The sequence below is a fragment of the Pinus tabuliformis genome, chromosome Q (genome assembly GCF_031772625.1).
Source record: "Pinus tabuliformis cultivar Carrire ecotype Pingquan chromosome Q, CPIR1, whole genome shotgun sequence".
NCBI lineage: Eukaryota > Viridiplantae > Streptophyta > Pinopsida > Pinales > Pinaceae > Pinus > Pinus tabuliformis.
The window spans coordinates 270282035-270354123 of NC_142296.1; the positions used below are offsets into that span (position 1 = coordinate 270282035).

General features: G+C 37.9%; 1 protein-coding gene and 3 pseudogenes across 1 annotated transcript; 3 read left to right on the plus strand and 1 right to left on the minus strand.

The window, feature by feature from the left end:
- Positions 1-8978: 8978 nt before the first annotated feature.
- Positions 8979-9683, minus strand: LOC149219234 (uncharacterized). The gene has a single exon (XM_089386755.1). It carries the CDS (start codon positions 9681-9683, stop codon positions 8979-8981), a length of 705 nt encoding a protein of 234 aa, XP_089242881.1.
- A 1639-nt stretch (positions 9684-11322) lies between these two features.
- Positions 11323-17958, plus strand: LOC149219235 (scarecrow-like protein 1; annotated as a pseudogene).
- Positions 17959-18066: 108 nt separating this feature from the next.
- LOC149219236 (scarecrow-like protein 1) lies at positions 18067-23234 on the plus strand (annotated as a pseudogene).
- A 309-nt stretch (positions 23235-23543) lies between these two features.
- LOC149219237 (scarecrow-like protein 1) lies at positions 23544-28653 on the plus strand (annotated as a pseudogene).
- The last annotated feature ends 43436 nt before the right edge of the window (positions 28654-72089 follow it).

Here is a 72089-nt window from a genome sequence, read left to right on the forward strand (position 1 = left end):
GTTAAGTAATATTACAGACTATGCACATGGTACAAAACCACCTCCCAGTGCCCCTAAGGTGAACGGTTGGCCTAGTGGTGCTCATCGCCAACATCAAGGTTTCTTGTTGGTGGATAGTGTCCTACTTACTAATGTCTACTACCCAATATTGTGACATTTTAATAGGTCAATGTGCCAACAACTAATACATTGCATTAGTGTTGGTTGACCTTGACATGTTCATGATACAATTAGCCCGAAATTTGACCTAGACTTGATGGACTATAGTCCCCAACTATGGAGTGAGAGTCCTTGAACCCCCTATCTAGATGAGCTAATGGATAATGTAGGATGATATGCTAATATAGAGGACATTGAGCTTGACATGGCATGTAGGTTAGTTGGGGCTTTTTGCACATTTAGGTGATGGGGAGTACTATTTGCCATCATTATAAACCAAAGGAATATAGATGTTGTATGGGTATTAATGTGAGGATAAATTTGCCCCTAGACAAGGATGGCTTTGTTTGGGAACTTGGACATCATCTAAGGAGAAACACCATTATCATCCCAGGGCGTACGAGTGGTTTTGGTTGGTTTAGTCATAATGCAGACTGTGCACATGATACAAAAACACCTCCCAGTGCCTCTAAGGTGAACAATTGGCCTAGTGGTGCTCATCGCCAACATCAAGGTTTCTTGTTGGTGGCTAGTGTCCTACTTACTAATGTCTACTACCCAATATTCTGACATTTTGATAGGTCGATGTACCAACAACTAATACATTCCATTAGCGTAGGTTGACCTTGTTAAGGTGTCCTTCATACAATTAGCCTGAAATTTGACCTCTCGATGGACTATAGTCCCCAACCATGGAGTGAGAGTCCTTGAACCCTCTGTCTCCATGAGCTAAATTATGGAGAATGTAGGATGATATGCTAATATCGAGGACATGTTTGACATTTTGATAGATCGATGTACCAACAACTAATACATTGCATTAGTGTTGGTTGACCTTGAGGTGTCCTTGATACAGTTAGCTCGAACTTTGACCTAGACTTGATGGACTATAGTCCCCAACCATGGAGTGAGAGTCCTTGAACCCCCTATCTAGATGAGCTAATGGATAATGTAGGACGATATGCTAATATCGAGGACAAGCTTGACATGGCATGTAATAATATCTGATTATCATCTTAAGGCCTACGACTGGTTTTGGTTGGTTTAGTAATAATATAGACTATGCACATGGTAGAAAACCACCTCTGAGTGCCTCTAAGGTGAATGGTTAGCCTAGTGGTGCTCATCGCCAGCATCAAGTTTTCTTGTTGGTTGCTAGTGTCCTACTTACTAATGTCTACTACCCAATATTGTGACATTTTGATAGGTCAATGTACCAACAACTAATACATTGCATTAGTGTAGGTTGACCTTCTTAAGGTGTCCTTCATACAGTTAGCCTGAAATTTGACCTCTCGATGGACTATAGTCCCCAACCATGGAGTGAGAGTCCTTGAACCCTCTATCTTCATGAGCTAAATTATGGATAATGTAGGATGATATGTTAATATCGAGTACATGTTTGACATTTTGATATGTCGATGTACCAACAACTAATACATTGCATTAGTGTTGGTTGACCTTGAGGTGTCCTTGATACAGTTAGCTCGAAATTTGACCTAGACTTGATGGACTATAGTCCCCAACCATGGAGTGAGAGTCCTTTAACCCCCTATCTAGATGAGCTAATGGATAATGTAGGATGATATGCTAATATCGAGGACAAGCTTGACATGGCATGTAGGTTAGTTGGGGCGTTTTGCACATTTAGGTGATGGGGAGCACTATTTGCCATCATTATAAACCAAAGGAATATAGATGTTGTATGGGTGTTAATGTGAGGATAATTTTGCCCCTAGACAAGGATGGCTTTGTTTGGGGCCTTGGACATCATCTAAAGAGAAACACCATTATCATCCCAGGGCATACAAGTGGTTTTGGTTGGTTAAGTGATAATAAATACTATGCACATGGTACAAAACCACCTCCCAGTGCCCCTAAGGTGAACGGTTGGCCTAGTGGTGCTCATCGCGAACATCAAGGTTTCTTGTTGGTGGCTAGTGTCCTACTTACTAATGTCTACTACCCAATATTGTGACATTTTGATAGGTCGACGTGCCAACAACTAATACATTGCATTAGTGTTGGTTGACCTTGACATGTCCATTATACAGTTAGCCCGAAATTTGACCTAGACTTGGTGGACTATAGCTCCCAACCATGGAGTGAGAGTCCTTGAACCCCCTATCTAGATGAGCTAATGGATAATGTAGGACGATATGCTAATATCGAGGACATTGAGCTTGACATGGCATGTAGGTTAGTTGGGGCTTTTTGCACATTTAGGTGATTGGGAGCACTATTTGCCATCATTATAAACCAAAGGAATATAGATGTTGTATGGGTATTAATGTGAGGATAATTTTGCCCCCGGACAAGGATGGCTTTGTTTGGGGCCTTGGACATCATCTAAGGAGAAACACCATTATCATCCCAGGGCGTACAAGTGGTTTTGGTTGGTTTAATAATAATACGGACTGTGCACATCGTACAAAACCACCTCCCAGTGCCTCTAAGATGAATGGTTGGCCTAGTGTTGCTCATCGGCAACATCAAGGTTTGTTGTTGGTGGCTAGTGTCCTACTTACTATTGTCTACTACCCAATATTGCGACATTTTGATAGGTCGATGTACCAACAACTAATACATTGCATTAATGTTGGTTGAACTTGACGTGTCCATGATACAATTAGCCCTAAATTTGACCTAGACTTGATGGACTATAGTCCCCAACTATGGAGTGAGAGTCCTTGATCCCTCTATCTCGATGAGCTAATGAATAATGTAGGATGATATGCTAATATTGAGGACAAGTATGACATGGCAGGAAGGTTAGTTGGGTCTTTTTGCACAATTAGGTGATGGGGAGCACTATTTGCCATCTTTATAAACCATAGGTATATAGATGTTGTATGGGTGTTAATATGAGGATAATTTTGCCCCACAAGGATGGCTTTGTTTGGGGCCTTGGACATCATATAAGGAGAAACAACATTATCATCCCAAGGCGTACGAGTGGTTTCGGTTGGTTTAGTAACCCAACACGACTACCTAAGAATAGTAAATCCTCCTTACTACTGCTACGTGGTGATCCAGGAAACACGATCTGGGTTTTTATTGCTTATCGGAGGGAAAGCATTCCTCCACTCAAGGAGTTTTCCTCCTATCCACCTTTACAAACAATAGGCTTGAGTAAGATAATAGGATTAGAAGAAAATCATAGGAAAACATGTGAATAATACGAGAGGTTTAGATTGCAAGAATTTTTTGTAACTTTGTCATCTTCAAAGTTACAAACAACATGTTTGTTAATTGAAGTGATATTTGATTTCAGCGCTTAGTTTATCTTTCTTCTAAGGTTTTTAAGTTTCCTTGTGTTAACTTGGCCCATTGAACTAGGTGGTCAATATCCCTCTTGTATCATTTATGTTCACATATTTGTTTATGAGCAATTTTTTCTGACAGCTGATCTTAACTTTTGTTGATGATAGTTGTAGCAGTCTTACATTAGTTAGATAGAATTTTTACTTTGAATTTAGTTCATTTCCTTTACTATTTTTAATTTTTTTGGTTCATTATGTGTTATTCATTAACCCTACCACAAATTGTTTTAATGCATTGGATATGTTCACTTTCCAATTTTCCAACTTCTCATTAGCATCATTGCCATCCAATACCACATTTAGCATATTCACCTTCACATTAGACTGTTTCTTGTAGAAAAATAAGGACACCTGTAGCAATTTGCAACCCGACTTCCAAGCTTGCCCAAATTCACGCGAAACATAAGATAATCAATGATTCAACGATTTGGGAAACTTTTGAACAGACAGATAATCAATGATCCGTGTGCTTTGACAATCCGTGATCCGTGTGCTTTGAGAAGCGGATGCACACATTATATCCAATATGGTCGGGGGTATCTTGTGGCATTAACAGGTGAGGCGCATCTGTCAACAACCCTTTCGGACAGCCAAGACATTTTTATAAGCTCTGCATTTAATTCTGTTTTTTCTGTGAGGCCGATCTTCCATAGTTTTTGCCTAAAACAGGTATGTGTTTAGGCTTTCTGTTTGTTTTATTAAAAAATATCTCTTTGGAAAAATTATTATCATACCCTGTTGCTTGTTCAGATTGTTGGGGCTACCTTTAGATTATATCTTTTTGATTTTGCAGACTTTAAACACATATCTACTAAGCATAGGATGATAAAACGTTGCATTTTCTTGGATCGGATTCTAGCTTAATTATTTCCTCTGCTTTTGGTCATATGTAACATTAAGTGCATGTTAATGGAATTTGATTACTTGTTTCTTTGTGTTAAGTACATTGATAAGCAGAAAAACCTTTATCGCTTCCGAAAGATCTTCACCATGCACTTTCTGGGTAGAAATGTTAGGACTTCTTATTATTTTCAATGGCATATTACCACAAGAACGCTTGAGATGAGGGATACTCAGATTATGTCCAGAACAGATCCAAATTGGTGTATTTTCAATGGCATATTACCACAAGTCTTCTTATTTTCAATAGAATATTACCACAAGAATGCTTGAGATGAGAGATACCCAGATTACGTCCAGAAAAGATACAAATTGTTGGTTCTTTCAGAGACCTATCCCTAGCCAGTTTCTCAACAGTAACTTTCACCTTTTCCTCAGGAAGACTAATTTGAGAGGCTTCCATCTGTATACGAAACCACCCTCTTTCTTTTTCATAAATAGAATATTTTGATATCATTGGGCATGGACTATCTATTGTAACAGGTCCCAACATAAGTCGTCAAAATGGTCATATATTTTGTTCAATAGCACAATGACTAACCTGCAAAACATAAACCCCGTTTGTTAATAACATCTGGAGCATTAAAAAACACATTTTCCTTCACAATGAAGCAACATAGAAACCCTCAGAATTGAAAATATCCATTCTTACAAGTAGTGGAAAGACTGAACTGTAAGTCCCATTATAAGTCGTCAAAATGGGCATAGATTCTGTTCAATAGGACAATGCCTGACCTGCAAAACATAAAACCCGTTTGTTAATAACATCTGGAGCATTAAAAAACACATTTTCCTTCACAATGAAGCAACATATAAACCCTCAAAATTGAAAATATCCATGCTTACAAGTAGTGGAAAAACTGAACTGTAAGTCCCATCATAAGTCGTCAAAATGGCCATAGATTTTGTTCAATAGCACAATCCCTGACCTACAAAACGTAAACCCCATTTGTTAATAACATCTGGAGCTCCTTCTATTAGGGGATCTCCCTTCTACTAATTATTTCCAAAGCTCATATTTCATCTCAAATTCTGGGCTGTTTATATATTATGTCATCCTTTCTTGTCTTCCTCATTGCAGTCTTTTATTATCAGGTGGAAATGTGCTTCTGAATTGGGTCTACATGGTCTTCTAGCATATGAATGGGACAATTTTATTAAGAATCTTATTCTTAATGGTCTAATCTTCTTTTTTCTGAGTAAAGACTATTATATTAGGATTAAAAAGAGAAAAAATATTTACAAAGAGGTTTGAACCTCTGAGGGGGTCGTAGCCTGCCCTCTGTCAAAGAACCATTGCAGGTAGCTTTTTTCCTTATGTTTACAAAACTGATAATCATAGCCTCAACACTGAACAGAACTATATGGACCAAGACTAAACAGAGCTAAACGCTCCAGAGTGAGCTGCCCTATTACAAAAAACTGTTCTTTACCATAATTACAAAAAAGGAAATCCAAAATTGTACCCTGGAGAATGAACAAATTCATATTGTTGATATCAAAAGCCATGCACACTGAAAATGACACATGAGATCCAGAAAACCAAAATGGACTTACTGTCCTGTAGCTGAAACCAAAGGTAATTAAACTTGTCGTGGCGCATCCGCAGCATTTTCATTAACCTGATTAGGGGAGCTTGCCCAGGTTACCATCACCTCATCTTCAGCTTCCATCAAGTTGCCTTCTGTAGGAGGCACAAGGTGCAGAACACTGCCAAAGAGGTGCGCTGGCTCACAAGCTATGGTATGTTCTTGAGGAGAGTTCGGCGGAGGGCAAGAAGCCTCCTGTTGACCTTCTTCATAGACCGCAGCAGAAACATTGAGGACAACACCAGCCAAGCTGCTCTGAGAATCACTGGAATTCTAAGAAAGTGACTGTTCCTTGGAAATTTCGTTTGAGCTTGTGAGCTCATCTTCTTCCTCCGAGAAGATGACAGTAATTATAGCTGAGATGAGCGGTCTGTTAAGTCTGCTTTTGAACTTAAACCTTGAGGTATGAAGGGAACTGTTTAGGGAGGGTCCAGAATTGTCTGAGGGCGGAGAGGAAGGTGAAGCAGTAGCTAACGGGGATATACAACGAGGCGCAGAGCTACCACGCCCTCCAGATCCTCCACGGGATCCCGAGTTGCTCCCTCGCCTTGGAATACCTCGACGACGGGCCATAACAGAATACAACAGTGGAATGAGGATGCTAAAGGACTGGGTGTGAGGGAGAAGCAACGTGATGGGCAATTGTAACCAGATTAAAAACCAGACCTTTGAATGAAATACCCAGAAGCCCAGCACACATAAGCTAGACTCGGCGTCAAGAAAATACCCAACGGCGACTGAGAAAGCCCAGTACCCAACCCAGACACCTTTAACAAGGACAAAAGCCAAATCCGTTCCCGAAATGAACTAGAGGACTGAATTAAGACACCAGACGCAAATGGAGAAAACAAACTTAATGCACCCGACGCTGTCTGAAAGAGGCATAACTATATACCTAAAGCCGACCAAATGGGAGCAGTTATGAGACCAAGGAGGCTTCCAAATTTGTTGTGTTGTACTAAGACTCTGAGACCATGACCACCAGAGGAGACCTCTGCTAGAAAAAACCGGAAACACTACCTTGATGCCTGAAAAGACCAGAACAAATGAACCCTGGAGAATGCGCGCCATCCTGATAACTTCCATCTGCGTGCCTCGAGCTCGGGGATTAATTACCTGCCACGAACCGCCTTACCCTTCTTAATTACTCGCCAGTTTCTGACTCCGCGTGCTCCAGCATTAACACCTCTTAAGGACACCCGCATCCGGGTTTGAGTCTTCCTTCGACTGCATATACTTGTTACTATAGTATGGAAGGTGGAAAGTTGGTTCTGAGAAGCTATGCAAGATATAGAGCCTTCATATAATTCCCTTCCACTGTCCACTCCTAAATTAGCAAGAAAGTCTGCCAGTTTTTTCCCTTCCCTTCTGATGTGTTTAAAAAAAAATAGCTTGATTGTGAATAAGCCATTGCTGTAGTAGCTCGAGTCAAGTTGTAATCCTCCAACTGCTACTGAACTTGTGAAACAGGGATCCCTGCAGACGTTTTAAGGCCATGTTTATGATTATTTGGGAGTCTCCTTCCACTATAAGAGGAAGGAGCCATCTTCCTTGCGCTAGATTAAGCCCTCTCCATAATCCTTCCAATTCCGCTGCATTATTAGTATTCCAGCCTATTGAACCAAAAAAAGTGATAAGGGGAGTACCCTGGTGATTTCTGATGACTCCACCAAATCCCGTTCTCCCAGGATTTCCTTTCGACGCACCATCAAAGTTGAGTTGAAACACATTGACTGGCGATGGAGTCCAACTTGTTGTTGACTCTTGATACCTTGAGTTGTTGTCGATAGAAGAATTCGGACTCTGTAATTTTATCTGCCAGTTGTCCCAATATAGAGAAGAGGTAAAGAGGCATTGACTGTAGAACAACTTTGATTAGCACTATCCTACTAGCCATATTAAGAGTTCTATGAGTCCAAAGGAACAATCTGGCTTCCAGTTTTTCTAAAAGGCTATTCCAAGAGGAATGCTTGAGAGTCGAGGCAATTAGAGGAGCTCCCAAGTAATTAGAAGGAAGGGAAGCGATGGTGAAGCCAAGGATACAGGGTATAGCTCTCTAGGTGGTGGGAGGTGTATTGAAAAAGAATATCTGAGATTTGACTTTGTTAATGAGAGCTCCTGAGGCGTTCGAGAAGTTTTCAAGAATAGATTTAAAAGATCGAGCTTCTTGAATAGAGCGATGACCAAATAACATGTTACCATCTATGAATTGCTGGTGCGAAAAGGCAGGAGCCTGGTGGAGAGCTAGACCCTTAAGGTTGTGAGAATGGATAGCCGATTTAATGCTATGGCCTAAACCTTCAGTTAAGATGACAAACAAAAAGGGCGAGAGAGGATCCCCTTGTCTAATCCCCCGAGAAGGACGGAAGGTAGACGACGAGATTCCATTAATGAGAATAGAGAAGAATGAGGAGGATAGAAGATTGTTGATCCATCTGATCTAGGAGGGGGCGAAACCAAAGGCTTTAAGGATTTTTTGCATATATTCCCAACTAATACTATCAAAAGCCTTAGACAAATCAATTTTGAGCAACATACCTGGTTTTTTTGAATGCTTGAGAGAGTGGATTATTTCATGGGTTAGAATGATCCCATACATGATCTGCCTTCCTTCTACATACCCAGATTGTTCTGGAGATATGATAAGGGGAAGCAAGGGCTTCAATCTAGAAGCTATGACCTTGGAGACAATCTTGTATATAATGTTGCACAAAGCAATTGGTTTGTATTTGTCCGGAGTGTTGGATTCCTCTGCTTTGGGGATTAGTGCAATGAATGTTTCATTCAGACCTGGATACATCCATCTTAGAGTGCACGATTGTTCCACGACCTACCAAACTTCCTCTTTGACCAGATCCCAGAAATGCTGAAAAAAGTTTGAAGTAAATCCATCTGGTCCTGGCGCCTTCCCTGCTTTTAGTTGATTCACCGCCATTTCAACCTCCTGAAGACTTATGGGCTTGAGAAGAAGAATATTGTGCTCTTCAGTAATTAATCTGGGTATATTTCAGATAATTTTATCAATAGCCTCTGTTCTGTTTATGTTAGGTTCCTGATTCATCTTCTTGAAGTAATTGAGGAACTCCTGTTCGATTCCTTCGTGGGTTTCAATTTTGGTTCCATGCTCATTGTTGACATAAGAAATTTGATTGATCATTCTTCTTTGCACTGTGGTTTTGTGAAAGAATTTCGTATTCTTTTCACCCTCCTTCAGCCATCTAACTCTTGATTTTTTCCTCCAGAGAGTTTCTTTCTTTAGGTCCCTTTTAAGGATTTTATTTTCTATGGTCTGCTCTTTTTGGGCCAGCTCTTCTGAGCGTCCTTCAGAGATCATTCTTTGCTGAATATCTTTCATTTCTTGATGAAGGATTTCCTTGGCTTTGAGAATGTTGCCGAAGATGGATTGATTCCAACGTTTAATTTCCCCTTTGAGGTACTTTAGCTTCCTTGTGAATATAGACATTTTTGTTCCATCAGTTGGATTAAATTTTAGCCAAGTTGTTTTGACAAATTCATAGAAGTCCGAATGAGTTAGCCAAAAAGCCTCAAACCGAAAGGGTCGCCTTATATTGCTACCAGGCCGATTCCAGTGGAGGGCGATCGGCCAGTGATCAGAGCCTGAAAAAGGAAGGATAGATGCTGTGAATTCTCCCCCTAGATGAACTGCATTATCAGAGATCAGAAATCGATCAAGACGTGAAGCTATTTTCATGGGTCCTGGCCTTTTATTGTTCCAAGTGTAGAGGCCTTTATTTGAAGGAATATCTATCAGCCAATTATTTTGAATGAAGTCTTTTAATATAGAGCCATCCCTGTTTATTCTGCGATGCCCTCCTTTTTTTCCTCCATTGTTGCAATCATATTATAATCTCCTCCTAATATCCATAGCGGGTGTTCCCTCTCTGTATTAAGCTGATATCTGGACTCCTAATGAGTATTTTTTTTTAGCTTTATTAAGGACTGCCACCAGGTTGTCCACTTGTCTATCAGGTATTTTGTCGAAATTTCTTGTTTTACAAGCTTGTTCTAGGCCCAAGATATCTAGCTCACCAATAACTATTGATTCAGTGTCCTCCTCCATGATTTTAGGTTCTTGATGGTATCCATCGCTTTCCTTCTCGTTTTCTGTGTTGGCATTTGTACCATCTATATCCATTTTAGGGAAGCTCCAGGTGTTTGATGCAGTTTTAAGCTTATTACCCCCTTGTTCTACATTCGGTTCCTCTGTTATCGTTTTGGATCCTTCAATCTTCTCCTGGCTAGATCCTTTTTGATTGAAGGGCCTATTGTCTGGATCTGACATTTCTTCACTGGCTAGGACTTCAAAGCTATTGCTAGTAGAGGGCTTTGATTGATCTACTGGGGCAGTCTTTGTAGAGATTACTGATTTTTTATTTCCTCTTCGGCGATTGAGCACCTTAGTGAAGCCATCCGGCGTTGGGGTTTCCTGGGTATTTTGAACTGAGGGTTTGTTGTTTAAAGGGCAATCTTTGTAGAGGTGTCCTAGGTCATGACATTTTCTGCATCTAAAGGGTAAATGCTCATAATCAATTAACTGTATCCATTCCACATCTTCATGAAAAAGACTTACCATATCAGGCAAAGCTTGTTTAAGGTCCATGTAGACGCAGATCCGTGCATATGAGGTGTATCTGTGCGTCTTTGTTTCTTCTGCTATCTTGACGAAGTTGCCCAGAACATTGCCTATCGCTTTTAGATACTCCTCTTCCCAGTATTCCAGTGGCAAAGAATACAGCCTGATCCACACCAGTGCGCAGCTTAGGTCTTCTTTATCAGGGTTGAATCTTTCGATCCATTCTTTGAGAAATATCCCAGCAGAGTTAAAGAAATAAGGCCCTCCATCTAAAACTCTGTTTTTGTCTTCCAAACAGTTCAAGACCATCGTAAAAAACACCTTAAGCCCAAGATGCAAGGTTATGTGTCCTTTTGGATGCCATTTAACATTTATCCATGCTCTCAACACTTTCTCGTTTGGCCATATTCCAATAAATTTACCTATGAGAGCATGATCTCTCATATACTGAATCCTGGCATTGATGCGATGGCTTGGTAGCTCTACTTTTGGCCTATGCGTAGCTACTGGTTTGCATGTGGAAGAGCTGACCTTTAGCTTGTCCTTCTGTGCTTGTTCAGTTTGCGTTTGCTGACTTCTGTCTACGCTTTCATCATTTTACTCCTTATCCCTATCTGATCCCTCGATATTCCCTTGCTTGTTGTCGTTTGTTGGAGGAGGCGCCCCTCCTTCCCCTTGAGGGGGGCTCATTGTTGCCGTCGGCCAAGACCAGTGGGTTGTGACCTGCTATACTACCACGTACTATTCCTGGCGAGCTATGTCCGGAGGACCTGCCGTCACAGGTGAGTTCTGAAACCCTAGGGTTTAGTTGCGGAACCACGCAGATCCGTTTTCCATTGACATTTAATGGTCTAATCTTATCATAGGAGGATGGTTCAATTTCTTGTGCTTGGAACACCCCATTTGGGAAAATAACTTCTTTGCCATGCCTATAATTCTATATCAGCATGTTCTTCCTGTCCCATGGTAAATTGGTGGTATAATAAGTTCTGGGACTGGCTTATTGCTCCAAAAATGAAATTATTCATATGGTTGGATTTAGAGAATTAGATATAAACATGGGACCCGTGCAAAGGATTATCTAGGCCAAATATATGTATCCTCTATTGAAAGGACTTTGAATATGTCAAGCACTTATTTTTTCTGTGTGATTTTTCCATGGAACTTTGGACTGCAACCATCACATTATTTAATATTTTGGACCTTGTTCCAATGTATCATATTGACCATTTCCTTTTCTTATGTGAGGAAAACATGGGTAATTATAAATCCTTTCCTATCTTCATCACTTGGGGTGTCTAGAAGGTTCAAAATAAACATATCTTTGAAAGCAGAGATCTCTGACATCCTGCCTCATATTATGGGTTTCTTCTCTGTATTTCAAGCCTTTGAATCCTCCTTGTAGTCACTCCTTATGCTTCCCTCATATTCCTCTATCTATAAATGTAGGTTTCTTTGATGATGCATATCATTTAGGTGTATCTGGAGGAGGTGCCATCAGTTTCCTCCCTAGAAATGGGTCTTATCATATTTGGTTGAATATTGGTTCAGAGTCTAATACCAAGGCATAGGTTTCTGTAGTTTGGGCCCTTTTATATATTGAAACATCATTGAACATTATATCCTGTAAGATTTATGGAGATTCCAAGTGTGTGATGGACTGGATAATGGAGAAGGGGAATTTTAAGTTTCTTTCCCTCAAGCACTAGATGTAACATATTTAAATTATTAAGGGTCCCTTTCATAATCTATTATTCTAGCATATTTTGAGGGAATGTAACCAACATGCGAACTATATGTCCAAAAAATATCTACGGGTGGAGGAAGGCCACTTTTTATTTGAAGAACTAGGAGGCTTACAATTATTGAGAAGGGGATATGTTCATATCCCCAGTGATGTTCAGTTGGCTCAGTTCTTTTGATATGTAAGGAAATTCTATCCTTTTTGTCATCTTATGAATAAAATATTTTTGTTTGAACTGGTTATTCTTGTTTGTAACTAGGACTTTAATGTTCCATATTATACGGGTTTTTATCTTTTTTAGTAATTTTATCCATGTTCTACAAAGTTTATAGATGTTCTTTTCATGTCCATTTTTGGTCCCTCTTAGTTAATTTTGTGATGGATGTTGTTGTTGGCATTGGTGATGTGCATACCTTTGAGGTTTTTCCGGTCATATATATGTAAATGTACTCCTCTTCCTTAATGAAAAGGATGATTTATCTTCTCTAGAAAATATTACCCTATAAAAGGGTTGGTGTTTAGGAGTTACGAGACTCAGAAACTTTACAGTTACGAGTCAGACTAACCCATATTCATGTACTCTGTTTTCCTACATGACAAAGTGCTAAACATAGGAAATGAAGAATTTTTTGAATATTTCCACCATTGATAAAACCCATATGCAGTTCTAGGCAGGCAGGTAGAAACCCTGTTTCTACCCCAAAAGATCAACCATATGAAAAGGATGATCGAGTACATGGAGGAAAGTCTTAACCCTACCCTCCTCCTTTAGGGCTCTTGATATTTCTCAACAAAATATGGCAGTGAAAGTTTGCTACCTGTGAATAATGAATGAAACCAATATCTAGTGGTAACAACAACCTCCAAACACGTTAGAAGGCAGTGAAGTTACAGGGCTGACCTGGTCATGACAAGGGTCTCTAAGATGCATTTGGTGTGGTGAGACCCCCACAACACGTGGAGATATTTCCTTAACAGAGGTTTATCATGATGCTAGCTTGGTTCAAGGTTCATATAGTTAATCTGTTTGTTCTGCTGCTACGTATGCATATATATGCTCTTAGGTATACTACTAGGGCAAATTATCCATGCTTACAAGTAGTGGAAAGACTGAACTGGAAGTCCAATCGTAAGTAGTCAAAATGACGATAGATTTTGTTCAATAGCACAATGCCTGACCTCCAAAACATAAACCCCGTTTGTTAATAACATCTGGAGCTCCTTCTATTAGGGGATCTCCCTTCTACTAATTATTTCCAAAGCTCATACTTCATCTTAAATTCTGGGCTATTTATATATTGTCTCATCCTTTCTTGTCTTGCTCATTGCAGTCTTTTATTATCAGGTGGAAATGTGCTTCTAAATTGGGTCTACATGGTCTTCTAGCATATGAATGGGACAATTTTGTTAAGAATCTTATTCTCAATGGTCTAATCTTATCATAGGAGGATGGTTCAATTGCTTGTTCTTGGAACACCTCATTTGGGAAAATAACTTCTTGCCATGCCTATAATTCTATATCAGCATGTTCTTCCCTTCCCATGGTAAATTGGTGGTATAATAAGTTCTCAGACTGTCTTATTGCTCCAAAAAAGAAATTATTCATATGGTTGGATTTAGAGAATTAGATATAACCATGGGACCCTCTACCGTGCAAAGGATTATCTAGGCCAAATATATGTATCCTCTATTCAAAGGACTTTGAATATGTCAATCACTTATTTTTTCTGTGTGATTTTTCCATGGAACTTTGGACTGCAACCGTCACATTATTTAATATTTCGGACCTTGTTCCAATGTATCATATTGACCATTTCCTTTTCTTATGTGAGAAAAACATGGGTAATTATAAATCCTTTCCTATCTTGATCACTTGGTGTGTCTAGAAGGTTCAGAATAAACATATCTTTGAAAGCAGAGATCTCTGACATCCTGCCTCATATTATGGGTTTCTTCTCTGTATGTCAAGCCTTTGAATCCTCCTCGTAGTCACTCCTTATGCTTCCCTCATAGTCCTCTATCTATAAATGTAGGTTTCTTTGATAATTCATATCATTTAGGTGTATCTGGAGGGGGTGCCATCAGTTTCCTCCCTAGAAATGGGTCTTATCATATTTGGTTGAATATTGGTTCAGAGTCTAATACCAAGGCAGAGGTTTCTGTAGTTTGGGCCCTTTTATATATTGAAACATCATTGAACATTATCTCCTATCAGATTTATGGAGATTCCAAGTGTGTGATGGACTGGATAATGGAGAAGGGGAATTTTAAGGTTCTTTCCCTCAAGCACTAGATGTAACATATTTAAATTCTTAAGGGTCTCTTTCATAATCTACTATTCTAGCATATTTTGAGGGAATGTAACCAACATGTGGACTATATGTCCAAAAAATATCTACGAGTGGAGGAAGGCCACTTTTTATTTGAAGAACCAGGAGGCTTACAATTATTGAGAAGGGGATATGTTCATATCCCCAGTGATCTTCAGTTGGCTCACTTCTTTTGATATGTCAAGAAATTCTATCCTTTTTGTCAGCTTATGAATAAAATATTTTTGTTTGAGCTAGTTATTCTTGTTTGTAACTAGGATTTTAATGTTCCATACTATCTGGGTTTTTATATTTTTTAGTAATTTTATCCATGTTCTACAAAATTTATAGATGTTCTTTTCATGTCCATTTTTTGTCCCTGTTAGTTAATTTCGTGATGGATGTTGTTGTTGGCATTGGTGATGTGCATACCTTTGAGGTTTTTTCGGTCATATATATGTAAATGTACTCCTCCTTCTTAAAGAAAAGGATGAATTATCTTCTCTAGAAAATATTACCCTATAAAAGGGTTGGTGTTTAGGAGTTACGAGACTCAACGATTTTTCAGTTACGAGTCAGACTAACCCATATTCCTGTACTCTGTTTTCCTACATGACAAAGTGATAAATAGAGGAAATGAATATTTTTTTGAATATTTCCACCATTGATACAACCCATATGTAGTTCTAGGAAGGCAGGTAGAAACCATGTTTCTACCCCAAAAGATCAACCATATGAAAAGGATGATCGAGTACATGGAGGCAAGGCTTAACCCTACCCTCCTCCTTTAGGGCTCCTGATATTTCTCAACAAAATATGGCAGTGAAAGTTTGCTACCTGTGAACAATGAATGAAACCAATATCTAGTGGTAACAACAACCTCCAAACACGTTAGAAGGCAATGAAGTTACAGGGCTGACCTGGTCATGACAAAGGTCTCTAAGATGCGTTTGGTGTGGTGAGACCCCCACAACACGTGGAGATAATTCCTTAGCAGAGGCTGATCATGATGCTAGCTTGGTTCAAGGTTCATATACTTACTCTATTTGTTCTGCTGCTACATATGCATATATATGCTCTTAGGTATACTACTAGATATACTACTGGAACTATAACTGCTAGTGCTGCTTCAAAAAAAATTAGTGAATTAGCAATAACATAGTAGTGAGCTTGAGTGGACCCTCAGGGGGACTCTACACCAGCTAGGATCTATCCATGTTAGATATCAAGCACACTTTCACAACCCAACATTGGATACTCTACACCATATAGGATCTGTCCAATTTAGATGTCAAGCACACTTTCACAACCCAACACTAGATATTCATTGAGTTTGGAAGGAAATAAACTTTAAAAAGATTGCAGATCTATTTGATTGAGAATCGTCGGAACAACATGCAGATTTAATTACACTACAACACATTCCTTGCTGAGAAATGATCCTTTATGTTATCACTCAAGAAAAATTTCTAAATTGTTCACATCAATTCGATTGTTTGCCAGAGGGTTGGTGTCAATTTTGGGTCTAGTCCTTTCATCTGGTTTTAGAGTCTAAATAGTTTGAATAGGAGTCTTATTAAGAGTATTGTTGGTATGTATAAAGGGGTCAATTCTCTATTTTAGTCTATCATTGGTCTCACATCTCACACGGATATCATATGTTCAAACTCGTTTCAAAGCTGAAATTGTCTATGTGATTTCGTAGCGCCTGTAATCATTTTAAAGTGGTTTCGCAGCACATAAATCCTTTTTTATCAGTTTCGCAGCGCAACATGTTTTAAGTGATTTCGTAGCGCATAATTCATATTTTGTACTCACTGCGCTACGAAATTGGGGATTTGTCCTAGTCCATAGCCAATCTTACACAGCTGTCATATCCATCAAAATCCATTATCAGCGATCAGCTTATACCCTTTGCCTGTCAATTCGACCGCTTATCCTTATCATTAAGTCATTAGGTGTCGTCGTAAGCTCAGATTGCAAGTTTCAAAAGAAGATATAGAATCTCGAAGCCTCAAAGTTCATGTAGCTGTGAGTACATGCTCACACGTTGGTGGTCACAAATAATACTGTTGTGTTTCATTCTCAAGGTTTTTCCTATAATCCCGCTACATTGGCCGAAGTTCTGGTATCCAGTGGAGGTCAATATCCTAGCATGCCTATTGTACAGAGTTCTGCTTCCCTCCAGAAATCCGCATCTAGTGAGAATCTCACAGGGGAATATACATCAGGTTACCTAAATTTTCCGTCATCAGATTGCCAAAGAGGAGCTATACATGGTAGTATCTTTGATGAAAATCTAGAATACATCAGGCAATGGCTACAAGAGTTGGAGAGAGAACTTTTTAGTGATATTGATGAAGCAACTATCATTAGCCCCGCTCAAAGCACATATATTGACAGGGAATGGGCAGACACAATAGAAAACCTTTTGTATGAGGATTCCCCTACGCATTCTCCGATGGAGAGCACGACCTTGAAGGATTATTATAATGGAAGCATAGATTATTCCAGTGTTGCAAATATCTCTGATTCATGTTCTGTTTCACAAACTAATTCTTTGCAACAGGAAGCATATGCTTCAACTGGTCACCGGAAAGATATTGTTCATACAGGGAGCTCTTCCAAACAGTTGTTAGTTCAATGTGCAACTGCAATATCTGAAGGTAAAGAAGAAATGGCATCGCATATAATCACAAAATTGAGAGAGACAGTCTAAATTCAAGGAGACCCAATGGAAAGGATTGCAGCTTACATGGTGGAGGGTCTTGTTGCACGAATAGAATCTTCAGGAAATGGAATATACAAAGCTTTGAATTGTAAAGAGCCACCAAGCACTGATACTTTATCTACCATGCAAATATTATTTAATGTTTGCCCATATTTCAAATTTGGTTGCATGGTGGCCAATGGTGCAATTTGTGAAGCCTTCAAGGATGAACAGAAGGTTTATATACTAGATTTTGATGTTGGGCAGGGAAGTCAGTACATAAATCTCTTAAAGGACCTTGCAGAAAGGCCTGGTGGGCCTCCTCATTTGTGCATGACTGCAGTAGATGATCCTGAATCTGTAAGATATATTGATGGGGGATTTCATATTGTAGGAATGCGGCTAAAGATCTCATTGTTCTCTGGCCGAACGGCGGTCCGGGTTGCTCGAGTTTTGATGCCTTTGTATATGAACATGGTCCCTTCAATTATGAAGCCGGAAAGACGGTTGGAAGTTTGCCCAAAATATACCTTAATAAATACTCCTGGGCAAAGGTGTCAAATATTATCGATCTGGATTCACCAGTTGGAGTTGGTCTTTCATATTCGGAAAACGTTGATGACTACCTAACTGGAGATCTACAGACAGCTTCAGATACTCATTCTTTCCTTTTGAAGTGGTTTGAAGAGTATCCAGAGTTACTTTCAAATCCATTCTACATTAGTGGAGAATCATTAAATGGCAACTCTAACAATTCTTATATGTCAACCTCACAGTTCGATCTTATATGGTGGGATAAGGACAGTGACTCTAGACGTACAGTTTCCATTTGGCGACCTAAATCAACGAATTGGAAATTCCAGGATTGGTCAAGGATTTACTCTATCTAATCCAGATACATTTGATGCTGATAGTTCACATTCCCTGCCTGTTGACAATTCGAATGGCTTCTTTCAGAAGTCATGGGCTTATACTTTTGTTTCTGAATCGTGGACAGGTTAGGCAGGCTCATAGCAGATAATGCACCCTGAAATCCCACCCTTAGTCCTGGCCTTGGTGGCTGTTCTTCTCGTTACTCTTATGGTGTTACCATAAAAGCAGCCAGTGCCATATGTCTTATGCTTCTAGTCCTAAAATTTATATCCTGGATTCACTCAGTGATATTTCTTGTCTGGATCTCCCAAGTTCCTCAAGTTTTGCTAGCAATATGTCGAGTTATGGAATTTTTGGGCCTAGTTCTCCCTGTCGAAAGTATTCAAATCCCCTTAACTCAAGCTCAGCCATCAAATTTAAAAGTTGTGAGTCAAATGAATCTAATACTACAACCTTGGCATCTAAAATTCAGAGTCCACGGATTTCTCTGTCCAACAGCATGGGGAAGAGCACTTCTGGAACTGATCTTTTGCGTTGTTCTCCACATAGGGAAAGTGTTTCTATTCTCCCTAATTTGGGAAAACACACTAGCATCATAGAAGGAGAGTCATCATTTGCAGTGCAGGATGAACCTTGTGATCCTGTCGTCAATGGTTGTTACAGAGGTTGTGATAGCGCAAAAGAAATTTTTCCAGGCATTGCTTCAAAAGGATTTGGAGGTTGTGAATGCTGGAGGAAAGTGTAAACGCCTTTTGAATATAGTCATGCAATTCAGGAAGTTGTTGTAATGAAGTTTAATGTGCTCGTCACTACATATGAGTTTGTTATGCGAGATCGGGCAAAGCTCTCTAAAGTAGACTGGAAATATATCATAATCAATGAGGCACAGCACATGAAAGACAGAGTCACATGATGGACTATTAAGATATCTCCCTGTGATTTATGAGGGCAACCTTGCTAAACTTGAACAAATATTGGAAATAATGGTAGAAGCCGCAAAGCTTTCATTGAAGCAGAATTCAATGCCAGTCAGCACACATGTACACGGAAAGGCTTACAACACACGAAGTACGTGGCACTCATCACTAATTCAAGAAAATCAACGTGGCTAATTACTTCCGAATAATTTTAAGGAAACCAAAAGCATAGTACCAGGGTAGTTCCCTGTTTCTCAGCAGAGGTGAAAGGATACGACATTTAAGGCCAGCAAGCAACTACAGACACCTATCACAGCCACCGCAGAAGGGAACCAGATGTCAAAGAATGAAGATGATTGTAGACCAAGACAGTCACAGTGTTAGAATCATACTTGATTTAGATCTCTAAAAACTCCAGTCAACAGTCAGTTGTATTTATTAGTTAGTTAAAGGGTAAATAGGTGTCATTAGAAGTAGTTTTCGAATTCCCCTCATGCTCGAGGAGGAATCTCGATCAGTGAGAATAAAAACTCTATATATAGCTGAAACAACAATTTAATCAGGGTTCGGAAATTTTATAACAGAACATTGTTTTGGCTTATGTAAAGACAGAGTTTCAGTAATATAATTGGGCTGCTTTACTTCTCAGGATTCATGAAGGATTTTTATGTTCAGAATGTGTGATTTTATCCTTTGCTTAATGTCTTTTATAGTTGCATAGATGTATAATCACTCATAATTCACTGATTGTGCTCTGATTTCCTCTATGCACTTATGAGCTGTGGTTCCATATGTGTTATATTCTGAATACTCAAATGTTGAATGCCCTTACTTCTATGTAAAGGCAGTATCATTGTTTACTGAGGTGTTGTTGACTCCACAGGCGCAATGGAAACTTGTTTAATGTTTTTCCACCATCCATGTTTATCACAGATATATCACAAAGAGTTAGCCATCTTATCTTAAGTAAAAATCATTAACCCATTTAGAGAGAGCCCTCTCAGGTTGAGGAGGCTAAACCTCAGCCTAAAGTAGGTTTGAAATAGTTACTTGAAGTCTTCTTGGTCTGCAGCTTTCCAGGGCCTGATTTTGAGATAACATTTTGGTGCGTCTGCCGGGAGTCGAAAGATTAATCATTCCCGAAATCAAGAGGCTGAACTTCTGAAGGTAGCAGGAGCTCAGAAGACTTTTTGAGGCTGCAAATCTACCTTGGCAACTCCATTGTTGAAGAATTCAAAATTCATACATTCATGGTGATTCCACTGGAGTTATGAAGGACCCAGATGCTACCATTATTATTTCAAGGTATGGATGCATAAATTTTTCAGGAATTCATGGTTTCCCAAATTATTTTCCCAAGGATGCATATTTTCTAAGGAATGGTCCAAAATTCAATGGAGAAGATCTGAGTTTAACTTTGAAGCATATATTAGATTTTTCTGATTTTACCGAGCTTCTTAGAGTTAAGCATGAAGATGTTTGCATTATGTTGTTCTATGATTCACTTCAAGGGAAATGTAAACAATGGATTGAAAGCTTTCCTACCAAATCCATTAAGTCATTTGAAGACTTTTGGCTTATGTTTTTGGAGGAATGGATGGATATATCAGATGCGGTGGCAAACTCTCCTTCAATTCAAGGTTTCAAACAATGGAATAATGATCATAGTAATGGAGAAACAAATGAAAATTTTTCTTTGTCCTTGTCCTCGTATCTCAAATCATTTGAGTGTAAGGCAGAGGATAAGATGAAATTTTTGGATGAAGTTGCTGAGGACATTGAAGGTTTAGAAGGTTAAATTCAGGCATATAGTCTTCATAATCATGATCATTATTTTCAGCAACTTTCTATGGCAGAGCACAAGGAGAGAGTGTTGCTTCCTTTCTCTTTCACGATTGAGGAACTGTACACCGTTGTTGAAGATCAGTTTGCACAACCAGAACGTTTCAAGAACCATCAAGCTAATCATGTATTCTGGGATCCTATAGCTGAATATATGGAAGAGTTTTACTTTCCAGTGTTTTAATTTTTCTATGAAGATTAGAGGAAATTTCAGTGGCACTGGTCATCAAAATATCATTGTGGCCCTTAACTCCGATGCAGTCAAAAAACTCAAATATCAGAGAAGACAATTGATTGGCTTTATTGGAAATATCATATTGCTTGAGCTACAAGTGGAGCTTGCAGCTGATAGGGTAGGTAGGTAGGAAAGTGCGAATAAGCTGAAGGTTGACTGAGCATTTTTTCAGTAGTGGTAGATTTCTTTTTCCGAGAGTGATCATCAAGTTTAAGACCGAGGTGAAGCCCCCAGAATCTTGAAGGGGATGCTTGTCAAGCAAATTTTTGTTTGTCATAAATGGATAAGGCACTGGACCTGCGAGTTCTTAGTGTACTACAGGAGCACACTATCCCAAGTGGAGCCACTGTTATCACTCAAGAAAAATTTCTAAATTGTTCACATCAATTCGATTGTTTGCCAGAGGGTTGGTGTCAATTTTGGGTCTAGTCTTTTCATCTAGTTTTAGAGTCTAAATAGTTTGAATAGGAGTCTTTTTAAGAGTATTGTTGGTATGTATAAAGGGGTCAATTCTCTATTTTAGTCTATCATTGGTCTCACATCTCACACGGATATCATATGTCCAAACTCGTTTCAAAGCTGAAATTGTCTAGGTGATTTCGTAGCGCCTGTAATCATTTTAAAGTGGTTTCGCAGCACATAAATCCTTTTTTATCAGTTTCGCAGTGCAACATGTTTTAAGTGATTTCGTAGCGCATAATTCATATTTTGTACTCGCTGCACTACGAAATTGGGGATTTGTCCTAGTCCATAACCAATCTTACATAGCTGTCATATCCATCAAAATCCATTATCAGTGATCAGCTTATACCCTTTGCCTGTCAATTCGACCGCTTATCCTTATCATTAAGTCATTAGGTGTTGTCGTAAGCTCACATTGCAAGTTTCAAAAGAAGATATAGAATCTCGAAGCCTCCAAGTTCATGTAGCTGTGAGTACATGCTCACACGTTGGTGGTCACAAATAATATTGTTGTGTTTCATTCTCAAGGTTTTTCCTATAATCCCGCTACATTGGCCGAAGTTCTGGTATCCAGTGGAGGTCAATATCCTAGCATGCCTATTGTACAGAGTTCTGCTTCCCTCCTGAAATCCGCATCTAGTGAGAATCTCACTGGGGAATATACATCAGGTTACCTAAATTTTCCGTCATCAGATTGCCAAAGAGGAGCTATACATGGTAGTATCTTTGATGAAAATCCAGAATACATCAGGCAATGGCTGCAAGAGTTGGAGAGAGAACTTTTTAGTGATATTTATGAAGCAAGTATCATTAGCCCCTCTCAAAGCACATATATTGACAGGGAATGGGCAGACACAATAGAAAACCTTTTGGATGAGGATTCCCCTATGCATTCTCCGATGGAGAGCACGACCTTGAAGGATTATTCTAATGGAAGAATAGATTATTCCAGTGTTGCAAATATCTCTGATTCATGTTCTGTTTCACAAACTAATTCTTTGCAACAGGAAGCATATGCATCAACTGGTCACCGGCAAGATATTGTTCATACAGGGAGCTCTTCCAAACAGCTGTTAGTTCAATGTGCAACTGCAATATCTGAAGGTAAAGAAGAAATGGCATCGCATATAATCACAAAATTGAGAGAGACAGTCTAAATTCAAGGAGACCCAATGGAAAGACTTGCAGCTTACATGGTGGAGGGTCTTGCTGCACGAATAGAATCTTCAGGAAACGGAATATACAAAGCTTTGAATTGTAAAGAGCCACCAAGCACTGATACTTTATCTGCCATGCAAATATTATTTAAAGTTTGCCCATATTTCAAATTTGGTTGCATGGTGGCCAATGGTGCAATTTGTGAAGCCTTCAAGGATGAGCAGAAGGTTCATATACTAGATTTTGATGTTGGGCAGGGAAGTCAGTACATAAATCTCTTAAAGGACCTTGCAGAAAGGCCTGGTGGGCCTCCTCATTTACGCATAACTGCAGTAGATGATCCTGAATCTGTAAGATATATTGGTGGGGGATTGCATATTGTAGGAATGCGGCTAAAGATCCCGTTGTTCTCTGGCTGAACGGCGGTCCGGGTTGCTCGAGTTTTGATGGCTTTGTATATGAACATGGTCCCTTCAATTATGAAGCCGGAAAGACGGTTGGAAGTTTGCCCAAAATATACCTTAATAAATACTCTTGGGCAAAGGTGTCAAATATTATCGATCTGGATTCACCAGTTGGAGTTGGTCTTTCATATTCTGAAAACGTTGATGACTACCTAACTGGAGATCTACAGACAGCTTCAGATACTCATTCTTTCCTTTTGAAGTGGTTGGAAGGGTATCCAGAGTTCCTTTCAAATCCATTCTACATTAGTGGAGAATCATTAAATGGCAACTCTAACAATTCTTATATGTCAACCTCATAGTTCGATCTTATATGGTGGGATAAGGACAGTGACTCTAGATGTACAGTTTCCATTTGGCGACCTAAATCAACGAATTGGAAATTCTAGGATTGGTCAAGGATTTACTCTATCTTATCCAGATACATTTGATGCTGATAGTTCATATTCCCTGCCTGTTGACAATTCGAATGGCTTCTTTCAGAAGTCATGGGCTCATTCTTTTGTTTTTGAATCGTGGACAGGTTAGGCAGGCTCATAGCAGATAATGCAACCTGAAATCCCACCCTTAGTCCTGGCCTTGGTGGCTGTTCTTCTCATTACTCTTATGGCGTTACCATAAAAGCAGCCAGCGCCATATGTCTTATGCTTCTAGTCCTAAAATTTATATCCTGGATTCACTCAGTGATATTTCTTGTCTGGATCTCCCAAGTTCCTCAAGTTTTGCTAGCAATATGTCGAGTTCTGGAATTTTTGGGCCTAGTTCTCCCTGTCGAAAGTATTCAAATCCCCTTAACTCAAGCTCAGCCATCAAATTTAAAAGTTGTGAGTCAAATGAATCTAATACTACAACCTTGGCATCTAAAATTCAGAGTCCACGGATTTCTCTGTCCAACAGCACGGGGAAGAGCACTTCTGGAACTGATCTTTTGCGTTGTTCTCCACATAGGGAAAGTGTTTCTATTCTCCCTAATTTGGGAAAACACACTAGCATCATAGAAGGAGAGTCATAATTTGCAGTGCAGGATGAACCTTGCGATCCTGTCGTAAATGGTTGTTACAGAGGTTGTGATAGCGCAAAAGAAATTTTTTCCAGGCATTGCTTCAAAAGGAAGTTGCTACAATGAAGTTTAATGTACTGGTCACTACATATGAGTTTGTTATGTGAGATCGGGCAAAGCTCTCTAAAGTAGACTGGAAATATATCATAATCGATGAGGCACAGCACATGAAAGACAGAGTCACATGATGGACTATTAAGATATCTCCCTGTGATTTATGAGGGCAACCTTGCTAAAGTTGAAAAAATATTGGAAATAATGGTAGAAGCCGCAAAGCTTTCATTGAAGCAAAATTCAATGCCAGTCAGCACACATGTACACAGAAAGGCTTACAACACACGAAGTACGTGGCACTCATCACTAATTCAAGAAAATCAACGTGGCTAATTACTTCCGAATAATTTTAAGGAAACCAAAAGCATAGTACCGGGGCAGTTCCCTGTTTCTCAGCAGAGGTAAAAGGATGCGACATTTAAGGCCAGCAAGCAGCTACAGACACCTATCACAGCCACCGCATATGGGAACCAGATGTCAAAGAATGAAGATGATTATAGACCAAGACTGTCACAGTGTTAGAATCATACTTGATTTAGATCTCTAAAAACTCCAGTCAACAGTCAGTTGTATTTATTAGTTAGTTAAAGGGTAAATAGGTGTCATTAGAAGTAGTTTTCGAATTCCCCTCATGCTGGAGGAGGAATCGCGATCAGTGAGAATAAAAACTCTATATATAGCTGAAACAACAATGTAATCAGGGTTGGGAAATTTTATAACAGAACATTGTTTTGGCTTATGTAAAGACAGAGTTTCAGTAATATAATTGGGCTGCTTTACTTCTCAGGATTCATGAAGGATTTCTATGTTCAGAATGTGTGATTTTATCCTTTCCTTAATGTCTTTTACAGTTGCATAGATGTATAATCACTCAGAATTCACTGATTGTGCTCTGATTTCCTCTATGCATTTATGAGCTGTGGTTCCATATGTGTTATATTCTGAATACTCAAATGCTGAATGCCCTGACTTCTATGTAAAGGCAGTATCATTGTTTACTGAGGTGTTGTTGACTCCACATGCCCAATGGGAACTTGTTTAATGTTTTTCCACCATCCATGTTTATCACAGATATATCAGAAAGAGTTAGCCATCTTATCTTAAGTAAAAATCATTAACCCATTTAGAGAGAGCCCTCTCAGGTTGAGGAGGCTAAACCTCAGCCTAAAGTAGGTTTGAAACAGTTACTTGAAGTCTTCCTGGTCTGCAGCCTTCCAGGGCCTAATTTTGAGATAACATTTTGGTGCGTCTGCCGGGAGTCGAAAGATTAATCATTCCCGAAATCAAGAGGCTGAACTTCTGAAGGTAGCAGGAGCTCAGAAGACTTTTTGAGGCTGCAAATCTACCTTGGCGACTCCATTGTTGAAGAATTCAAAATTCATACATTCATGGTGATTCCACTGGAGTTATGAAGGACCCAGATCATTCTTATTTCAAGGTATGCATGCATAAATTTTTCAGGAATTCATGGTTTCCCAAATCATTTTCCCAAGGATGCATATTTTCTAAGGAATGGTCCAAAATTCAATGGAGAAGATGTGAGTTTAACTTTGAAGCATATATTAGATTTTTCTGATTTTACCGAGCTTCTTAGAGTTAAGCATGAAGATGTTTGCATTATGTTGTTCTATGATTCACTTCAAGGGAAATGTAAACAATGGATTGAAAGCTTTCCTACCAAATCCATTAAGTCATTTGAAGACTTTTGGCTTATGTTTTTGGAGGAATGGATGGATATATCAGATGCGGTGGCAAACTCTCCTTCAATTCAAGGTTTCAAACAATGGAATAATGATCATAGTAATGGAGAAACAAATGAAAATTTTTCTTTGTCCTTGTCCTCGTATCTCAAATCATTTGAGTGTAAGGCAGAGGATAAGATGAAATTTTTGGATGAAGTTGCTGAGGACATTGAGAAAGACATTGAAGGTTTAGAAGGTCAAATTCAGGCATATAGTCTTCATAATCATGATCATTATTTTCAGCAGCTTTCTATGGCAGAGCACAAATAGAGAGTGTTGCTTCCTTTCTCTTTCACGATTGAGGAACTGTACACTATTGTTGAAGATCAGTTTGCACAACCAGAAAGTTTCAACAACCATCAAGCTAATAATGTATTCTGGGATCCTATAGCTGAATATATGGAAGAGTTTTACTTTCCAGTGTTTCAGTTTTTCTATGAAGATCAGAGGAAATTTCAGTGGCACTGGTCATCACAATATCATTGTGGCTCTGAACTCCGATGCAGTAAAAAAACTCAAATATCAGAGAAGACAATTGATTGGCTTTATTGGAAATATCATATTGCTTGAGCTACAAGTGGAGCTTGCAGCTGATAGGGTAGGTAGGTAGGAAAGTGCGAATAAGCTGAAGGTTGACTGAGCATTTTTTCAGTAGTGGTAGATTTCTTTTTCCGAGAGTGATCATCAAGTTTAAGACCGAGGTGAAGCCCCCAGAATCTTGAAGGGGATGCTTGTCAAGCAAATTTTTGTTTGTCATAAATGGATAAGGCACTGGACCTGCGAGTTCTTAGTGTACTACAGGAGCACACTATCCCAAGTGGAGCCACTGTTATCACTCAAGAAAAATTTCTAAATTGTTCACATCAATTCGATTGTTTGCCAGAGGGTTGGTGTCAATTTTGGGTCTAGTCTTTTCATCTAGTTTTAGAGTCTAAATAGTTTGAATAGGAGTCTTGTTAAGAGTATTGTTGGTATGTATAAAGGGGTCAATTCTCTGTTTTAGTCTATCATTGGTCTCACATCTCACACGGATATCATATGTCCAAACTCGTTTCAAAGCTGAAATTGTCTAGGTGATTTCGTAGTGCAGGTAATCATTTTAAAGTGGTTTCGCAACACATAAATCCTTTTTTATTAGTTTCGTAGCACAACATGTTTTAAGTGATTTCGTAGCGCATAATTCATATTTTGTACTCGCTGCGCTACGAAATTGGGGATTTTTCCTAGTCCATAGCCAATCTTACACAGCTGTCATATCCATCAAAATCCATTATCAGTGATTAGCTTATACCCTTTGCCTGTCAATTCGACCACTTATCCTTATCATTAAGTCATTAGGTGTCGTCGTAAGCTCACATTGCAAGTTTCAAAAGAAGATATAGAATCTCGAAGCCTCAAAGTTCATGTAGCTGTGAGTACATGCTCACACGTTGGTGGTCACAAATAATACTGTTGTGTTTCATTCTCAAGGTTTTTCCTATTATCCCGCTACATTGGCCGAAGTTCTGGTATCCAGTGGAGGTCAATATCCTAGCATGCCTATTGTACAGAATTCTGCTTCCCCCCAGAAATCCGCATTTAGTGAGAATCTCACAGGGGAATATACATCAGGTTACCTAAATTTTCCGTCATCAGATTGCCAAAGAGGAGCTACACATGGTAGTATCTTTGATGAAAATCCAGAATACATCAGGCAATGGCTGCAAGAGTTGGATAGAGAACTTTTTAGTGATATTGATGAAGCAAGTATCATTAGTCCCGCTCAAAGCACATATATTGACAGGGAATGGGCAGACACAATAGAAAACATTTTGTATGAGGATTCCCCTATGCATTCTCCGATGGAGAGCACGACCTTGAAGGATTATTCTAATGGAAGCATAGATTATTCCAGTGTTGCAAATATCTCTTATTCATGTTCTGTTTCACAAACTAATTCTTTGCAACAGGAAGCATATGCATCAACTGGTCACCGGGAAGATATTGTTCATACAGGGAGCTCTACCAAACAGCTGTTAGTTCAATGTGCAACTGCAATATCTGAAGGTGAAGAAGAAATGGCATCGCATATAATCACAAAATTGAGAGAGACAGTCTAAATTCAAGGAGACCCAATGGAAAGACTTGAAGCTTACATGGTGGAGGGTCTTGTTGCATGAATAGAATCTTCAGGAAACGGAATATACAAAGCTTTGAATTGTAAAGAGCTACCAAGCACTTATACTTTATCTGCCATGCAAATATTATTTAAAGTTTGCCCATATTTCAAATTTGGTTGCATGGTGGCCAATGGTGCAATTTGTGAAGCCTTCAAGGATGAGCAGAAGGTTTATATACTAGATTTTGATGTTGGGCAGGGAAGTCAGTACATAAATATCTTAAAGGACCTTGCAGAAAGGACTGGTGGGCCTCCTCATTTGCGCATAACTACAGTAGATGATCATGAATCTGTAAGATATATTGGTGGGGATTGCATATTGTAGGAATGCGGCTAAAGATCCCGTTGTTCTCTGGCTGAACGGCGGTCCGGGTTGCTCGAGTTTTGATGCCTTTGTATATGAACATGGTCCCTTCAATTATGAAGCCGGAAAGACGGTTGGAAGTTTGCCCAAAATATACCTTAATAAATACTCCTAGGCAAAGGTGTCAAATATTATCGATCTGGATTCACCAGTTGGAGTTGGTCTTTCATATTCTGAAAACGTTGATGACTACCTAACTGGAGATCTACAAACATCAGATACTCATTCTTTCCTTTAGAAGTGGTTTGAAGAGTATCCAGAGTTCCTTTCAAATCCATTCTACATTAGTGGAGAATCATTAAATGGCAACAACAATTCTTATATGTCAACCTCACAGTTCGATCTTATATGGTGGGATTAGGACAGTGACTCTAGACGTACAGTTTCCATTTGGCGACCTAAATCAACAAATTGGAAATTCCAGGATTGGTCAAGGATTTACTCTATCTAATCCAGATGCATTTGATGCTGATAGTTCACATTCCCTGCCTGTTGACAATTCGAATGGCTTCTTTCAGAAGTCATGGGCTCATTCTTTTGTTTCTGAATCGTGGACAGGTTAGGCAGGCTCATAGCAAATAATGCACCCTGAAATCCCACCCTTAGTCCTGGCCTTGGTGGCTTTTCTTCTCGTTACTCTTATGGCGTGACCATAAAAGCAACCAGCGCCATATGTCTTATGCTTCTAGTCCTAAAATTTATATCCTGGATTCACTCAGTGATATTTCTTGTCTGGATCTCCCAAGTTCCTCAAGTTTTGCTAGCAATATGTCGAGTTCTGGAATTTTTGGGCCTAGTTCTCCCTGTCGAAAGTATTCAAATCCCCTTAACTCAATCTCAGCCATCAAATTTAAAAGTTGTGAGTAAAATGAATCTAATACTACAACCTTGGCATCTAAAATTCAGAGTCCACGGATTTCTCTGTCCAACAGCACGGGGAAGAGCACTTCTGGAACTGATCTTTTGCGTTGTTCTCCACATAGGGAAAGTGTTTCTATTCTCCCTAATTTGGGAAAACACGCTAGCATCATAGAAGGAGAGTCATCATTTGCAGTCCAGGATGAACATTGTGATCCTGTCGTCAATGGTTGTTAGAGAGGTTGTGATAGCGCAAAAGAAATTTTTTCAGGCATTGCTTCAAAAGGATTTGGAGGTTGTGAATGCTGGAGGAAAGTATAAACGCCTTTTGAATATAGTCATGCAATTCAGGAAGTTGCTGCAATGAAGTTTAATGTACTGGTCACTACATATGAGTTTGTTATGCGAGATCGGGCAAAGCTCTCTAAAGTAGACTGGAAATATATCATAATCGATGAGGCACAACACATGAAAGACAGAGTCACATGATGGACTATTAAGATATCTCCCTGTGATTTATGAGGGCAACCTTGCTAAACTTGAACAAATATTGGAAATAATGGTAGAAGCCGCAAAGCTTTCATTGAAGTAGAATTCAATGCCAGTCAGCACACATGTACACAGAAAGGCTTACAACACATGAAGTACGTGGCACTCATCACTAATTCAAGAAAATCAACGTGGCTAATTACTTCCGAATAATTTTAAGGAAACCAAAAGCATAGTACCGGGGCAGTTCCCTATTTCTCAGCAGAGGTAAAAGGATACGACATTTAAGGCCAGCAAGCAGCTACAGACACCTATCACAGCCACTGCAGAAGGGAACCAGATGTCAAGGAACGAAGATGATTGTATACCAAGACTGTCACAGTGTTAGAATCATACTTGATTTAGATCTCTAAAAACTCCAATCAACAGTCAGTTGTATTTATTAGTTAGTTAAAGGGTAAATAGGTGTCATTAGAAGTAGTTTTCGAATTCCCCTCATGCTAGAGGAGGAATCTCGATCAGTGAGAATAAAAACTCTATATATAGCTGAAACAACAATTTAATGAGGGTTGGGAAATTTTATAACAGAACATTGTTTTGGCTTATGTAAAGACAGAGTTTCAGTAATATAATTGGGCTGCTTTACTTCTCAGGATTCATGAAGGATTTCTATGTTCAGAATGTGTGATTTTATCCTTTCCTTAATGTCTTTTATAGTTGCATAGATGTATAATCACTCAGAATTCACTGATTGTGCTCTGATTTCCTGTATGCATTTATGAGCTGTGGTTCCATATGTGTTATATTCTGAATACTCAAATACTGAATGCCCTGACTTCTATGTAAATGCAGTATCATTGTTTACTGAGGTGTTGTTGACTCCACAAGCCCAATGGAAACTTGTTTAATGTTTTTCCACCATCCATGCTTATCACAGATATATCACAAAGAGTTAGCCATATTATCTTAAGTAAAAATCATTAACCCATTTAGAGAGAGCCCTCTCAGGTTGAGGAGGCTAAACCTCAGCCTAAAGTAGGTTTGAAACAGTTACTTGAAGTCTTCCTGGTCTGCAGCCTTCCAGGGCCTGATTTTGAGATAACACTTTAAATAGAATGCAGATCTATCTTATTCCCCACTATTTTCACCATCTTCCCATACACTATCAACATCTCGCAAAACAACAAGGAGATCAATACTTTTCATTTCCAGAGAAATACCACCTACCACATTATCAATAGTTTCAAAAGGGAATCAGTTTCTTTATACCACAGATGGCAAAGTTCCTTTAAGAGGTACTCCTTTGGGGATCCTATTATTAGACTTTGTGGGTGGTCCATTTATTGGAAACACCAAATGAACTCTATCAAACTTGCAATCTATGACTCCTCCTTGTAGAGTTATATAATGTGTTGTAGAACCTTTCTCATAATTCAACCTAGCTAGTTGTCTGCCACTGCATTTTTACCTCAAGATATCACTTCTTTGGAAATGGCTCTAAGGTTTGCATAAAATTATGAACTCATAGTTAAATAGGAACCTCCTATATCTCCTAATGACTTCACAGTAATACATGTATCCCATTGGATTGGAAGTACCATCGAATTCTAGGGGCTGGTTGACAGAACTGGATTCCAAAATGTCATTACCTAGTGGACCCCCAATTTCTGGTAGGCCTTTATCATTAAGTACCTCTATCATATCATGCCATGAGTGAAACTTGATTTGATGTGCTTACCCACCATTACATGGGGGCCTTTTCCAAATTCATATACATTGTTGCAACCCTTTGCTCAGGCACAACCTACTCCACCACTTGTTCCAAAGATTCTTTCATGGTATCAGTTGTGCCATTAAACTCAATATCTTCTTAAGCTCTGCACTAATCCACCTAACTATTTTCAACATCATGCAATGCCAAAAAAAAATTACAGTCTATTCAAGAGTGATTAAAATCTATATTTATCTTTTTCCATAGATCAGACACTAACAAACAAGACAGAGTTCCGAGTCATCATTGTGCTCATACAAAATAAAAATTCAACCTTTCTTACACGAAGGCACAAAAAGAGTTGAAATATGGGCATTTGTTTGGAATTCACTCTCTGTGCCACTGTACCCAGTTAGTTTTATTGTTATGTTTATCTGGTTTTACTTATAACACTTAAAAAGAGGATGAGAATGGAAACAGTAAAGGAGTAGAGAAACATATTCCTCTGCGATAACAACAACTATGGTGGAATGGTAAATGCTCCTCGCATATTCACAACTTGGAAACCTTATCTCGAAATGAAGCTAGTCCTCACTTGCATTAGAGAAAATCCATTTGAACCTTGTTGGGCCTTGAAAGAGAGATCAAATTTCTCCAAACACCTCGTAAACAAATATTCTTGTAAATTTTTTATATTTTTTAATAAAAAACAGCTGAAAGGTAAGATAGGCCCCATATAGTTGACTCAGTAATAAAATTTAATTATTTTTAAATTAGATTTTTTTCATACAAAACATGTCTGCTTGAACAGAACATACTGAAAAGGATGATAACCCGATAACCCCATATTGTTGACTTAGTAATTAAAATTTTAAGTCTATATGGTATCAAATTCCTCATTAAATTTCTTTCCACATCATCCAGTGGTAAAAAATATATTGAATAATTCAATATATTTTAATACACAATATATATTTTTTAATTTTTTTACATAAAATTTTATGTTTATCATATCAAATATTTTATATTTATAAGAAATATTAAGTTTCTAAGAGTTTAATATCATTTAATATGTAGCATATATTTTTAATATCTTTTAATATGTAGCATTTATTTTTAATAGACAATATATTAAAGGGAAAAATAATAAGATAACTTTTTTGTAAGTTAGTAAAGTTTCAATATATTACTAAATAAACATACAATACAAAAATAGTAGTTGGTTTACCAAACCAGTTGTAGAAGAAGATTCTCTTTGTCACACATTTAACCAGACATGCCATTAGACTTTTCTATCTTTACTTTCCCTTATATAGTTCAAAAAAGTTCCCCTTCCCACTACTACTATATGTAGGTCGGCCTATCTGAATAGCTATATAGCTCTGATCTTCAGACCTAAACTTGACAAAATAACTACAATACTACCTATATAAACATAACACAAAACTAAACAAAAGATTGGTCGATGCCATGATCAACTAACACAATATTATTTTCTTGGAGTTGTTATCGTCGTTGGCCCCATTGTTGGGTCCTCCACAAGGGTTGTCTCTAGAGCCTCTAGGGTTGCCAGTGGACAACCGTCTGCAGTGCAAGCCTCTCAAACTCGATACTTCCTCAAGCGGGCGAAATCTCCTATCTCTACACCCATCGATATATCCACATTATCGATATAATTTAGATAGATTGAGAACATTTTGTTAAGATCCCCAATTCTGCCAACATGCAATTTCTCTATGTTAACCAAACCCTTGAGAGCCTCTTCAATTCCTTTTAGGCGTTGGTCTATAGATTTTAACTCGATTTCTATCTCGAGTTGCCTCTTTTTCCTCTACTCTGCTACCTCTGCTTGCAGCTTTTCCACTAGAGTCTTGACATGCCAAGCGGTCTCCAAGGTCTTTTGTTACACAGTCATCTATGTTTTGGATTTCCCTGTGTTGATGATCCAATCTCCTTCCTCCTCTATTCTACCATCAAAGATAGCCCTACAATGTCTTCGAACCTCACTCTCCCAGATTTCCACTATATCCTTCCCTTTTGTGTGACTGTTTAGCAACAACCTCCGCTAATTCCTCCATGCATGTCTGTTTGCAAAACTCAAAGCCCTGAGCATCCGCGGGAACTACCTCTTGGCCTACTAGCATCACTTTAGCTCTTATTCATTGCACTCCCTGATAACTGAATTTTCCTCATATAAATTACTATCACCAACTCACAATTACACCACCTTTCAGTGTTTTGCCTTATGTCGGTGAAGCTTGCTCCCTAGCTATGATTTAAAGATGACACCCTAGATGAGACTTGCCTCGCCGATATTTGAGTACTTTCCCTCTCAATTTTTATTAACTCTGACCTGCTAGCGATGTTGTTGTTCATTCGTGTGTAATTGTGGACGTCCTTCCTCTCATTTTCCCTTGCCAGCGGTTTGTTCAAAATCATAATCACCCTGACCTTGCTCTTGTATGTTTCCCCTCTTGATTTTGTACCTTCCCACTCCTCTTGCCACATCTCCTATTAATGAGACGATCACACTAACAATCTATTATGGGGGAAATCCTCTCCTTCCCATGATTAACCATCACTCTATCCTTGTATTGCAGACACATACCCCTTCTCGTTTCCTAAGTATGTCCATAATGAAGGATTATTTGTTCATATGAACTGGTAGATCACTGTCCTGATTCGGGCCCACCCCTTCTCTATCAACCTGCCTTAATGGCATGCAGTGATCTCTCTCTGCCAACCTTTGGCTTTCCTCCTTTAGCTAGCCCTCTGAAAACTTGCACATCACGTCGGTGAGCAAATGGACATTATCTACACCTTTATTTTCCACCCTATCCACCAACACATTTGAAAACCACTGAACTAAGGTGAATTCCATGGTTTTCAACACCTCCAGATGTTTTTGAATGCGTTGGATTAATGGGGGCAAGTGCCAGTTCAATGTTACTTTACTTATTTGTGTGCCACATTGTAACTTACGTGTCACTTGAATGATAAGAGCTGCGGTTCCTACTAGGTTTGGTTCCATGGGAGTTTGCATGGGCTTACAACCATTCATATGGGATTTCTCAATAAGTGTCTTGGCATATTTTCTTTTATATACAAATATCCAGTGATGTGTTTGTCACACCTCCAAACCAAGACACTAATGTAATAGACCAAGATCGGTCATGTCAAAGGACCTTTTCAAATCTTGCCAAAATTCTCTTCTCATAACTGCCTGTGATTACTAAGTCATCGACATACACAAGGATGATCACAATATCCCCCCTTGATCTTTGCAGTAGAGGTTAGGATCATAAGGGCTTCTCTTTCAGCCATGCTGTGCAAAATGCTCATCAATTTGTATAGAAAGTTCCCACAATATATTTCGTTTAAGCAAAATATAATGCTTAATATTTTGCAAAATAGATACAAATGGATTACTGCGATGTAGTAATATCTCCGAAAGAGTATCTAAAAGCATATTTTCAAGATATCTATACCATGCAGAGGTAAAAAACCAGGGCATATATGTTTAAATCCCTCCCATCAAAGTACCTTGAGGTCCCTCTAATGGTGCAAGCCTAGAAGAACTCCAATTAGGAAAAAATTGTATCAAACCTTGAGGATAGGGTGAAACAATGGAATGTCAAAGCCCTAAACCTGGGTGGTCATCTGATTCTAACAAACACAGTGCTACAAGCTACTCCAGGGTATATGTTATCTATCCTCCCTTCTCCCAAAAGATCTCGGACATCCAAAGGAACTTCTTGTGGCGAGGGGTAGAGGTGAAACGAAAATGGGTGCTAGTGGCCTTAAATAGAGTGTAAACGAAAATATCCAGGTGGGCTAGGTCTTCAAGATCCAGAGGTAACCAACAAAGAAAATGGAGCAAAATTATGGTGGAGATGGTTAAAAGGGGGGTCATCACCTTGGGAAAGGCTTTGGAAATCAAAATATGCACCTAATTTCCATACAAAAAAGTTAGTTTGGTTATCAAGTTCCACTCAGGGGTTGGCAATTTGGAATTTAGCATGGAATAAAAGAGGTATAATGCAAAAACACTATTCTGGGAAATCAGAAATGGAAAGGAGGCCCTATTTTGGGATGATGCGTGGTAGAAACAAGCTAAGTTATGCAGGGAGGAATGACATCCCTTCAAACTAAGCACATAAATATAAGAGTATAGAGAATTCTACCAATTCTAGGATCAAGGACTAGAAAATAACAAATGGAGGCGATGGAATTTTAATATCTTTCAACGGCCAACCCAGAATGACTTAGCTATCCAGTATCTAACAGAGGAACTAAGAAAATTAAGAATTATGTTCAATAATGAACAAGACCAACTCAAATGGGGGAAAAAAGAAGATGTGGAGTTCAATCTCAAGGAAGTCAAAGCTTATCTTAGTGAGGGATATACTCGTACAAATGATCCATCATGGAGAAAACTGGATGGTGCCACATTGGCCATAAATTTAAATTTTCATGTCATTGATTTTACACCAGAAGGTCCTAACTCAGGACAAAGTTATAAAGAGAGGATTTATAGGTTCCTCTTCGTGTTTCCTCTCCGAAAACACAAAAGAGAGGCTTAATCATTTACTCAACACCTGTAACTATATGGAGGCACTATGGGACTAATTAGCCTCAATATTTAGATAAAGAAACCAGAGTCGAGAGAGCATACAAGAAACAATAAGGAAATGGCGGGTGCATTATACTAAAAACGAGGTGGTGGACCTTACCTGAAATTTCATTCGAGGTTTCATCCTTTGGGAAATTTGGAAGGAGCACAATAGATGAATATTCTCTTATAATAACCTTCCTGTTGACGACCTAGTGGAAGGAAAAATGTGTCAGCTAAAGGAAACATTAATTAGTACGGGAAATCAACCATTAGAGGAACAACCACCCCCCAAGGAAACACAAATTTTGAAGTGATGAGGCTTCATGTTTTTCACCCTGTTTTCCCCAAATAAATATATTCTAGCAGGAAGAATTATTCATTACTTTCCCCTCTTACAAGCAAACACTCTACAAATAAAGGATTTCACACCTCAGAGTTTTTTTGTAGGATAAAGGGAAAGGTGAGTGGGTATCCTGCAGTAGCTGCATTGGTCTTATTAGCATTACGCCACTTTTCATATGGGTCTTCACAAGAAATAACCACCCTTACACTTTGATGATTTTTTTTAAAAATAAACATAACACCCAATATATTTCTTTTGGGATGCAATGTTGTTGTTGGTAGTATGATTGTATTTGTGCCACATGTAAAGCTAATATGCGTTAAATTACTTTCACCTTGCAATATTTTTATTGGAAATGTGTTTGTGTTTGGGCTAGAAACTATGTTAGATTTCTTTTGCTTTGCAATAGTGTTGTTGTCAATTTGGTTGTCTATGATAAAAGGAAATCTAGCAAGTGTTAGATTTCCATCACTTTGGCAATGTTATTGGAAATGTTGTGCTTGTGTTTGGGCTAGAAGTTGTGTTAGATTTCTTTTGCTATGCAATGTTGTTGTTTTCAATTTGGTTGTTTATTATAGAAGGAAATATAACACGTGTTAGGTCTCTTTCACCTTGGTAATGTGCTTTTGTTTGTGTTAGAAGGAGATATAGCATGCACTAGATTTCTTCTGACATAAAATGTTGTTATTGGTAGTATGCTTGTATTTATGTTACATGTAAAGCTAGCATGCATTAAATTTATTTTACCTTGCGACATTGTTGTTGGAAATGTGATTGTGTTTGTGATAGAAGTTGTTGGATTTTGTTGGCTTTTGTTTGCCCTACAATGTTATTGTTGCCAATGTGCTTTTGTTTGTACTAGAAGTAAATCAATCGTATGCTAGATATCTTCTACACTGCAATGTTATTTTTGGCAATGTGATTCTGTTTGTGCTACAATAAACTCTAGAATGTGTAAGATTTCTCTTACTTTGAAATGTTTTTGTGAGTAATATGCTTCTATTTACGTTAGAAGAAAATTTAGCATGTGGTGGATTTCCTTCGCCTTAGAATATTGTTATTGGCAATGTGTTTGTGTTTGTGCTAGAAGGAAATCTAGCATGTGCTAGATTTATTTGACCATGTAATGTTGCTTCTAGCAATATGCTTATGTTTGTAGTAGAAGGAATGATATTTATTGTTAGCTTTCATTTGAGGAAACAATGTTTCATTACATACAGCATGACAACCATAATATTTTTATTTTTTCATTTATATTACATTTTCGGAAGTTGTGCGTTTTTGGGGAAATATGAAGTCACACTTTACACGGTTCATTCTTTTAATTACAAGTTACGATGTAATTGTTGTTACAGAATTGATGCAAACTACAATGGAAAATATAATTTTGGCAAAAGGGGACTATGTTGATCTCCTTATTAATGATCAAGTCATTGGGCTAGCAAGGGTTGAATATGCAGAGTCTGGAACTTATTATGTTGGAAGAAAGGTTAATGTTGGTTATGTTGCAATTTTGATAATTGATCTCATTCAACCACATTTTATTGATGATGATGTTAATGAAGGGGACATACATCCATGGAAGATTGTGGATTTGAGACACCACATAGGTAAATCAAAATATTGAAGCATGTGTTATATATTTTTGATACTATAATAAATGTTCTCGTTTTTAGTAAATACTAACATTATTTACGTTTGTTTAAAGGTACAAATGTTTCTTCTACATTTTCTATTGGAGACAAGGTAAATCTTCTACAACATGGAGTGAAGGTGGGCGAGGGCTCCATATTCAATACAGAGCTTGGGCATAAAGTGCATGGAGAGATGGTAAAGAAAGGATGCATAGTGGTTAAAATTGAAAAGGTGTTAAAACATAATGTTCCTCTACCACATCCAACAGGGTTTCAGCATACACTTGGGGGTGCATTAGAATCTTATGAAATTTGGCCAGAATCAGATTTGGACCTCACTGTCATGATCATGCCATAAATATTACCCAAGATAGGGCCAAATTCATATGTGCAAAGGTTTCTATTACACATGAATGCATGGGCACAAGCATGTGCATTGCCAAAGGAATGCTAGTTCATGTCCACGGGGATGACATTGTTGAGGGTGAAACAGTAGGTGAAATGGATTTTGGTGTTTTTCTAGAAGAGATAGATGGAAATTGTGAGATATGAAAAATTGGAGATAAGTCTATACATTGTTTGGTTAGATGGCCAATAAATAAGTTGGTGGACAACAAAGGTGTGATATTAAGGGTCAAGGAAAAGTTCAAGGAACCAACCAAAGAAATGGTGATATGGGATGTTATAGAGGACACAAATCCCTTAAACAAATGGGATGGGTACCTTTGTAATGAAAAATATAGAAACTCAATTGATATGACTGTAACAAGGCCATATAAAAGGATTAAACGAGTTACGGCTACAAAAAAAACTGCAAAATATCAAACAAAAATAGATGAAGAGAAAGAAATTCGACTTTTGGCAGTAGATGTATGTTGTGGAAAAGATTGTCTTCAACATGTTGATAGGAAGGCCATTGCAGGTGCTAGAAGGGGTATGAGAAAAATAAATACAAATGGTATTAGAGAATTTGTCTTGAATTCACTCATGTCAAACACAGTGATGTCAAGCGGCCATGGCCATGGCCATGGCCTACCACCTACTACTAGAAATGTAAAGGACATGAGATTTAATGGGAATATTATTTGTAAGAAAGCATGGTATAAGATACATAAAATTCCTCAAAGCACATTCTATAACTACCAGCATTATTTCCAACATGGACAGGTCAAAGCTATTCATGGTAACAGCAACACATGCAAAGCACGAGCTCACACAGTGGCAACTATAGAAATATTGCAGAAAATTGTAATGGATAATTCAGATTTTTCACCAAATCAAACACGTCAAGTTGAAGAAGATGGAACATCTGCTCCTTTAAGACTGCTTCCTTCGACTTACACACAAAATTCTTTGTTAAAAGAGATCAATGAGGCTCTTCAAAAGCTCAATTACCCATCAATATCACAACCAACAATGAGCAAGATCTGGAATACTAAGTTTCGAGATGTGGCATTTTTAAAGAACACCAACTTCAGTAAATGCAGTGAATGTATTGTGTTGAAAGCATAAATGAAGTCAGCAACTACAAAAGAGTTGGAAGAAAAGGCACGAGGTAGGTTGACGAAACATAACAAGATTGTTATGTGTGGAATATATTGCTACTATGCCCATATAATTATGTCAGAGTGGTTTCCAAAGGAGTATTTGATCATTATCCATGATAAAATGGACAAAACAAAGACATCAATCTCAAGGCTATGTGTCAAATCAAAATCTGTTGTAGGAACAAATTTGGGTTTTTCATTGACAGGTATGCTTACACATGGGCATAAGGCGGGAGGTTTTGGTCATTTCTCCTTACCATTTGTCCATATGGGATCACAATTTACTATTTCATCCCTTGCAAAGTGCTTAAGGGACCTTGAAGACCCACAAATGGATATGTATGGTGATCTACTTTATGAAAGTGGAATTTCAAGAAACCCACTTACAAATGCATTACTTGACACCTCTATTTACCCAAAATGTCCAGGGTACAAGGATGATTTTATATCTCATGGAAGTTCAAAAGGTCAAAATGTTCATTTTAAACCTCTTCCTCCACATTTGTTGTTACAGTTGGACAATGCAGCAAGTGATAATAAGAATCGCTATCTTTTCATGTTTTTATCACTTTTAACTGCACTTGGTGTTTTCATCAATATTGAGGTTGGGTTCTTGCCTGTGGGGCACACCCATGAAGACATAGATGGAACCTATGGAAGAATGTCTTCCAACCTAAAAAGTAAAGATATTTATTCTTTACCTGAAATGATGGATACATATCGCATAATTGAAGAAAATAGAGTGTTTCCACCTACACTTATTGACAAGGTCTATGACTTCAAAAGTTTCCTTAGTGGATACATTAAGGAGGGAAAAAATGCACTAGTTGGACATCTTAATGTTCAATACTTCCAATTTCTTATACTCAATGATGTTCCGGTACTAAGGTATAAAGAATCAATTAGAGACTCTGAGTGGTCAGAACCAGTTGAGTTATGGAATATAGATGATGAAGGTCGACCTATAATTCCCATAGGGAAGCCATCTTTCTTAGCTTCCGAACAGAATGATGTCTATTTAAAAGAACTAAAGGAAGGGATAACATCATAAATAAAAATGTGGAAAGACACTATTGTGAATGAGGATTCACCAATTGTTACAGAGGAATGGAAAAATAAAGTGGTGTATTGGAAAAAAGTTCTTGATACATTAGATGGAATCTATAATGATCATAGAATAATAGATGGAAATGATTCATCTTCTGAGGATTTCTGGCCCAAGACAAGGCACATTGTTGATGTTGATTGTAATGCACTCCAAGTAATCTCAAGTATTATGGATGGAGATTTTGATAATGTGATAGATGAACCAATATATGTTGGACCCAAATGCAACAAGCCAAAGCCAACATTCAATCCGATGATTGATGTTGAGAAAGGAAAGATGTTGCTAGTTAGATCAGGAAATGAGGATGCAGGTGAGATGATTTGGATGGCAAAATCCATCTCAAATATCTTTATGGATAATGAAAGTGAGAATCTTCATGTAAAGGTTGACTGGTGGAAGCCTATGTTAGGGAAATACAATGGAAAATTTTTAGAGAAATATTGGGTACCAAATCCTGATGACAAAGAACTTGGCTCTATTCCAATTAATACCATAGTGTGGGCATGGATGCCAAAGAAAGAACATTGCAAGAAGACCAAGATAAATAAATATGGTGTAGAAGCCATTCTTGATCTACTTTAGTGATTATCTTAAGAGTAGGTTTATATGATACATAAATGTAATTTTTTTTGGAGGATCTATTAATATACATTCAGACACATTTTCCCATATTTGTTGTATAAATATTCTCTTCATATTTTTTTTGAAGGAGTTTTATATTATTTAATAGTTCAATGTAATCATGTGTTATACAAATTACATGACAATGCGATAAAATATTTAAGTTTTCAAAGCTTTATTTGACCAGCATGACTTCTCACCATATCAAATATGCGTAATAAAATTCAATAATGCACCTAAAAACATCTTCTAAACTTGTTATATTAAAACAACAGTGGGGTACCTAATTAGTATTATATTTAATATAAACCATTTAAACACTTAATGAATAAATGCTAGATGCTTGATATAATGTTTGAGGTGAGTTTTCCTTAATTTTCTTTATTATAATTGATATAATCAAATTCCCTATTTTGTTGCATGTTAATTTATAAAAAAAATATTTTGATCATCGAACAACACAACTAGAATTATAAAATATTTTTACTTATAGATTTTGAAGTGGTGCCAACATTATACTAGTATAATTAATTTGTACTCAACTTAGGAAAAGTAGTTAGTGTCAATTTAAAATGGTCAATAATAGTAAGAAAAACAATATTAATATATTGTTAAATAACTTTATGGGTAAGATTTGTTTTACACAATCTAGTATTCATGGTCATATTTAATACATAAATATAAATGTTAATGGTAATAGAAATAATGTAAGGAATTTAAGTTTTAGATGAATGTTAATATGTTCTTTTCAATATAGTATCCTTAAACATTACAGGGATAAAAACTAAACATGTGTAATAAATATCTTAATCATTTTTCTCTCTTTCTTGTTGTATTTGAAGATAATCAAATTGTACTACTTTGTTACTATTCTAATTCATGATTGATTTTGATCATTAAAATGATTAGTAATTGAGACGAGAGGCTCATTTTACAGCCCAATATGGGGGGATGTGTAAGTTTGTCTATCCGTCTGTGCCCGTTTAAAATAAAAATTGTGTTCTAAATAGAAAAATATAAAAAAAGAATATTTTGTAAAGTAATTAGAAGTAAAAAAAAATGTGTGAATGAGAGGTTTAAATATTATAATTTTCAAAAGTAACTATTGAAGATTTATGTTAACTAATTTATGTCAATATCAACTTCATATATATCTATCTATCTATATATATATATATATATATATAAATTCTTATGTTTAAAATTATTATTTGTTCGTATATATACTCTATTTAGCATTCAAAAATATAGTTTCAACAATTAAAAATAACACATTGTATCTTTCACTCTAAATGTGTTTGCAATTGAAATTTGATCCCTACATCTGCACTTAAAATGGATCTATGATGGTATATATTGGACACATTACTACGATCATTTGTCATTGAATAACTTTATACTTAATATATAGCTTGCATATTAATATATTATTCATTAAGTAAGCCTCAACCAACTTCGTTTCTTACATAAAAGTACAAATAATAAATAAAAATAAATTATATTCAACATTTAATTTGATCCTAAAAAAATATTTTCTCCTTAACTCTAAAATGGTGCAAACTTCTTACAATAGTATGTAATGATGATGGTGATAATAATGATTATCATCCACTAAGACCAAATATGGTATATAAGAAGGTAAAAATATATTACTAAAAGTTATTTTGAATTTTAAATTGTGCCAACATTGTTTTAGTAATAATCGTAAATCGACATATACATGATATTTACTATATCAGATTATCGGTTAATAATAGTTACACACACATCATTATTTTCATAAAATAACCTTAACAAACTTATCTTTTTAATATAAACCATAAAAATATTAAAATAGATAATGTAAGGAATCCAATATTAATATGTGAAATATTTTCTTTTTCAAGTTTATATAAATTTGTTTTATAAAGTTTATCATCATAATTTTTACACAAAAAATGGTGAATATATATATAAAAATTAGTGAACTAAGTGGCTTTCTAATTCCTCATTTCGAAAAAATATAATCTAGTTAAAGTTCTAAATAATGGTATATATTGGACACATTACCAAAAATTTCATTTGTCATTAAGTAACTTTATACTTAATATATATCTTGCATATTAATCTATTATTCATAAAGCGAGCCTCAATCAACTTCTTTATTAACATAAGCGTACAACTAATAAATAAAAATAAATTATGCTATTACTCACATTCAACATTTAATTTGATCATAAATTTATTTTTCTCCTCAACTCTAAAATGGTGCAAAATTTCTAAAATAGTATGTAATTATGATGGTGATAATGATGATTATCATCCACTAAGACCAACTACGGTAAATAAGGAGATAAAAAGATATTATTAAAAGTTATTTCGAATTTTATTGTTATTCTGAAAAAGCATTAAAAGAAGTGTTTCAATATCATCATAATTTTGTTTAGTTAAACAATCAAAAAGGTTGGTACCGTCACAAATATATTGAAATTTAATTCTAATACGAGTATACACTCGATGCTTTGAGGGTTTTTTAATCTTCAACCATAATATAACTAGTGTTGCAAAGGTGATAGACTTTTAAATTGTGCCAACACTTCCTTAGTAATAATCATGACTTTTCACATACATGATATTTACTATATTAGATTATAATTAAATGGATTAATAATAGTAACATATGCATCATTATTTTCATAAAATAACCTTAACAAACTTATTATTTACTATAAACCATAAAAAATATTAAAATAGATAATGTAAGGAATCCAAGATTAAAATGTGAAATATTTTTTTTAGCAAGTTTATATAAATTTGTTTTATAAAGTTTATCATGATAATTTTTACACAAAAATGGTGAATATCTACATTAAAATTAGTGGATTAAGTGACTTTCTAATTCCTCATTTTGAAAAAACTTAATTTAGTTAAAGTTCTAAATTCTAGATCCACTGAATACTTCCATATTGAATGAAATATGTGTTATGGGATTGATATTAAACCTAAGGATTAATATTATGAACCCTATAAATAATATTACATCCTATGAATATGAACGCTTAGATTAATAAACCCAATGGAATTATATTATAAATTGATGGGAATAATAAACCCAAGGGATAAATACTAAAAACCCAAGCGAATAATATTACATTCAAGGGATAAATACTATAAATCTAAGGCATATAAACCCTAAGATATATAATGTAAACCATAAAATTATCATGGTTGACCGTGGGAAATTTTCATATTAAGACAACCAATTTAATTAATTAAATCAATGAGGTTTATATTAAATCCAAGTATTAATATTATGAACCATATGAATAAGAGTACACAAGAGGAATATGGACCCTTATATTAATAAACCTAAAGGATTGATATTGTAAACCCATGGGAAGTAAACCCTAAAATTATCATGGTTGACCACGGTTGATTTTCATATTGAGATAGTATTTGTCACAATGAGACGTTGCAGCATGGTTGACCAAGGATATTATATTGAGGGGATTAATATTATAAACCCAAGGTATACAAACCCTAAAATAAATATTATAAACTCTAAAATAAATATGATTGACCATATTTGACTATGGTTTACTGTTGTTTGGAGTAATATTAAACCAAAGGGATGAATATTATCAACCAAATTTAAATAACTAAATCCTTGGGATTTATAGTAAACCCAAGGATTAATATTATTAACCATTTGAATAATAGTACACCCTAGGAACATGAACCCTTATATTAATAAACCCAAGGGATCAAGACTAAACACCCAAGGTAATAATATTACACACAAGGGATAAATAACCCAAGATATATAAATCCTAAGATAAATATTGTAAACCCTAAAATTATCATGGTTAACCATGGTTGATTTTCATGTTGAGACAATCTATTTTAGAATGCAACATTGCAACGTGGTTGACCATGTTTTTTCCTATGCAGACAATCCTTTGTTGCAATGCAATGTTAGACCATGGTTGATTTTCATATTGAGAAAATCTTTGTCATGATGTGACGTTGGACCATGGTTGACCATGATCATAATCCAAGGGGATTTATTAGACCCACGGATTGATACTATAAATCCTACGAATAATATTAAGTGCTAGGAATAAGAATTTTTTAATTAATAAATATAGAGGACTAATATTAGAAACGAAAGGGATTAATACTAAAAACCCAAGGGATAAATACTATAAACCGAAGGCATATAAAACCTAAGATAAATATTATAAACCAAAAAATAGACATGGTTTACCACGGTTGACCATGCTTGATTTTCATAACGAGATGATCTTTGGCACAATGTGATGTTATACTATGGTTGACCATGGTAGAGCATGGTTGATCTTCATATTCAAACAATCTTTGTTACAATCATTGGACCATGGATGACCATGATTATAAAACATAGGGATTTATATTAAACCATAGTATTAATATTATAAACCCTATGAATAATATTATACCCAAGGAATACAAACACTTACATTAATAAACCTAAGGGATTGATATTATAAACCCAAGGGATTTATATTATAAAACTAAGGTATATAAATCCTAAAAAAAAAATTATAAACCCTAAAATAAACCTAGTTTACTAAAATAAATATGGTTGACTACGGGTTGACCACAATTTTAAAACATTGATTATTGTGACTATGGAATTAATAAACCAAAAAGATTAAATAATTGGATTTATTAATCACTTAGGTATATAATAATAATCAAATAAGAGATAATAGATTTGAGGCTTGTGTGATCTGCATTTTGTGTGGTTATGTCTTCCGGAGTCATCACATTACTATTTTTTGTATCCGACATTTCGAACCAACCTTTGTGGTTCATCATGAGGAATAGATGATGAACCATAGAGGTTCGTTCGAAACGCAGGATACAAAAAAAAATAATGCAATGAATCCGGAAGAAATAACCACACAAATAAAAGATATTATTAAACATGATTAATATTGTATTAAAGATGTCATTAATAGTTTTTTTAATTAATAATATTTTTTCAAAATCATTATGATTAATGATAATTTTTTATTTATATATTATTTATTTATAATAATAACTATTATAAATTTATAATAACTAATATTTAAAATGTTAATTTTTTTAAATATTTAATACCCTAAAATTGTAAATGGTGGAGATCACATGTGAGTTTTTTAATCCTATTTATGAATTCTTCATTGCAATTTATATATAAAACCATTAATGATTTAGTTTTAATATTAAACAATAGGATTAATATTATAAACCCTATGAATAATATTATACCCTAGGAATACAAACCCTTACATTAATAAACATAAGGGATTGATATTATAAACCAAAGGGAATAATATTAAACCAAAGGGATTGATATAATAAAACTAAGGTATATAAATCCAAAAATAAAAAATTATAAACCCTAAAATAAACCTAGTTCACAAAAATAAATATCGTTGACTATGGGTTGACAACAATTTTAGAACATCAATTATGGTGACTATTGAATTAATAAACCAAAGAGATTAAACCCATGGATTTATTAATCGCTTAAACTTATAATAATCAAATAAGAGATGTTATTAAACATGATTAGTATTGTATTAACGATATTAATAATATTTTTTAATTATTATTAATGATAATTTTTATTTATATATTAGTTATTTATAATAATAACTATTATAAATTTTTTAATAACTCATATTTAAAGTTTTATTTTTAATATTTATAATAATTGATATTTAAAATGTTATTTTTAATATTTTTAATAACTAATATTTAAAATGTTATTTTTTTTTAAATATTTAATAACCTAAAATTGTAAATGGTGGAGATCACATATGAGTTTTTTTATTTTAATTATGAATTTTTCATTGCAAATTATATATAAAATCACTAGTATACTCGATTTAGTTTCAATATTAAACCTTAGTATTAATATTATAAATCCTATGAATAATATTATACCCTAGGAGCACAAACTTTTACATTAATAAACCTAAGGGATTGATATTATAAACGTAATGGATTAATAAACCCAAGGGAATAATTCTAAAACACAATGTGCTATAAACCCAAGGGAATAATATTAGACCCAAGGGATTGATTTTCTAAAAATAAGGTATATAAATCCCAAAATAAAAATTATAAACTCTAAAATAAACTTAGTTCACTAAAATAAATATGGTTGACTATGGGTTGACAACAATTTCACAACATCAATTATGGTGACTATGGAATTAATAAACTGAAGAAATTAAATCCTTAGATTTATTAAACGCTTAGATTTATAATATTAATCAAATAAGAGAGGTTATGGAACATGATTAATATTGTATTAACACATTATTAATAATTTTTTAATTAATAATATTGTTTTCAAATTCATTATTATTAGTGATAATTTTTTAAAATATATTATTTATTTATAATAATAACTATTACAAATTCATAATAACTAATATTTAAAGGGTTGTTTTCAATATTTATAATAATTCATATATCACATGTTAATTTTTATATTTATAATAACTAATATTTAAAATGCTACTTTTTTTGAATATTTAATAACCTAAAATTGTAAATGGTGGAGATCACATATGATACTTTTATTTATTTGTGGATGCTTCATTGCAATTTATATATAAAACCACTAGCACATTTGATTTAGTTTTAATATTAAACCCTAGGATTAATATTATACACTCTATGAACTAAAATAAATATAGTTAGCTATGAGTTAACTACAATTTTAAAACATTGATTATGGTGAACATTTTGTATCATTTGTAATACAAAAGTAACTTCATAGCAACAAGTGGACCGTCACTTGATGAGATTAAGGGAAAAACGAGGACTTGAAATCACTATGGAGAAGCTCATAAAATGGATGTGTGAAAATCCAATGAAGCTTTATTCGCAAGATATTCCCTTTTCTTGTAGTAGATGACTACTCTTAAAAAAATCTGATATGTGACTTTACTAGGTCTAGTGTGCCTGATAAATTCAACGTGCAATCCTCCCCTTCAACCCCTCCTTACACTCCTTCACACTATGGTCACAAAGTCGCAATCATGAACCTTAGCGATGTGTTAACAATATGTGCCCTAGCCAAAAATGCAATATGTGACCTTCTCTCAGCAATAACTTGGCGTTCTTTGGGGTCACCAATAATATCCATTATACACATTATTGGCACCCATAATTTGTGACCTACTCTCATCATTTCACTCTATGACCTATACTAAAAATACAAATTGACCTAGACCAAGGTCACACATGTTAGAAATTAATTAAAGAGTAATGAAATACACAATGTTGTGGAAACATAAGTAAAAAAATTCATAAAACAAGAGAGACACAGATAGACATGGCTCACCCAATTTGGGCTACTTCCACTCAAAAATGGTAAGTCTTTCATTTTATGTTATCCAATAAAATGAAGAGATACAAGCTACAACTGATTTGCTATAATTTCCTCTTTGCTCTCACACAACTTCCTCTCTCTCTCTCTCATAACAAAAATACAGAACCTTAATACAATTCCCTCATATAAACCAAGGGTTTCCTTCTAAGGAAAAAAACCTAAATTAACGTAACTTCTACCATGAGATATTCCACCTAATGAATGACTCATATTGACTACTAAATTATAATATTTCACAAAGCAATTTTTCATCTATTTTTAGCTTCAGGGGAAATACCCGTGAACCCTCTCCACGGGGGGGGGCTCATAAAAGTGGTCTTCACCCCCCTCATAGCAATTAAACGAGCATCTTTGTCGCCCCTTTATGAAATGCAACACAACTGAAATAAAATAAAAAAAAACTATGAAAAATGAGGAAGATAATCAGGCTACACACCCAATAACATATCACAAGATGAAATTACAAGGGTTGGAGAAAGAGTTATCATCATTTTCAGTTCATCAAAAGAACATAATATGGATCAATATGATGAAGATTATAATGTTGTATTACTAGATGGTAAGACTCCTTTTTGTGCTGCTCAAGATTCATTGTTTAGGGTGTTTGGAAAAATTACTGAGGGAAGAAGATCTCATAATGAAGACAAAGTTTGTACCAAACAATTGACTCCTCATTTAAGCATTCCAATCAATCAAATGGGTTTTTTACTTAGGAAAATTAGAAATATTATTGAGGAAATGAGAACTAATATTGGTGGAAAGATTAATATTTTATTAATGAAATAATTTCCCTCTTCCACTATGGCTATGAATGAGTTTGTTGAAATTACGGGACCCATTCAATTGTTAATAAATCTTTATATGAGGTTTCATCTCAGCTTCATGAAAATCCTCTCTAAGAGCGACTTCAATTTGACATCCCTCTTACCACTTTCGATCCAAACCCCTTTATTCCTTCACCTAGAAAATTGTTTCCCTAGGGGAGCATGTTGTCTTAGGGCATTGCTCATATTCTTCGCATTGCCCAATATATGCTTGCCATTGGTGGGTTGAGGAGTGACACCCACATTGGATGGCCTCTCAAATGATTGGGATATCTACTTCTCATTGGTTTCGATGGTCATCATAGAAGAGATGACACTTCTGTAAAAGAGTTTGTATTCCAATCATTGTGTCATGATGATACAATTAGTGGTATAATAGGAAAACGTATGAATGTTGTTAATGGTATGTATGAGCATGGCACATTTCTATGAACTCCACCTTGGAATTTAATTGCAGTTATTATCATTCATATATTGTTGTCGTTCTACCTCGATATGTAAGGCACTTCAAACCTCATAATTTTAAATTTTGTAGGGGAGATATTTCACAATGGGATTTACTTTAAAATCGTGTTGGTGGACAATTCTGTTGGTTGCAAATCTCTTTTTGTATCTTTTCAAGGACTTTTCTTTTTCTCTATGTTGATGCTTTTGGAAATGCAAAAATATCTCAATATGGACATAGAAGGAAACATATGAGACCATTATCACTAATGATAAAGGAAAATTGGGCCAAGTGATATTAATGTTGATATTTGGAGAAATAATTCTTGTTCATTATTGGTTATTGATATATGCTCCTTATTTCATCAAAATGTATTCATCTTGATGCCTAATAAATGGTTGCGTGTATGTTTGTAGGATTCCAATTGTGGAGGTGATTGTTCATCACTTATGTCTAATTCTTAATGGATGCGTAAATTAAGCCAGTGACTAAGGAGACTCAAATATAGTATGAAGACATTATTATGTTTTTGGGTTGGGCTAGTAATTTCATCTACGTGTTCGCCATAAATGATCTAAAGTCTAGACGACAAGGGTTTTGACAAGCAAGAGAACTAGTTCCAGGACCATGTAACAATATCAAAGGAAAAATATCTTGTGCGAATGATCGCTTCCATGCACATGAGATACATTAGCATAAAAATAGTCATTTAATATGACATGACCATATCTCATGACTTGGCAATAGCCTTGGAAATAAGCATTCTAGAACCCTTTATACTCTACTCATGTCTTCTCTCTTATCATAGTGTAAATATTTCTCATCGTGATGCCGACAACTATGTTGAGCTTGACTTGAGCATGCAGTATTCATTATACACGAGAGAGAGTCATGAGGAAGTTCAGGAGTTCATGAGTTAGGTGAAAAATCACCTCACCTCTATAAATATACCCTCATGCCTCACTCGAATGCACTTTTATCACTTGAGCTAGGGCTAGAATTAGATAGTTTATTTGTGCTTAAACAGTTAGACACATTCACCTCTTTGTAGCTTGGAGGATGATTGGTGGTGGGGTTTGGGTTTCTCTTTTGATGGTGGTATGAGAAGCAAATTTTCCACTATTGGTCTTGATGGTTTGTAGAGCTCGTACTTGTATTTGCAACAACAATAATAAGAAGCTATTTTCCTTTAGTATGGATTCTTTATCATCTTTATTATCATTGTATTTTCTTTCTTGTATTTCCAACATGTTTATATGTGTGATTTCATGTGGCCATATGATAATGAACTCATTCTTAGATTGTAACATTCATGTCTTCTTTGAATATGTGCTTACTTATTCCATGCCATGTTAATAGCCTATTGTGAGCTAATTTGTAATTAACGTCTAGCATGTCTGTGTTTAAGTATGTATGAGACAGTTTTAGCTCATTGATCCTTCTCATGCCATGCTTGTTCTTGTTGCTTCTGTAACTTTCTTGTACCTCGTTTTGCCTTTTTTCAATCTTGGGTTGACCTTGTTCCGATTGTCTAGGAATTTCCTTCTTGTCCTTGTTCTAACATCTCCTCATTTGCAGCTAGAAGTGAAAGCAACATGATATTAGTCATTCCTACATATCGGATGGGGATAAGATGCAAACAATGTGAGGTCTAATTGGGAGATTACACCGAGGAGAGACCCTAGTTGTTGGTAGTACCTTCCATCCTGTCAACATAATGTTTACTACAATTTTCAAAAGCCTACAATTTAACATTGGTATATGATGCAAGAGCATTTGACTAGGGAGGCGACAGCTGGACAAGATGTTTTGATTAAGTTCACTTTTAGTTAGTTTTATTTTTATTTTTAAATGAAGGTTGTTACAACCAATGTTTTTATTTATAAACTGAACAGTAGTTAGAGTAGGATTTGCTTAAAATAAGTTAGAATTGAAACAGAATGAAACTGGAAAGTAACTATAATGTAACTAAGGGTGGTTCCTCAATAGTATGAGGCTACCAGCAAGCATAAATAGGAAACCCAAAATCAAAAGTGGGTTGATGCCATCTAGATGAAGAAAAAGGAAAGAAAGCATAACTCTGAACAATTATTTCTTTTATGAATTTAAAGAAAGCTTACAGGTATTCAGTGTTTCAGAAGCAACAAATATAAATTACTATGCATAGCAATTAAACAACAAATTGTGTGATTAACATTCAAACTGTGATCTAATATTGAAAGGATCAAATGCGATGGAGCCAAACCATCTAGGTACATTACCAAATACACACTATTTTATTTAAATTAGAAATTTACAATATATATATAGATAGATAGATATATATATTCATCAGGTCCACAGAAGTACAGGACAGAACTTCCAGATTCCACACAGGCCTCAAGACACAGAGCCCTCAAAAAAATAACTAGGAGTCCTTCATACAAACGAGATAGTCCGAGGAGGGTTTCCACAACACAGATAGACCAAAGCAGTACAGAAACGAAACAACAGGCACGAAAACCAATAGCAAAAGGCCGAAACACATTCCCAGAACATAAAACAAAATTGACAGGATGGACTCGTTGCACAGGAGGCAACCAAGTATCGATAGACCAACAAACTAAAACCGCAAGGGTTAAACAACTATAGCCAAAAACAAAAATGCAACCGCAGAGTGCAATCAAGGAAGGACCCTACCTGATTTAAGCACATCGGACCCAAATCTTCAAGGATAAGACCACAACATTTCATCCCTGAGAGCCAGCCCCTTGCAGCCACAACAAAGAGGAGAGGGATACTTGCACAGTGACTAGATGATTGTCAGAGAGGAAGCATGGGTATATAGCACACAACAACACCAGAGAAAAAACAAGGAACTTGACCCATGACGAATACCTGAAGTGGAGGCCGGACACCACAACTGAGCCACAAGTTGAAACCCCAACCTGAGCGCAACCAACGACCAAAGTGCCATGATACCACAACTTGCTCACCAAGAGCAAGGTCATTAATAAAAACTACAGGAAGGCAAAACAGTGGAATCAGAATAGGATTTTTACCTGTCAAATAAGCAGCCAAGCCATCGACGAGAGTAACAGGTGGAGGGCATATGAAATATGACCAAAACCAAGTTGAAAAACATCATCTGCAAGTTGTAAAAGAATCTTTCACCATTAGTTGAAATAAGGCATACCCAAAATGACAAACCAAACCTGAGACCTCCACAGAAAACCAGGTGTACGACAGCCACCAGGTTGATCCAAATGGATATTGGTGGCCACCCACAAAGTCCACTTGGACCCCCACCATTGTTTCTTTGAATTTTTCAGTTTCCTTAATTGTAGCATAGTTTAATATTTTTAGCAGTTTTTTGAGTCCTAAACTTTCGAAGCCATTTTGAGGCCCTAAATGACGTTTTTTGGGAAAAAAACAGGCACACGTCAGCCGTAGACACATGTTTACAATTCAAAGTTGTATTCCTTGGATAGATCTTTCTAACGAGGTATTGTGTGTGTCAATCAGAGATCGTATGCCAAAGTTACGATCTTGGGAAGTTGATGTTTAAGGTTTTCCATTATTTCTCAATAATAAATAGGCCTTCGAGCCTCATTGTAACATAGTTCAGAGGCATGTAGCCACCACATCTCTTCTCAGAGATAAGCTATAATCGTCCTAGCTCGTTTATTCCCATATCTGTTTGTAATCATATTTCAGTATTTGACATTAATGAAATCAATCATTATTTCCGTTGCATCTTTGTGTTTATGGTTATCTTTGTAATTTGTTGCGTTCCTGTTTAAATCTGGATCAGTGGTATTAGAGTGGTCTGCTTTTTATCTATTTTTCTTTGCATGTCCCCAATGAGGTCGGGATATAAGGAGCTAGGGCTTGAACTGGTCAAACCTTTACAAGACCATCCTCGAAAATCCTGACGACATCCCATGGCAGATGAAAAGAAAGACAAGGGGGCAGGGGATCCTATCAAAATCTTGATCAAAGAATCTCTCAAGCAATAAAGAAATGCGATGATGGATAGCTTTTCCCAAATTCTTCAACGACTACCCAGGGGTGACACATTGACTTCCAACAACTACTCTAGAAATGCAACATCGTTTAAGGTACAAGTTAATTTAGAGATCCCCATATTCAAGGGCCAGATAAATGCAGATTCTGTCGATAAATGGTTAAATCTGCTAGAGGGTTATTTTCCTATTCATGATTTTTCCAGTCGAGAAAATATTATTTTTTCTCTTCTCAAAGTAGCCCCCCACATCAAGGACTGGTGGGAAACCTACTGTGAATAGAACGCTGAAAGTACAGGCTCACTATTTTCAGTCGCACCCACTTGGAATTCATTCTAGGATGCCATCAAGGAGCAATACTATCCTGTCGTAATCTATGAGGATCAATACATAAAGTGGACCATGTTGTGGCAGGGAAGGGACCAAGATGTGCAGGAGTTTACCAATATTTTCCTTACCCTTTGCATAAAGTTGGGTATCAAGGATTTGGAGTAACATTTGGTACTCAAATACCGCAGTTGCTTGCAGATGTACATCCAGGAAGAAATACAATTCCTGAACATCTCCTTGCTCAGCATGACATACTGATATGCCGTCAAGGAAGAGAAAAATTTTAAATAGAAGAAGTGAGACATTGGATTTGCGAATCCAAAGCAAGGGAAAGGTGCCCCCAAAAGACAGAAAAAAAGACAAAGCCAAGGCAAGGCATCCCAAGACAGCCTGCCAAAGATGCAAGTAAAGAATAGTGTCGTGAAGCCGAAAAAGGACACGGGAAAGTGGTGTGAGTTCCATAAGATCTCCACTCACAACACAAGTGAGTGTCGAGCCAAGCAGTCACTGGTGGCTGAGCTAAAGGTTTGAGAATTAGATGCATGTTCCCACTCTAAGTCAAAACCCGACAAGGGGAATGACAAAGGGAAGCAGATTATCGATGCAGAACCCAATGCCACCGTTGCCACCATGAAGATCTAGAAGGAGGAACCTAAAGATCCAGAGGAGGAGGGGCATCTCTTCCACTCCTAGATGTGGGTAAAGGGCTCCTTTCTACAATTCATTGTCAACAGTCGAAGCCAAAAGAACCTCATTTTGTTAAAGCTCATGAAGCGGCTAGGCTTACCAACCACATCAAATCCGCAACCATATACCATCAGGTGGCTTCACCAAGGACGGGATCTTCGCATGAGCTAGTAGTGTCGCCTTCCATATAACATCAAGCCGTTCACAGATGAGGTATTGTGTTAAACTGCTTGCCTTGAAGTTTGTGATGTATTATTAGGACAAACATACTTGTGGAAGTGACATGTTGTGTATGAATCAAGGCCCTGTGCTATTATTGTTACATTGGGAAATAAGTTTTATAGGATACCAGGGGTAGCTCTGCCTACTGCCATCTCTTTGGTTACTGCAAAACAATGCAGTAAGCTTATTTCCAAAACCAGGAAATTTGTTTTCCTGATGATACATCGTAAAGGAAAGAGGAAGATGGTGGCCATGAACTCCAGACATGGCCCCTCCACATGACAACTATAGATGGACAAGGTCATGAAGGAGTATGAGGACATCTTCACCTCCCCTGTAGGGGTTCCTATGCACTATGAGGTTAAGCACTCCATCGATCTGACCCCAGGTGCACCGCTGCCCAATGGGCCAACCTATCGGTGATCTGTTCTAGAGAATGATGAAATCTAGAGGTAGATTTAGGAGCTACTGCAGAAAGGTCACATCCGTCTGAGTTCATCACCCTGTGGGAGCCCAATCGTGTTGGTACAGAAGAAGGTTGGGACTTGGAGACTCTGTATTAACTATCGAGCACTAAACAAGATCACTGTTCGTAATAGGTACCCGATCCCATGGATTGATGACCTCCTCAACCAACTGAAGGGGGAAAAATATTTCAGCAATATTGATTTGAAGTTAGGATATCACCGGGTACCAATCAAATCCTCCGATGTGTGGAAGATTACCTTCAAAGCCAAGGAAGGCCTCTTCAAATGGTTGGTTATGCCTTTTGGATTGACAAATGCTCTGGCAACCTTCATGAGGCTAATGGATGACATCCTACAACCGTTCACCAACTCATTTGTAGTGTTATACTTGGATCACATCCTAATCTTTATCCATAATTGGGAAGAGCACCTCCACCACATCCGACAGGTTCTCCAAACACTACAACAACACAAGTTATGTGCCAATTTGGAGAAATGCACTTTTGGTATGACCCAGGTTCAGTATCTGGGATACATTATTGATGAACAGGGGGTGCATGTAGATCCAACCAAGGTCCAAGTCACTCGTGATTGGCCATCTCCAACCACTCTAACAGAGCTTTGCAACTTTCTAGGTCTTGCCAACTTCTACCATAGGTTCGTGTTGGGATTTTCTAATATCACCTGGCCCTTGAGTCAAGTCACCAAGGGAGGAGCGAAAAAAAAAATCTTTTGGTTTGAATCTCAACATAAGGCATTCACAGAGTTAAAAGATCGCCTCTTCTCAGCACCAGTGCTCGCATTACCAGACTTGCAACAACCATTTGAGGTCGCAACAGATGCCTCTGACTATGCTATTGGGGCAGTCCTTACTCAATATGGACATCCAGTGGCATATCACAGTGACACACTTTCAGACACAATCCAGAAGTATCCAACTTATGACAAAGAGATCTATTCCATTGTGTAGGCCTGCCGACAATGGAAGCATTACATTTTGGGGAAGGAAATGGTCATCCACACAGATGACCGACCCCTACAGTTCATACAAACCCAAGGGAAATTGCAAAATGATCGCCATCAGAAATGGTCCACATACCTGCAATAGTTCCATTTGAATATCACGTATAGGAAGGGAAGCACCAATAATGTTGCAAATTGCCTCAGTCGACCACCGATCATGGCATTGACCACCATGATCAACTCTTGTGGGCATGAGACTTCTAATTGGCCACTTCTCTAGAAAGGCGACCCAGAATTCAGCCACACATACCAGACACTCTTGGAGGGTCAACATGTTCTAGATTTTCACCTCCAGGATGCCCTATTATGCCACTTGGGTCACCTTTATGTTCCTTCAAGCAGGTGTGCCAAGATGATTTAGGAATTACACTATAGTCGGGCTGCTAGTCATTTCGGGGTAAAGAAAGTGGTGGCAGTACTGCATAAGTATTTCTATTTAACAAATCTTGGACATTATTTCAGGAAGTACATTAGATCATGCACTGCCTGCACCATTACCAAACCGAGCATCAAGAAGTAAGGCCTCTATACCCTGTTGCCTACCCCTAGAATCCATCTCCAAGGATTACATGTCGGGCCTTCCTTCCACTAAGCATGGAAATGACTATGTTTTTGTGGTCGTCGACAGGCTCTCGAAGATGGTCATTATGGGGGCCTGCAAGAACAATATCACAACAGAAGCCATTGCTGAACTCTTCTTTGAACGAGTGTGGGTACACTTTGGGATCCCCTAGTCTATCATCTCATATTAGGATAGTAGGAACCTCAGTACATTTTGGTCTAGCCTCTGGTCGATGCTCGACACAAAACTCACTAAGTCCACAACCTTCCATCCTCAAACTGATGGCTAGATAGAGGTTGTGAATAGGATGATCATACATATTCTGGACATGTACAGCTCAAATCATCCACAGACATGGGATGAGAGCCTCCCCTATTTTCAGCATGGTTACAATCGGGTTCTTCACAGCTCGACTGGCGACAACCCTTTTCAGGTGAGCTTGGGATTCCAACCACTATGTCCCATTGATGTGGCCATGCCATTTGTAGCTATTCATGCAGATTCGGCTCATGTCCAGTCCAAAAAATATAAGGAAAACAACTTCATTGAGCACATCTAACATATTCACCAGTAGGTCCATGACATTCTGGAGAAATCAAATGCCAAGTACAAGTAGCCACACGATCAACATCAGGTGCAACACAAGTTTCAGGTGGGTGGCAAAGTCTGGTTGTATTTTCAAAAGCAACGCCTTATCAGAGCCTATTGAAAACTTAGACCACTCCAATATGGTCCTTACGCCATTAATGAGGCTATGGGAGACAATGCATTTGAGCTCAGCATTCCCCCATTCCTTGGCTTGCACCTAGTGTTCAATGTGGACTGCTTTCGACCATACTTTCCACCATTACTAGACACATCCGACATTGCAGAACAGCTCACACCCATAGAGTTAAATCCATATTGCATGAAATAAGCTGCAATTAATAGGATCATGGACTCATATATCAAGCACACTCCCCAGCAGAATATCCAATCTTCACCAGGGCAAGTGGCTCACCAGGGACCAAGTTCAGCAGAAGTTTCCTCATCTCATGGAGGAACTCAACACAATGGGGACCATTACTTCCAAAGGGGGGAGGAATGATCCAAGTGGATATTGGTGGTCACTCACCAAGTCCACTTGGACCCCCACCATTGGTTCTTTCAAATTTTCAGTTTCCTTAATTGTAGCACAGTTGACTGTTTTTAGCATTTTTTCGGGTCCTAAAATTCCAAAGCCGTTTTGAGGCCTTAAATGACGTTTTTTAGGAAACAAAAAAGGAACACATCAGTCTTAGACTTATGTTTGCAGTAGAAAGTTGTAGTCGTTGGATAGATATTTCTAACGAGGTATTGTGCATGTTAATCAGAGAATCTATGCCAAACTTACGACCCCGAGAAGTTGATGTTCCAGGTTTTCCATTGTTTCTCAATAATAAATAGGCCTTTCAGCCTCATTGTAACATAGTTTAGAGGCATGTAGCCACCACATCTCTTCTCAGAGATAAGCTACCATTTCGCTAGCTGGTTTATTTCCATATCTGTTTGTAAGCATATTTCAGTATTTTACATTAATGAAATAAAGCATTATTTCCACTGCATCTTTGTGTTTATGGTTATCTCTATAATTTGTTGCGTTCCTATTTAAATTTGGATCACAGGTCCAATGAAAAACATCCATATATCTAGCAAATGATAGAGGACTAGAACAAAAGAAGAACCAAGAGAATAGCGGGCAATAGAGACCCATCTTCTTCCAGAGTCGAACCAGACGAGCCATAGAGGAACGAAAGCATAACTCAAATGAACAACAATGAAAATGAGCCCAAGTCGAGCCATACCATAGATGTCATGCTCACACAAAACAAGACCAACCCCAGGCTGAATGTGCATTGAAGGCATCATAAACCCTCACCAAACCTCTATGTGTGCCAGCGTGGGAAGGACCAAGGACGGGCTAGCTCCCATGTAAGTCTTTCCACACAATCGTCTCGGGATCGCCATCAAATTTTGGTATCATAGGAATTTCTTTTCTCAAAAGAAAAAAATGGAAGTAGGAAGAAGAGGTCGAGGTAGAGTTATCAGGAGAGTAGCCGATGGAGGGTTGTGAGAAGAAATTAGGATCCTAAGTGCTTGATTGGCAGTTGTGGAAGCAAGGAGGATAAGGGATCCAGAAGGTGGTGATGATAGTGAAGAAGAAGTTGCAAGCACAACGAATGGGTCAGATGAAGAGGGACCAGAGATAAAATTATTGAGATCAATTTTTTTGGCAAGTAGCAAGCCAAAGCTGAGAACCAATACCTCTCACAGCTGGGCGGTGATGGAAGAGCAGGATTTTTCAAACAGGTTTTCCCGCTCGGTCTGCCATGGCGGCGATGGCTGAGCTCTGGGAGCTGGATGTTGTGGGCCTGAGAACGCTGGTGTTTTTGGAAGTCATTTTTTTGTTTGCATAAATGGAGTCGGGTTTAGGTGAAGCGTGGGAGAGGTATGTTCGAAAGGAGTCAGGAGATATTGATCCAACACTCGAAGACCTCCTTGCCTGTTGGGGACTGGAAGAGTCAAAGGAAAACCTGCATTATTTCTTTCCGAAGCAGGTAGTGAAGTCAGCAAGCATGGAAATGGAAGTGGAAGCAGGAGTAAAGGATAAAGGTGCTATTGAACAAAGTTTTGGGGAAAATATAATGTAGGAAGGATTGCTTTCAAGCTCTGCTCAGCCCTCAACTGTAGAAGATCTAGGAAGAGATTTAAACGTTTGAGGAAAAGAGGGTCAACATCAAAGTTGCCTTTCAGCATCGGCAGGTGGGGGTTCCAAGATGGCTGAGGAGCCAAATGAAGGCACCTATCTTTAGTTTGATAAGTGCTCTGAGTCATTTGAGGCTGTAGAGGGAGAAGATAAGATAGAGTATGTGGGTTGTTGTTGGGAAAAGTGTCCAATACGGAATGACCCTATCCCACTCTAAGGGTGATAGTACCTCAGCAACAATCAAAGCAAAGCTATTTGAGATTACTTCTTTATGAGATGTAAGAGAGGGGAGAAAGAGGTCCACTAACCGATGTCTTCCGCTAATGATTGATCCAATCTTCTCTCTTTGTTGCTTGCTCCCAGCTCCTTGCTCTTTCACTGGCCCAGCTACACCAAGATCCTACAAAATCACAAGAGAGGGAAACTACAAGAAGCATACATTCATAATTGATTCAAGGATTAGAATAAATCAAATATACAAGTATAACAATACACCATTGAGACACATGCATATAGAAGAACCTCAAATGCTTTATTAATGGAAGAAGTAAAGTTCAGGAAGTGATACAACCATAAAAGGCCCAATCCAGCATCACCTCCCAGCAGAAAGAAATCTCCTCTTCACCTCCTTCAAGCAAATCACCCAATAGTTCTATACTCAAACCAACAGCACTTCCTTACATTCACTAGATTCCAGCCTCCCTAGACCTCATGAGAGAGCTCTATATATAGGAGATTTGGAGAATGGATGAGTCGGCTTGAGCTTGGCATGGAGCTGACTAGTGTCCTCTCCCACTTCAGTTATTCTTCAGTTCTTGAGTCCACTTGGAGGTTCTTGCTTCCACTTGGAGATCTAGACCCTCTTACTCATCACTAGGCGAATTCCCTGATCCAAATGTCATTTTGGAAGCTTCCTGGGCATTGACACCTTGAGGAATGACTGTGCCACTTGGCCAAACTCGCCCAGCGCAGGTAGCCTACATTGCAGTTGACATTCAGCGCAGGTACAGAGTGGAGCAGTTGACATTCAGTGCAGATGCTTAGTGGAGCAGTTGACATGATCCAGAATTAGCTTGTTTTTGAGTGTTTTCAGGTGGAGAACTGATATTCTGTGTTGTGGTTTGCTGACCTTGTTCCTCTAGGGGTAGGAACAACATGTTTAGGGACTTTGGATCCCTTAGATTATTGACATTTCATGCTTCATGCTGTAAGGCACAAAAATGTCTATAACAGTTGCCCCCTAAAGTATGAGGTCGTTTATCGGGTGAAATGCTTTATCAGGAGGATCCGAAGTTCATTCAATCGCTGAGAGGTGACCTGTAATAAAATACAATACAATACATTATTTTTCATTCTGCTTTCATGATCTAGCTGAGGCGGGCATTCCCATGCTCAGCTTTATAAATTCATTTTGGTACATATAACAGACGATCGTCTGATGGTAGACTGATAATTCTCTGCTGAAATTATCATCCTTTGAGTAGGATGATCATATGCTGCAATGATGTACATGTCAAATGTCTTTATATTTCCTGAATATATATCACAGCCCGGATGGATGAAACTAGATCCGGGGTCTTCAAACCCGTTCGATATTCACTCTAAGTACAAGTCAATCCATGTGAGAATTGCGCTGAAGTCGAACATGGAAAGACATCGCTTGATTACCGGTCAATGATGAAAACCGTTAACAAGCGCGAGAGGAGTCACCGATAATGATAATGACCCTCAAGGTACTGCAGTACAATTCACGTGGTGTGAATAAAGGACTTGGCGTCGAACACCACGCAAAATCTTCTGGTCGAAGGTCATTGATGTATATCTGTCGCCGGAAGTGAGAAACTTGCCATTGAGGCATGCAAGCTTCAAAGTACTGAGGGGGTTGTTCCTAGATCAACTTCTTGGATAATGAGCTGAAGTCGACAAGAAGCGATCCGTCAAAGGAGGGCCTTAATTAATCCCACATCAGTGACACGGAATGGAGCTAAGGATTTTAGTGGAGGTGAAAACAATCTGTGAAATATGATTCAGGGTGGCAATCATGGGTGGATGAAGGATAATGTATGGCAGTGGATGGGACATGGTTGACTCTTTCTGAACAACATCTCTTGAACATATAATGACACTAATGCGATGGATCGGTAGCATTACCCCAGATGTGGATGGTTTGGTGAAGACCATGGTGATGAGACCGGTGAATGAAACAACCCAACCCGATGTGATACGGAGGAAAAGTGTCATGTTCAAGAGCGACTTGCTACCATTAAAGCTTTAAGGTTCTCCCAATTTTTCCCCAGTCATTTCTAACCAGTACCTCTTTATTTTTGTCAAGCTTGAGGAGGATAACATATGCTTGTTCTATTACCTGCCCTTCGGGCAAGCCCATCGCTATGTTCTAACGAGCCTAGGGATAGGGAAACTCGTTCTCGTCTAAATACAAGTTTGTCGCTATTTAATCATTTTAACGAGTCTAACGACAAGGAAAACTCGGTCCTTTTCATTTTTAGAGAGTCTGAAAAGGTACAGAAAGTTAACTCCAAAATTCCTTTTTCGTCATCTAATCCCTTAATTCCGAAAAAGTATAAAACAATACAGAAGGGATGAGTTTTCGATAACTTTAACGAGCCGAATAAAACAAGCGCTCGACCTTTTTGTGCAATAATCCCTCAAGTCCAAAAAGATTAAAATCTAGAGGGATAGCTCTTCCGGTCCTTTTAACAAGCTGGAAGGCCAAAGCTCAACAAACTTTTCATATTTTACGAGTCAGTTGAAAAGAGCTCAAAGAAGACTCGTCTTTTGAGGAACGAGTGATAAACAGGGATAGCAACAGATTCCAGGTACAGGTTGGAATTCTCCAATCACGGCAGTGTCACAAGGATGGCTAGGTGAAATCACTCTTCGCAGTTGTTCCTCAAAATAGGTAAACAATCATATGGGGGTGAACGATTGGCCAAATGGAATGGAGGTGGCAGGTGCAAACACGACCAAGGATTTTTATGGCTAATAAATTTATGATCACAATGGTTATTTACCGGAATAGGGTCATTTTTTAATGAGCTTGAACTCTGGAGGAAACTCTTGCTCACGCTTTTCTATTTTTTAACGAGCATAAATTCCGCGGTAAAACTGCTCGATCTTATGTTTATTTTTTAACAAGCATGAACTATGTGCTAAAACTTCTCGGATCTCGCTTTTCTATTTTTTAACGAGCATAAATTCCACGGTAAAACTGCTAGAAATACCAGTCATCAGATAAGAAATGTCTCCTGTGAGATCTCTATTTTTTATAGAGCTTTATCTTCACTAAGCTTTGCTCCCTCTCATCCTTTCTTTATGCAAGTTCGGAAACGGCTAATCCTACGAGTTTAAAGGGTTAGACCTACAGGTTTAAAGGGAGGACCTAAAAATTTAAAAAATAAATAGTCGTCCCTTGCTTGCACTCCAAAAAGTTTGCATGCCCCCAGGTATAAAGTAAAATTTCAAGGCTGCCCCTACTTATCCGTTAAAACATTTGTTTTAAAGGGGTGAGGCTTACCTCTTTCAGGTTACCCAAAGATTATTCTGTTAATATTTCAAACTGAACACTTCCTCGGCAATGTCTACCGAAATAGACAAGGGTGAATGATTGTTGTCAAACACGTAACTTTGACAAAAGAATCCTACTCTAGAACAACCCCTCTTCCAACCACGGACGGGGTACGGACTAGTCATATTCTCCCACGGAAATTCTATCTTATACCCAAGGTTTTCTCTGCCCAAAGCAGACCAGGATGCATGCCCCCTGGGTTCCAGTCCCATCCTTCCGAATCACTCGCACTCATCGGGAAGGAGGACTGGGGGTGGAGACATTTCTTGAGTAAAAAGACCATTGAGGGTTGGTATGTGACTATTTGCGACGCGTGATCCCAGAAATGAAAGTTGGTCTACGAGCTTGACCATTCTTCCTTCGTGTGGAAAACACATTACTCTAAAGAGTGAGGAGACTATAGCTCCCATGCAATATATATAGTCTCGTCCAAGGAGTAGGTTATAATCCAAGGGTCCTTGAACGACCATCACGTTCATTAGAACGGTCTTCCCTTTCAATGTAACAGGCACATTGGGGAGGATCCCTAATGGTCGACTGGTTCCTTTATAAAAACCCGAGAGATTTCTTATCTCAGGAAAAAGCGTCGGGGAACCCAGTGCTTTCCAAGCAACAAAGGAAAGGATACTCACAGATGCCCCTTCATCAATGATAGTTCCAGCCATTACCATTCTATAAATTTGGACTATGATTCTGAATGGTACACTGGCTGGCAACCGGGGTCTGCCTAGCTGGTTCCAATCAAAGGATACAACCAGGTTGCTTGGTGGTGGGACCGAATACACGAGCGGATATGACCCTGACGATGTTCCTTCCTACGATAAAGGAATGGGCGCATTGCCCTGATGCTCATCAGAATCTTTGTTGATGAAAAGAATCTGGATGGTGTCATCCTTATTCTCTTCAGTGAGGGTGTCATTTGAAGATGAATCTTCAGTGATGGTGTCATTTGAGGATGAAACCTCTGAAGGAAGAACCGGGTCAACTGTCGTATCAACCTTTAGACGTTCGTCTGGTCTGGATTCAGTAGGTTCATTTTCAATGACTGACGCTTCAGCTGACCACTTGAGCGGGCCAGCTGTATTTTCAACCAACGAAGGACTTGGCACGAGTTTTTTGTATCCAGGAGGAAGTCTCAACGGTGAAACTGGGCGATCTTCCAAAACTCTCTTCACTTCGTCTAAGAAGGGACAATGGTGGATGGCGTGATCGCCTTCACACAGTCTGCAGGGGGATGTTGCTCCCCCCCTTTGTCTTGAACCTTCACTTTCGCTGGTTGACGGTAAGCATTCAACATGGCTATCAGAGGTTGATGCTCCCGAATTGTGAAAATGAGGGGACCAGTCCCTTAGTATCCGAGGAATACAGGGACAATCTTTATGGAAGTGGTCTCCTTTACATATGACACATGGCGATTTAGGCCCGGTCTGTGCTGTGTGTGGATTTTTGTCAGATGTCTTTTGCTTGCCCCCAGTCGCCTTAGGTTCCTTCTTCTTCTTCTCTCTCTTCTTCTTCTCCTTCTTCTCCATGGGAGCTTGGCTTTTTCTGGCTCTACCTTGCAAAGATGAAGGATTGGAGGAAGAGTTATAGGAAGTAGAAGGCTGGTGGGCAGCTCTAGACTGATCTAACTGTTGACTCGACTGTTCAGGAACCATGGTGTTCTGAACTACATTGGTTGAGAATATCCAAATAGGCAGGCCAATTGTCAGCCCTGGAAGCGACAATGTGGCCATGTGGGGCGCACCAACTTCTCCCCAAGAGGAGAAAGGACTAGGATTTCCATCATGTGGAATTCCTTGGTTGGGGCATTCCATGTTCTCAACCTACAGATCAACGCAGGAATAGGAGGTGATTATGTTCCGTTTAAAATAAATTTTATAACGACGCTTTAGACACAACTTGCTTTTTCACTTTTTAAGAGTCGAGAAAAAGCTAAAGATGACTCTAGTCTCCTTCGATGTTTTAACGAGCCCGAAGTGACAAATGCTCGGATGGACTTTTTCAGTTATAGAGTTTGAAAAAGGCCAAAAGAAACTGCTCTGGAGTTCTAGGCAGAGGGTGTGCCAAACTTTTCGCAAAACCACAGAATACGTTTTACGGTACGAGTGGTCGATCTTCGTGAATGCTGTGTTCACTGCATTGCGATCAGTAGGGCGGCTGACACGATTTCCTATGGATAAAGGCTTTGTTCCTATAGGGGTTTCCCAATATATAGGCGACGGTACGTGGGAGCACAAGTCCGTATTGATACTTATCGCTTCACCGTGGAGGAATCACCCAACCACTCAACGCTAAGATATCACGTTTAACGACGCCGGAACACGTCTCTAGCTTAGACCTCTATGTGTTTGCGTTATGTTTCAATGCGTTGTTATGTAAATTCAATTTATTTTAAGGTTGATCTTGTTTAGCATTTTGCCTTTATGGATCACCACGAGATGTATAGTAACACTCCTAAATGCAGTCTAAGATGATAAGCAAGCTTTTCAATCTTTCAACTTTGAAAATCTTAACTACTGAGGGAAAAAAAAGACATCATCTTTTCACACAGATCAAAGAGCACACACTAATGCACTTTTCCTAAATCAACATACAAACTATCAAAATGCACATGCACAATGCAGGTATTTCTTTTCTCTTTCTTAATGTTGGTGCAATACAAAAAGAAAGATGTTGTATAAATTTTGAATTCAATTTCAAGTGAAAGCAAACAAGCTTGTCCAAAATCAAAAGACACCTTAAGATTTACTTGTTTCGACACTAGAAATATATAAATTCAAACCATATGAAGAAATCAAAAGCTCAATTAGCTATGAACAGCAAACAAACTAACTCTTAAGATCAAAACGACACTTTATCACAGGTTTAGATCTAAGAGGCCACAGCAAGACTAGTTCACTTTCGTTATGGGAAACTGCAAATGATACAAGAAATACACAAAGAACAAACACAGTTTCTTTATACAACCGAGGCAAAATAGTGGCAAGGAAAGTTGGTTTCAGATAGGTACATTGACTGGTAACAAACTGCAAAAACAAGGGTGAAAACAGGGCAATAAATAGGAGGGAACCCCAGTAGCATTAGGCAAAACAGGTTCAGCGCAGGTAGCCCCTTCAGGAACTGCACTGAAATGCAGACTGCCTTCACAGTTCCTACACTGAAGATTCAAACTTTCGTTTTTCTCAGTTTCTGGGTCACAGATTGCTCAAAAATTCACAGTTTTTGGCCAAATCAGAAGCTATCAGTCAAGTACACACTAAGGGATGAAAAGGAGGATGAAAAGCTATCACTAAGAGCTATTCAGAGTCCTTGTGGATCAGCTCTTCAAATCATAAACATGCCCAGAAACTGAGCTAGAGTAGCTGCCCTCTACTTTGCATTTGAAAGATCCAAATGCAGTTCGATTCGGTACTCCCTGTGTTTATGAAATGAATAGCAAAACACAAACAACCAACAAGATACGATCCCCAGCGGAGTAACCAATTTGTTGTTGGGAAAAGTATCCAATACGGAATGACCCTATCCCACTCTAAGGGTGATAGTACCTCAGCAACAATCAAAGCAAAGCTATTTGAGATTACTTCTTTATGAGATGTAAGAGAGGGGAGAAAGAGGTCCACTAACCGATGTCTTCCGCTAATGATTGATCCAATCTTCTCTCTTTGCTGCTTGCTCCCAGCTCCTTGCTCTTTCACTGGCCCAGCTACACCAAGATCCTGTAAAATCACAAGAGAGGGAAACTACAAGAAGCATACATTCATAATTGATTCAAGGATTAGAATAAATCAAATATATAAGTATAACAATACACCATTGAGACACATGCATATAGAAGAACCTCAAATGCTTTATTAATGGAAGAAGTAAAGTTCAGGAAGTGATACAACCATAAAAGGCCCAATCCAGCATCACCTCCCAGCAGAAAGAAATCTCCTCTTCACCTCCTTCAAGCAAATCACCCAATAGTTCTATACACAAACCAACAGCACTTCCTTACATTCACTAGATTCCAGCCTCCCTAGACCTCATGAGAGAGCTCTATATATAGGAGATTTGGAGAAAGGATGATTCAGCTTGAGCTTGGCATGGAGCTGACTAGTGTCCTCTCCCACTTCAGTTATTCTTCAGTTCTTGAGTCCACTTGGAGGTTCTTGCTTCCACTTGGAGATCTAGACCCTCTTACTCATCACTAGGCGAATTCCCTGATCCAAGTGTCATTTTGGAAGCTTCCTGAGCATTGACACCTTGAGGAATGACTGTGCCACTTGGCCAAACTCGCCCAGCGCAGGTAGCCTTCATTGCAGTTGACATTCAGCGCAGGTACAGAGTGGAGCAGTTGACATTCAGCGCAGATGCTCGGTGGAGCAGTTGACATGATCCAGAATTAGCTTGTTTTTGAGTGTTTTCAGGTGGAGAACTGATATTATGTGCTGTGGTTTGCTGACCTTGTTCCTCTAGGGGTAGGAACAACATGTTTAGGGACTTTGGATCCCTTAGATTATTGACATTTCATGCTTCATGCTGTAAGGCACAAAAATGTCTATAACATGGGTGGAAAGAGAAAGAAGCCCAAAATTTGTAGGAAAAAGGCGGTAAGACCTAGTTGTGTTTTTGGAGTGGATATCCACATAGACAGGGCGCTGGAAGCATCGGAAACCCTTCTAGTTTGCAAAGTTCATGGAAGGAAGTTCTCGGTGGCCTTCATCAAGAAATAGGCTCTGGCTGAATGGAAAGAGGCTTCGGGTCAACCAAAAGAGATTAAGATGCTTGACAGAGGCTGGTTCTGTCTTCGGTTCAGGAAAAAGGAGCATGTCGAATGGGTGTTGGAAAAGCATTGGAGCCTAGGGAAGAGGCCTATCTTATTCAGAAAATGCACGCCTCTCTTTGATGCTCAGAAACAAAAAACAGAGGAGTTTCCAGTCTGGGTCAAACTAATGGACCTCCCTATTCATTTCTGGACTGACTCGACTTCCTCCTCAATCGGGAACACTCTGGGTAAGTTCCTTGATTCAGATAAATCCTATTTATACACTCATGACTGGAGCGTTGCCGGCCTTATGGTAAGTTTAAAGCCCAAAGAAGGTCTGGCGGATGATATGCTTTTGAAGTATCGTGGTCTGGAGTTTATCCAGACCCTGGACTACGAAAACCTTCCTTTCAGATGTCATCGATGTAAAGTATATGGTCATCTGGCTCGGGATTGCCCTCGAGGTCATTGTTGTCATCGAAGGTAGAGGAAAAATGGGATTAAGATAGAGGAAAAGGAAAAAATGAAGATTACAGCTCAGAAGGGAGAGGTTCAATTCACGGAGGCCAAAGTCTTGGCAAGCGTTCAGGAGTTGGGTCCGGAGCTTATGGGGGGCATTGGAACATTTCAGCCTGAGGTGACAGAGAGTGTTGTTGTATCAACTCAGCTCTCTACAGCTAGTTTCTCAGCAGTCATTGCAATGGATGAATTGGATTAGGCTTGCCCCCTACCCCCTCAATTCTCCTCCCCTCACTTTTCAAGTGTTTTGCATGTGTCTTGTAGTGGTGAGTTAGATCTGTAATGTCAACTCTCAAACGATATGACAGACCTGAATAAGGGACTAAACCCAACTGATAGTGTTCTAATGTCGATTCCATCCCCTCCTTCTCACGGCTCTACGCATTCTCGAGATGGAGGAATTGAATCTCATTACAATCTAAGGCCTTTAACCACCAGAAAAGGAAAAGGGCTGGTAGTAGGCGGTTTGGTAATGGATGAGGTGTCCATAGGTCCGAGGAAGTTAAGAGGGAGGAAGTCAGATTTGTCGAAAGCAAAGCTGAAGGCTATCATTGATATTGCTAGAGGGAAGCAGTTGTCCCTCAGGGGTGCTTAGAGCAAAGCAACCACCCCCTGAATTTTTTAAATGATCATTTTATCTTATAATTGTAGGGGCCTTGCTAGTATCCCCAAAAAACTAGCTCTGAAGGATCTGGTCAGGTCTAACAAACCTGATATTCTTTTTCTTTAGGAAACTCTTGGGAAAGGAGATGATATTATAGGCTGTCTTCTTAAGCTTTTGCCGGATTGGAGTTTTCATGCTATGGATGCAAATGGTCATTCTCGAGGTGTGGTTTTGGGGTTTAATGTTAAGGTAGAAGGTGAAATCTCTTCCTAGGGATCAGAAAACGTTTTGGCGGTGGAACTCTATTCCAACGAACTCTGTACTCCCTTTATTTTTCTGAACATCTATGGTCCAAATTCGGAGCGGGAGAAGTTCTGGAACTCTTTCTTCGTGAAGTCTTTTTTGGCGCATCCAAATCTTATTATTGGTGGAGACTTCAATTTTTCTCTGGGCCTGACTGAATCCTAGGGGGTCAATGCTAGAGCGGATCCCCTCTCTGCTTTCTTCCATCAGAAATTGGCCTCATCGCCTCTTGTTGATATTAGCCCTTTAAAGATGCGTTCCACTCGGAGGAACCGCAGAATAGGAGACGACTGGATCGGGAAGAAACTAGATCATTTCTTAATAAGTGATCTGCTCGCTGAGAAACTACAAGCGTTCAGGCATTGGGTTGGAGATGGTGGCCTCTCAGATCACCTTCCGGTTTTCTTGGAAGTGAAAGGTGATTTATCTAAGCTAGGTATCCCTTTCAAATTTAATTCCTCTTGGCTTTTGGATGCATCTTACATTAGTCTTTTCCATAAAACTTGGAAGAAAGTTGTGGTTAATGAAAATGAGAATCGAAGTCAGATGTTTATGGAAAACTTATTAAGGATGAAGGCCGCTTCAAAACATTGGGCTCTACAAAAGAAGTTGAAGGAAGAAGAATTAATGCAAGTGGTTAACTCAGAAATCGCCCTTCTTGAGGATCCAGATAGTCTGGGCTATGGTACAGGTGAATCTCGATCGAGGATTCATGAGTTGGAAATGGAAAGAAGGAGAATTCTGCAGCTCAGGGAGCAAAGCTGGCGCCTTAAAAGCAGAGCGACCTGGTTACAGCTAGGGGATGAAAATTCCAAGTTTTTCCAGAATTATGCTAAAGGGAGAAAAAACTCAAACACATTATGGGAAATGAAGAAAGCAAATAGGGATTTAGCGCTTTCTTTCGAAGAGTTGGACATTGAGGGGGTTAATTATTTTAAACATCTCTTTAAAGCCCAGGTGCAGCTTCAATTGCAGAAGTTATAAGGGTTGCCCAAATTTTCCCACAGTTTATAGAGGAGGAAGACAATGAATCTCTCATAGCACCTATCTCCAAAGAGGAGGTTGCAAGCGTCCTCAAATCGATGCAAAAGGAAAAAAAGCCCCGGTCCGGGTGGCTGGACAATTGAATTCTTCTAGCATTTCTTTGAATTCATTGGTGATGAGTTAGTGGAGGTAGTGGAAGAATCCAGGCGTTCAGGTTCTATCTATCAACCCTTTAATGCTACATTTTTAACACTCATTCCTGAGTCTAATCTCCCAGGTTCTTTTGCTGATTTCAGGCCCATTTCTTTGTGTACCTATGTTTACAAACTTATTTCTAAAATCATTGCTGTCAGGCTAAAACCCTTCCTTTCTATAAATGTTTCTCTGGAGCAGTTTTGCTTTTTAGATGGCAGGAAAATTCATGAAGCTGTGGGAGTTGCTCAAGAAACGCTCCACATCTAAAAGTTGGAAAGAAAAATGGAGTCGTTGTGAGAATAGGTTTATCAAAGGCTTACGATAGAATCAACTCGCTATATCTAAGATTTTTGTTAACTCATCTGGGCTTCAGTTTCGAATTTGTAAGATGGATTATGAGCTATGTTTCGTCTTCTTCCATAGCTATTCTGATCAATGGAGCAGCCTCCAGCTTTTTTAGCCCTTAATGTGGCCTACGCCAAGGCTGTCCACTCTCTCCCCTCTTGTTTTTGTTGGCAGCAGACGGAATCAGTCGTTTGATCCATGAAGCAAAAAGTCAAGGATTGCTGAAAGGAATCAAAGTTGCTCCAAATTTCTGGGTCACTCACCTTCTCTTCGTGGATGATATAATACTCTTCAGCAATGGCAGTCTCGAAGATTTCAGGATGCTCAAGAGGATCTTGGAGCTCTTTCTAAAAGCGACTGGCCTCTGCATAAACGAGAGAAAATCTACTATTACTTGCTCGGGTCTAGCGAGAGAGGAGGTGCGTAGAGTGGCTTTGGTTCTTAATTTTGAAGTTAAATCGCTGGAGGATTCTCTCAAATATTTGGGGTTCTATATGAAACCAAATAATTATAGGATAAA

Bases quoted from the DNA above. Each gene is read 5' to 3' on its own strand.
- LOC149219234 (XM_089386755.1), bottom strand. From the start codon at position 9,683: ATGAAAATAGCTTCACGTCTTGATCGATTTCTGATCTCTGATAATGCA.